This window comes from Thunnus maccoyii, chromosome 22 (genome assembly GCF_910596095.1).
Source record: "Thunnus maccoyii chromosome 22, fThuMac1.1, whole genome shotgun sequence".
Taxonomy (NCBI): domain Eukaryota; kingdom Metazoa; phylum Chordata; class Actinopteri; order Scombriformes; family Scombridae; genus Thunnus; species Thunnus maccoyii.
The window spans coordinates 17,623,927-17,691,805 of NC_056554.1; the positions used below are offsets into that span (position 1 = coordinate 17,623,927).

Consider the following 67,879-nt stretch of genomic DNA (forward strand, 5'->3'; position numbering starts at 1 on the left):
AATACATGTACATATTTGGAAATGACTGCTTCAGATCTTTGGATTATTCCTCCGGGATGAAAGCTTGGAAGCACAATCAGGATCCAACAAAGAGACACAGACAAGGACGTACTAAGGATATTGAGCAGCGCATTCCTCAGTATTGTTTTTGGGAATTATGAGGTTTTAACAACTTGAGGTGGACATTATCCTGCAAATTACACATTTAAAAGATGATTTTTTTCCCCCTTGTATCTTTAAATTTGACTTTTGTAGCAATGTGGCGATGTGGAGTAGGCTTTGAAACTGAATTTAGATCATTATATAGGGAGATTAAAAAAAAAAACCAGAATACAGAAATAATTGATTTTCAGCATTTCAAACCCGATTTTGATATTTATACAATTTTGATGCTTATACAATATTTTTTTTCTTAGGAATGGCTCAAATGACTGTATGTGTATGTAAGAGGATTTGTTTGTAGTGGTGAATACACTGAGAATTATCACTCGACTCTATAATTTCCCTCAGCTTTACAGTACATTTTAACATCTTTCAGCTCATTATGCTTTTTGGCCCTCAACTTTACTGTTTTCGTTTAGTCTTGCTGCTATAATCAATGCCATTTCCAGCAGCATCAGGCAGCTATATTCATCAAAAAAAAAAAAAAAAACTCTGATAAACTAGCAGGTGAACACAGTGGAGCATTTAGAGGCAAAAGAGTAGGTGGAGACCAAAAACAGAGCAAAAAGGAGAGTGAATATTGTATTTACATTCATCAGGTGGCCAGAAACACAACTCCAAATACATGATAGTATTGCTCTGTATCTGCTGTATGTTTACATTTGCAACTCTTTGCTAACATGTTCACCATATTAACTTGTTTCCGATGCACCCAAGCGGCCAAAAAATCAGTTAATCCAGGATTGAACAACTGTATTGATAAATTAAATGTATTTTTTGGTGGCTAATTTAAAATGTCTAAAGGTTGCTCTGGACCTGAGTGTTTCTAAAATCTTGGCTACAACCCTGGAAATAGAGAAATGAGAATATCATGAGTCTGGCTGAGCAGTAAATGAGGTGCTGAAAGTGTTTAAACTTGGAATTCATTCAATACAGCAACTGCTGGATTTGTGCTGATACATAAAATATGACGGATACTTTTCCCTGCCCTGTGGTTGATTACATGACCAGCTACCTGAACCTCCATGGCTCCCTGGGGTTCTAGTATGATTAAGCTCAAATTTCATCATTTTAATAGCACTATAGTGAATTACGCCACACAGACTGGTGGCTTATTTGATTGACACAGTGGGTGAAATTGATTATAATGGAAGTGTGGGCGGAAGCAGCATCACGCACGACAGTTCAAATGAGATATAAACCATTTTCAAAAAGCAAAACCTGCTCAGAATACAAAATTATAAGGTTGGGTGAGTACTAGGTGCCACTGTATAATTTTAACTGCTGAATTTCTGTTTGAATAAGAGCTCTGTAGTGTTACATCCTGCTCCAAATGTAGCTGTTGGCTTGTCTTTGTAGCTCAGCTGCCAATATTTTATCAGAAAACAAACAAAGCATTTCCAGATTGATTGTTCTCAGTATGTCATGTGATTCATTGTGTGTCAAACATTTTTCAGTATGTCAGTATGTGGGCTTAACTTATTCCTCTTGCTAACCTTTTTATTGGCAACGGTACAAAACAAAGTCCTCTGCTTGACTAAATGACATGTTTACATTTGAAGGTGTTTGTCTGTTTGTTCCACTGACTCGAGACATGCCAAAAATCCACACATACACACACACATATACACATCTCCAATTTTATTTTAGTGAACAAATATTTCATCAACTCTCCAACCTGCCCTGACCTCACAGGCAGAGGCATTGTTTGGTGGACTACAGGTGCTCCATCACTGTTTCCTGCTGTGTCAGAGTAATTCCTTACACAGTAGCCTTGGCCAGAGTCTGATTTAAAGTTTCAGGTTGTTTCAGGTCACATAGAGGTCAGGACACATGGAGGTAAACTCTCACATATCTTGTTAAAGTGAATTTCAGCTGCCTGGTGATGATAGGGCGGCCCTTTTTTGGCTTTGAGAGTTGTGGCTGGACCTGACTGTTGATGGAGCCGTAGATACACATGAAGATACTAAACAGGGGTGAAAAAAAACAGTCTGACTGCAACAGTGTGTTTATTCAGCTGAGAGGAACTAGCAACACATTCCCTGTATCCCATGTAAATTCAATAATTCAGGAAATATATTTACTCAAGTTCTTGAGGAGAGTTCAATCCCACCAACCATTGACGGGGGTTATGTGTCGGATTATTTATTGGCTTGGAGCATTTGTCAAGCAACCAGCGGAGACTCCAAGGAGTTAGTGTCAGCCGTAAAAGTGCAAATTGTCATTTATACACCACGTTTTTTGTACAAATTAAACAACTGAGATGTAATGTGTTAATTAGTGAACTTCAGAGGTGTTCTGGCAGGCAGATTTTGAGCCTCACTAGCAGTTTCCCCCTGAGTGATTTAACTGGCTGCTGGCTGTATTGCTTCATATTTAATGTACAGAGAGGAGAGTGGTATCAATCTCTTCATTTAACTCTTGCCAAGAAAGTGAATAAGCATATTTCCCCAAAAAGTTAAACTATTTCTTTGAGTAAAAGTCAATATTCTGATAAAGTAAAACTGTTTCAAAATGTAACATCACATATTATGATAGCATAAGGTATAAAGTTCTAAACTTGTGCACTATTTTAGAGGTTAATACTCAATGAATTGATGCACTACGGTTTTAAGCTGCTGGAGGTAGCTTCATAATTAGCATACGGATGTGTGAGTGGTATCAGTCTTCCCATCTTACTAAATATATTTCTCAAAAAGTTGGCTGATAAGGAGTATCCCTTGCCTTCTCTGGAAGTTTCAGTCTGTTTCACTTGTAACCACACCCAGCAGTGATGTCACAGTGTACTGACACACCCTGAAGTACGCTTCACATCACTGCAGCAAGGTGAGGAGTTGAAACAGCGATGGTTAGCGGAGACAGCAGTGTGAAGTTGTTCTTTAAGCAAACAGTACTGTATTTGATTTTGTCCTTTTTCTTCCAGTCTTGTCTTCCAAACTAGTTCTGATGTCACAAAAGCAATCTTGTAAGTGCACATCTTAAACTTCCCCTCATCAGCAGATTAATATGAAAACAGCCTCTAATGTCAAAATCTGCACATATACATAATTCTGCACAGTGAAGTGTAAACATCTGAAACAAAAAACATTTTTGAGTGGAGAGGTGGGCGACTTTAAGTTCATAAAAATATCTAGGAGATTCCTATACTTGGCATACTTACCTATATCCCTACTTGGCAAATAACATGTATTAACATCAAAAACCATGCTTGTTGCTGTGATTGCACCATGAGCTAGAAAAGAAGCTATTGATGAATAAATGTTTTTTTAAACTGTTGTGTTAAGAACTGTTTGCACAATTGTGTTTTTGTATTTATTTACATGGTTCTATGTTTAAAATATTTTAAAAAACTGGGGGGAAAAACCTTGATTTCTGCTCAGTGAAATGATTGGCTCTCAGTCAAAATCATCACCAAAATCAAAACTGTTGAGGATGTTGAGTCACGTCCCATCTACAACAGCAATCAAATGTTAACAGCTTATGTCGGACCTCCGGTATGGCCGCCAGAGGGTGCGTTACGTCACCTGAAATCCCATTAATCCAGCCAGGCTGCACAGCTGGTGGGTCAAGATAAGCGATGACCACACAGATATTTGTTGTTGTTGCAGCAGTTGTTGCAATTCATGTGTGTGGGAAATTCACTGTGCATTCCACGTCTGCTTTTAATGAAAGAAATACTTTAAGAAATCACTTTATCTGCAGGCAGCTGAACGAAAAGAGTTATTTTTATTCAACCACTGACCTCATTCTTTGTCCTCAAATGCATGCAAAAAGTTTGAGCATATGTGTTTTCATTCAGTGAAGGGTATTTGTACTGTACGTGTTGATTTGTAATGTATGCAAGCGACTTGTTTAGATGCATGTCAGTGTGCTCGAGCGGAACAAATACCTGGATTACCACAGCAAGACAGGAGCATGAGCTGGAGGATCTTTATGTAAGGTTGTAAATTGAGTGCAGCAGAGAGATTTTAAACCGCCAAGTATGATGCAGAAAGCACATTGAGTGAGTTTCATTCCAAAATCAGACATCCAACCACTGTAAAAACTGGATAGTTTCCCACAAAAAATAGCTTGTTGGCTAGAAAATTTGGAAAGTCGTTATTTTTTGTTGCATTTCAACAGGGACTCATTAATGTGCAGTGGGATAAAAATATCATGTAGCCACTAAAATGAATCCTTTTCTGTTTGGAGATGGAAAAAAAAATTCAAATGAGGTCACTATAATCACCTCAGATTCATTATAAATCCTTAGAGGAATATTTTTGTCATTTCCTGTCTTCCTCCATTGTAAGCTGGTTAGTGCATACAGGAAACCGTCTGGTCACCCTAAAGCAATACAAATGAGAATCACTTGGGGAAACTATGACCTGACTTACGTAATCACGGAGCTGATGAGTGATGTTCTTGTTCTCAGCAGCTCTGCTCTGGGTTTGGAATACAGTACAGTACAGTTTTAGCTGAGATTACATGTGTCTTGTTTCTTCCCCCCCCCCCCCCCCCCCCCCCGCTTCTGTGTGAAAGAGCTCATTATGTATTCCATGCGGGATTATACGAGTTCACTTCTTCATGGTTTAAATAGAAGAATATGGTATCATCCAAGCCTGGGAGGACTGGAGAGTATTTCCTTGAGATGTAACTTCTACTGCATGTGTACAAGAGAAGACACTCTAAAATGTGTTTATGCCTCATTATACAATATTAAATTATCTGAAACTTACTGTATATAAACATTGCATCACATAAATTGTTTTTTTCACACCTGTTAGTGACATTTTAGTAAGCATCTCAGACACGCAAGTAACAACTAATGCATTAATCAAGCTCAAAAATCTTTTAACTTTTGCCAAAGTGGGACGGTGAATTGGACAGCAATGTATATCCACAAACTGATTTACTGATAACAATACAGCTCATATGGTGACCACAAAGACAATAATTCATTTACTTGTTTAAACTGTAGAGATGTCTCCAGATGTATTAATCAGTCAATTTCACCCAAAAACTGATCAAAATATTAGTCCGTAACAGCACGGTTGACTATTTATTTTATATATATGAAAATAAATTGGAAAGGTGTCCCATTTTGGCCAAGATGAAGTAACACTTTGCTGAATTCACTCTATATTTCATATCTATAAATGCCTGTTTGAATCTGCAGTTTACACTGTTACTAACAACAGGCAGACGTATTCAGTCACAATACAAAAATATAAAAAAAACATAATGTATGTAAAAAGTACTCATTATGCAGAGTGGTCAATCAGTTATGCAATTATATTATTGGATCATTATTATTGATGCATTAATATGTAAATAGTGCTTAAATTGTTGTAATTGGATGAGGTGGAATTAGTTGCTTTTTTGGTCATTTAATCTTAAACACTGTATCGTATTTGATTAACTGATTATATGTTTTGTATATAAAATTTTACATTCCACCCATGACAAGTACACAAATTAAATTTTACTCTTCTGAAACTCTTCTGAAATAATAATAATCTGTTTTTTTTCAGGTGACATTAATTACATAACTATCAATGTTTTGAGAAGAAACAAGTTAACATTTTGCTATGATGGTTGTGTCTTACAGTAGTTTATTCTTGGGGACCCCGGGCGGTAGTCCATGTATGTTAAATATGTTGGTAGGATGAGAGTTAAATACTCTTTTCACTCCAGTTGTTACAGTGGGCCTATGTGTCAAAAAAATTAACTGCTTTTATACCATTGATGCTGGTATTTTATAGTCATTGTTTTCCACCTGATTCCCCACGTGCTGTATGTCTGACAGAGATTAAGCATTTTGCAGTTCCAAAACTTCGTGGCAGTGAAATGAAACTATCATTCCTTCAGGGGATAATAGGACCTGAACCCCCCCACCCCCCTCAGATGCCTTGAGGCCCTGGCTTGGACCACCAGATCTCTGCAGGATGGAAGTTTCATTGTTGGATTATGTCAGTCCAAAACGTTCTCCACCCTTTTCCTCTTCCTGACCTGCCATTTTTAGCTCCAGGTGTGTTTATGTACCTGTTGGCTCGGGCCCAGGCGGGAGTGGTGGCGCGTTCGGCTCAGTTCCACAAGCTCAACAAGGGTGGACTGTACCACTGTGAAACCTGACGGAGGGGGAGCCAGGACAACAGCACACTACTTTGTCTCGATTTTGCACCAGCATTTAGTCTGGTCCAAACCGGAGCTGTCACCTCCTAAATATAACATACGTTCTCATTCATCTTGATTAAAATGCAACGCTTTCCCGAATTCATTGTTGATTTATTGCTTGATAAGTTTCCTTTAGCTCCCCTATAAACTCCATCGCCCTGTCTTGCCTTTTGATTGACCGCTCCATTTTTTTTTTCTGTGCAGAATTTTTCCTCCTGCTGGAGTTAGGAGAAGAAAAAACAACACTGGGGAACTGTGAGGAAGAGGGCACAGCCGAAAAATAAAGGGGGTGGAGGAAAAGTGAAATAACAGAAGATTAGCGGGAAGATTGGAGGGACAGGTTGGAAAGAGAGCAAGAAGATAAGTGGAGAACAAGAGTTGCCATATATTTCTAGAAGTCCCTGCTTTTGTGTGAAGATTTTTTGTGTTCTACCTCCTGATTAAAAGGTGAGTTTATGTTGTTTTTTTTTCTAATTGCATGATTGAGCTTTGGGTTAATTTATCTTTTAAATAATGTATTAGCTGTCAGGGAGTCGCATGTGTAGATTTGTCATTGTTCATCCAACATTCATGCAACAAGGCAATAAAAAGAGAAGAAAACGTGTTTGTCTGGGAGGGGGGGAGAAAATCCAGGAATGCAAGGTGAACCCTCCTGTTTAATACTGCACAATGCAAACCGATGTCAAAGTAATCAGTGCCCTCCCGTGTTTTCCTCCTTGATTGGATCCAGAAACGCGCTGCACGGTCCGCCTATCAACAACAACAACAAAAAAACCCATCCAACTCTGCAAGCAATTAATATTTAAATATCCAACTGGAAGCACAAATAGAAAAAATACAATTTGATTTATTTTGTGCATGTGCCTGATAAGAGTGTATGTGTGTGTGTGTGTGATAGAGTGCGTGTTTATTGACGCGCACATGTGGCATCGCCAGCGGGTCTTTGTTCCTCTCCCCCCTCCTCCCTCTATAAAATCCGACCCAGGCATGACAGCTCAGTGGCATGCAGGCAGAATATAGGCCAGTATTGACGTTACCGTGTCGTATGAACTTGAAACATATATGAACCTTACCGCCTACACATGTACACACACACACACTCCTCCTCCCTCCTTGCATGTCTTTCAGCCAACAGGCGCATCATTGCTCTCCCTTTGTGGTGTTTAAAACTGTTACCCCCACAGAGCTGCTGTGGCAATTTTACGGTTAAAACTTTTTATTTTCGTGATAGAAAGGTTGTTTTTGTCTGTTTTCTATCAGGAGGGGGAGTTAGTTTGGGGTTTGGGGCTGCTCACGGGGGAGGGGGGTCCGGGAGGGTGTTGTGGCTCCTCTGCGCGCCAGAGGAGGGTATACAATGTGTGTCAATGTCAAATGGAGGTGTGTCCCTTGTGTGTGCGTTCACTGGTCCTTTGCTGGCTCGGATAAAAATGTAAAAAAAACACGCAGCAATGCCCCGCAAAAATGCGTTTCGTAAGAGTCTGCCTCATGGAATATCTTATAGCTTATATGGTGCGTTTATGTGTGTTTTGCTTCGGTGTGTCGTGCCAGACCAAGAAGATACACACACGCGCGCGCGCACACACACACACACACACACACACACACACACACACACACACACAGCTCTACAGACAGGTTTTCACTATGCTGCAAGCAAGCTCGGGCGCAGATTCTGTGAGTCATACCGCATTTGGAGACTCGCGGCCTCACCGCTCTCTGAGTGAAGTGGAGCCCCTGCTGATAACGCGCGCGCACACGCACGCGCACCAGGATTGTGCATTGAGATGTAGCTCGATCATGCACGCGCACACAGCCTCTCCACAGAGCCCGGTCAGAAATTATTGACTGTGGATATTTAGAAATGGAGCCACACACACTGAATGTATTGTTTGTTTTTCTTGGTTGGAATCGCTGGTGGGTGTGGTGTTACTGTCCATATTTTTGCACTTTGCATCAGTAGCAGTTATACCAGAATGATATAGCTAAACAGATTGACAAACTTGAATCCTGGTGATAAAGCATTGTGGCTTGTTTTGTGGTTCTAAAGGGTTAGTTCACTTAAACCTCAGTTTAGTCATGCAGATAGTTTTGGTTTTATCTGATGTGGTTTTGAGATATCTGTCTCTGAGATGTGTGCCTCCACCACCAAAACAATGGAGGAGAATGGAATTTTATCTGTGCTGCTCTAACCAATGGAAATGAATGTTTTAAAAACTCAACAGCAGCGTGCATTTCCAGAAACTGTCACGGTTACTCTAGATATCTGTAGATTATGCCCCACTGTGTGACAGTTATATCTGACACTATTTCCTCAGAGGAAGCAGACGGTATATGTAAGCTGTATTTTTTCTTGTCAGTTTCACAATGTCACTTTTCACAGCTCTGGGCACCACAAGTAAAATTCCATTCACTTCCATTGTTTTGGGTATTGAGGTAGAAATGTCAGAGACAAACCTCAACAGATAAAACCAAAACTCTCACAGATACATTTTTTATTTTTTTAAGTACAAAAATAATGTTTTTTTGTCATTTGGGAAAACTGACTTTTAAACACGTAAGTGGGACTTGACATAAAGGGAAATTCTGGTATTTTTCAACCTGGGTCTTACCCTTACCCATAACCCTTACCCCTAACCCTAACCCTAACCCATAACCCTAATAATGTGGCCACTCTAACTATTGGTCATGCTAAATTTGCACTTGCCAACTCCATTGTAGAGATTTCCGCAACACAACTCCAACAAAGCAACATTTAGAAACACCTCAATTTTCCTTTAAGGCCTTTGCTACAAAATTCTTAATCCTTTTTTTAAAAAAAAAATACTGCATGAGTGATGAGTAACCTGGTATGGTAGAAGTTAAAGGCAAGCAAAGTATGAATTCAAACCACCAGTGAAAATGGAATAATCAGTATTTAGCTCAGGCGGATTAACTCTAAGGATGGGCAGCAACAAAGTTCATTTACTCAAGTATTGTACTTTTTGAGGTATTACTTGAGTATTTCCTGCATTTTGTAAGTTTGTATTTTTACATCAGCACATTTCAGAGAAAAAATATTGTACATTTTACTCCACTAAATATATATAAAGCCTGTATTAGTTATTCTACTTCATGCAAAATGTACAATACACTCATAAAATATGAGCTAGTCTAAACTACTCAGCAGTATAAGGGATATTAAATGAGTAATTTTAACACATGTGAGTACAACTGTGAACATACAGCTCAGTTACTTAAAGTGGATATTTTGACATCATGGTTTTGCTACATTTAATCTCTACTGGTTAACGCTCAGCTACATCCCTGAAGTGGCCAAACATGTAAATCTTCACACTGCCTCCTCTGGCTGACTGTGTGTTTGCGAGCTGATTATGTTGGTGGGACGACATGTTCATCGACTTCAAAGGCTTTTTGTCCCTCTAATCTGTTCCAGCATTAAGAAATTAAAAATCATGGGGTATTTATAGAGGTCACGAGTACAAATTGTTCTGATGTGCATTTTCTATTTTAATTTGATTAGGTTACACAGATGCTGAGCTGCGGAGCTAATCTTGTGTAACATCTTGTGTCCCCAGTAAAGCCTAATATAGATGTCTTTTTTACATAAATGAAAGAATAGTAATGAGTTAAATCCTGACAACCCGCTGTTGTTTTGAAACTGTTATTCAATTAATAGGTTATGCATTGAACAAAAATGTATTTTATTTGTCATTTAGAACTAAAAATATCAAGCATTTGTTATTTTCAAGTGTGAGAATTTTATATCTGTTTTATATCCAATTCTTTTTATCAATCCTTGTGGAGTGATAGTCCAACTAAGGTATTTTGAAGACATCACCTTGGACTCTGATGGACATTTGTCTTCGTTTATTGATATTTTATGACCTAATTTATTAAATAATCAACAAATAAGTCATAGATTAATTGTAACTATTTGTTAGTTTGAGGCAAAACTAAATCCCTGCCAGTAGGAGGAGTAAGTAGGACTTGTTTTACCAATTTTTTCATCTAAAATGGCACTTTATTGCCAGATTTCTTCCTTTTGTCTTAACAATATAAGATTTTAAGGCTCAGCAGAAAATCCAAACAATTACTGGCATTACTTTTTGTACTATACATCACATTCGTGACCCCTAAAGGCATCTGTTTATCTTCTGGTTGCAGCGAGTACAGTGCTACTTTGAATGAGCTAGGCTGTTGACGTGTCACATACTGTAGCAGTGATTTGTGGAGTTTTTCTGGAGTCGTGTCATACACATCTGTCAGGGCCAAAAATACACTCTTCGTCTGGAACAGTTACCCTTTAGTCTGATGCTACATCCCCGAGTGCATGTGCTCTGGCCAGACTAATAATCCAAGGAGATCAACATGTTGACATCATTAAATTTAGGCGGATGGGAGCAGTTTGGTTCAGTCCACTGTTGAAACTTGCTGTGAGACACTTCTGAGCTCACTGACATTGAACCTTTGAGAGGAAACATCTGTAAGTGATAACGTGAGAACAAAGGTTTTGTATTTGTATTCTGCGTTTGACTTATTTTGACAAAATAAAGTTGTAGAACTGTAGAAGCAGTGGACAGTGACCATGTTCAAGGCAGCCATGTTTCATTGTCTCTGCACCACTGAATTTGTTGCTATGGTGGCTATTGACCAACCTGACCTCATTACAGACCAGTTGCACCATCATCAGACATTGCCTCTGTTCATTTAGATTGTCAGTGACAGTTTGACTTTTTGCATTCCCGGCAGAGCCAACAAAACATCTTTTGTCTATTCTTTAAAAAGAACAAAAGTGACACTCATTCTTGACTTAAAACCTTCTCGGGGCGAGCAACATTTTCATTTTCAGATTCAGATTCGCTGCCTTTCTCTGTTTTATATAATCGTAAACTGAACATCTTTGGGTTCTGGATTGTTAGTTGCAGAGAAAAACACATTTGAAGACATCACCTAGGGCTCTGAGTACTTTTTATATGGGCATTTTTCACCATTTTCCTTTCACTATTTCCACATTTCCTATTTTCCTGTTTGCTCCATTTGCCACAGTACAAATGCACTTCTACAGCTATTGGTGTGTGGAAGGAGAACTTACTCAAGCGTATTCAGACTGTCACCTTGCCTGTTGACTCTACCAATATTAACATTTACTCCCGCAGTGTTTGCTAATCCATCAGTGTTGACTGCAGGGAAAAACGATATGCTTGACCTGTTAAGAGCGGTCATGGTTGTGTAGTAATGAGGTGTTATTAAATTCATACTTTATTTCTGACCTTCAATGGTTTGGATTCACATCTGGAGACTTCATGCCAAAACTTACACCTCTTGATATAAAAGTAAAGCATATTTTTTTCTAATTATAAGTCAAAACTTCTGGTTTTGACCATAAAACACTTCATCATTAGAAAAATATGTATAATTCTTATAATTAAGTTAATTGCCTGACTTAAAATGATACTCTGGTCAGATATTCTGAATGTTTTATGAACTTCGAGTGTGTGAAAGCGAGGGTTGATAGCTGCTATGAAATAGAAGAGACAGTAAACAGCGCTGAAAGGTAGACGGATGTGTGGATATGAAGCAAACGAGGCCAGTAAACAGCTATAATTGGACACGTATTGCTTCAGAGGTGAATTCAGTTCCCAGAATATCAGAGAAGCAAATGCTGCACGGAAATAGTCTTTATCCTCATGATGAGGTGTTGACGACGTTGAAATGATCTCCTCTCTAAGTGTGCTCCAGCTGTTGGGAGTATACAGTCCTGTCAGTGTTCTCAGTGTAGCTGCGACGCCAAGCCACTGATTAAACGTTAAGTATTATTGTAGTGAGTGGACTGCATTTTGGTGATGATTGCGTTTCTGTGTTGATGGTTCAATGGAGCTCATGTTTATGCTGTCTGTGGGTGTAATTGCCTCTTCAGAGTTATAGTTTTGTTTGCTGCTTGGTTTGAAGATCGCTGTTCATTTATTGCAGAGGTTGAATTAGTTAGATGTCTGATGGCCAGTTTATTTGTTTGCCAGTGGAACAAACATGGACATAGATAATCTTGGAACAAATGAAGAGGAAAAGTACATTATTAAAGCTGCACTAATCAATATTTTTGTATTAACAGTGGATTTAAGTCTCTATATTTGATGTCAATGCCACAGAGAATTATTACCTGACTCTACAGTTCTCTTCAGCTCTACATTTTAGCTTCTTTTAGCTCATTGCTTTGGTTTTATGACTTGCAACTGCACTCTCATCCACCCTTTTTCTAGCAGCAGCAGCAGCAGCAGCAGCAGCAGCAGGCTACCTGCCCAGCATCAAACAGCAGACAGGCAAAGTTAGCATCTAACTTGTGAACATATTGGAGCATTTAGCAGCTAAAGAGCCAGATGTTCCCCTCAGGATTTGAATAGAGACAAAAACAAAGCTAAAAGGAGCGTGAATATTAGACTTTGACTGCTTTTTTTGCTGCATCCAAGTGGCCATATGATCAATAAATGGTGCTTTAAGTTTTACAGCATTAAAATGCTATTCATGGCATGTCAGGAGAAAAGGTTGTGCCTGCTACATGTACCCAAGGTCCACTTACTTTTCTGCTTTAACTGCATCTCATGGTCTCGATCAATGTTCTTTTTGGGTTTTTTTGAGCTTTCAACCACCTCTCATGGTCTTCATCAACACTTTTTCTCAAGCTTTCAATCACATCTTACAATCTGAATCAGAGTTTCTGAGTTTTTAACCATATTGCCATCAGTGGATGGAGTTTGATTGTTCAGTATTCATCTGAGCCACTTTCATCTGCTGATGAAGACCAAGAGGTGTATTGGAAAACTCTGGAAACAGCTAGTAAGTGGACTTTGAGTTAAGATTTTTTTTGGCAAACTACTATTTTTAAGGTCAAGAATGAGCTTCAACACTTAAGCTTTATTTTACAAATGTTATTATTTGCTTGTAGAAATCTGACATATGAAGTAAAACTTAAAATTAAATTACTAAATTAAACCTGCGGTGCGGAACTTTTACCTATAAATGAACATCCATTACATTCAAGCTCTTGCCAAACAAGTTCACACAATGCTGATTAAGCTTATCACCACCAGATAAATCTCTTTGTATTTCACAGTATACAGATTTTTTAATCTGGTGTTGGGTTTCCCACACTGGCTGGATGAATACATACCACACATGCTCTATTGGCAGAGCATGCATACCAGAGACTTCCTCTGGGCTAGCCAGCTAACTTCCTGTTAGCTGTCTGCTAACTTGAATGGAGATAAAATCATTTAATTGTGTGGCTCTTCTAGACTTTCCAGATGTTATCAGACTGAATGGATCAAATTCTGATAGTGAAACGAGTCAGTTTGTGGGGGTTGTGATGCTTACAACCGCAACAGTAGCAATGGAGTAGGCTACAGCAGAGCCTATGATGTAAGCATGTGTTGACAGTGTTTTTGTAATTACTTTCACTGCCAGAAGGGGGAGACAAAAATCCCGCACTCCAGTTTTAAATCTAGTAATTAAATTAGCCAGTAAAGTTTTCAGATGTAGTAGATAAAGAGACATTTTTCATAACAAATAATTAGCAAACAAAAAAATTGCTTTAAAAATCAGTATATATTGCAATCTGTCATGAAAACAGCTTATTTTGGATAAATAAAAATGTATTGTCGGGTAATATCTAACAATATTTTCCTGCCCTTTATGTGCACGCTCCAGTTGCATCCTGTATGGCCCATCTGAGTGCAGCTTCTGTAACTAACATTGCACTTCTGCTTGTTGGCAGCAAGAGAAACATTGATTCTTCTCTGTTGACAGTAGATTAAGCTCAGTGTGTTAAAACCTGGCAAACATGACATGTAAAACCTTCCGAAATGCAAAACAAACATTTGGAATTCGTGCTTACGGGCTACTAAAAACTGATTGTTTGGATGGAAACCAAGGTACACTGAGCACAGCTGAAATGTTTTTCCCACTCAGACTCAGACTCTATCTTTGGCTGTGGAAAGGTGATTTTAATCAGTTTTTCTGAACAGCGTATAAAGACTTTGAAGTAAAGTCAAGTGCAGAGGCTTTAAAATAGGACTGCTTACTGTTGTGGATTTTCGGAGCTGATGCACTGGCAGTTGTCAGTTTGAAGAAGAGAAGACCAAACCAAACTTCGTATGATGATTCTGGGAAAACTTTAATGAAGAACCTTGCAAGGGAGAGCGACTCAAGGGACACCTCCTGTTCGTACGGTGTCCCCAAACTCGTCTGACCCACACAGTCCAAAACCAGCCTTTAAGCCAATCATAGAAACTAGTTCGTCAGTTCCGAATCATAAACCTATGACCTAAATCTGTATCTTTGGTTTGTCTTGTTGCGTCTGATGATGACCTGCATTCTGGCCTTGGTTCGCCTGTGAGGCTCCTGGTTTATTAAACAACATGTGTTATCTTCTGTTTGAGAGAACAGAGGAGTACAGCTTGACATTCTGTTGTCCTGGTCAGTTATGGAATATCCATAACACTTACTACATGATACAGCACCATGGACAGCGATTGTTTTGTTTACAGCTCATTTTCTCTAGATCAGATTGATTCCTAGGAATTGTGAAATTCATTATTTTTTAAAATTAAACACACCGGGGGGTTTAAAAGCATGTCTGTGTTTAAACACTGCCTGTGTAACTGAAGATCACTTACTTTGATATGACTCCTGCTGTTGCTGGTTGACATTAGCGCACACTAGAATGGGTTTTTGTAAAATGAGCTCAGTATTTGTACTTTCTGTACAGTGAAGAAGAGCAGATTAGCTGAAAACTGAGACAGTGTAACAGCGCTCACTGCGTAGGTGTTTGAGATCAGTCTAGTCTGAATAATTTCTGACCATGTGAGTAACATTTTTGGTTGTATTTGTGTTTTTCATCAGATTTTTTACCATCAGAATCTTGGCCAAAGGTAGTGTCTAGTGAATATTAGTCTACTGTGTGTAAAAATATGGATTTTTTTTTTTATATATATACTCTGTGTAGGTGTTTGTGAGCATAACAGTTCCAGCATCTGGGTCAGTGCGTATGGATTTTATACTGTGTAGGTGTATGAGATTATAGCAGTCTTCATATGCTAGCATCTAGGCCAATGTGTGTGTGTGTGTGTGTGTGGAAGTGTGTGTGTGTGTGTTTGCGGGGGGACTGCTCAGTCTTTTGCCTGATGGCTAGAGGCCAGATACAGATAGGCCGAGCAGCACAATGCCCTGTCTGTTCCCACGAGTCCAAACAGCCCTTCACAACACCCTATTTATAGACAAATTCTCTGTCCAAACTCCATTCATATTTCTCAGGTTTGATGTGTGGAGTAAAGTGCGTAGATGCATCTCTTTTTTTTTCCAAAATGATGTACTGTGTGGTGGATAATTTATACTATGTCACTGTGCTTTTGAATGGATGCGACTTAAACGCGTCGGAATGTGCATCCAGTCTGGTGCTGTCAGCGGCGACGGTTCGTAATATACAGTGTGTGTATGTGTGGTGTGTGTGTGGTTTACCAAGTGAGGATTCCACAGCACACAGTTACATAATCAGAAATGTTTGTCAATAGATCCACAGGCAGAGGAAGAGCTGAGCGGGGCAGAAAATTAACAGCAGAAATATGTTAGCAGGGGCGCTCTGGTGGTTAAGACGCATACCACAAAATTGCAACATCCACAGTTCGATCACAGCCTGTGTTGCATGTCACACTTCTTTCTCTACCCATATTTCCTGTCTCTCTCTGCACTCTCAACTGTTGAATAAAGGCAAAATGCCAAAACATTAAGAAAACTATTTAAAACCTGTTAGCAGAGAAAACATTTGTCTTCTGCTGTTACGTTCAGTATCCATGTGCAGTGTGTTTACAGTGTATAGATTCTCTGAAATTATGTTCCACCAATCGCCTAGCAACAAGCACTGGTGCCACGTCTACTGGAGAAATCCACTGGTTCTAGGCCAGTAATGGATAGATATGTAACAACAGGGACAGCTACCTGAAACAGAGTGTGCAGGTGTAGAGTTCAGTTTAGTATTGATAATCTGGAAATCATTTTTTCTATCATCCACTGGCCACCTCACTATTTTCTGACAACTCTTAGACTAAACGATTAATCGATTAATCGAGAAAATAAGCAGCAGATTAAACAATAATGAAAATATTCATTTGTTGCAGCCCTAAACCATTTAAACTACATCTTTAAACTAAATCAAATTGAAAGCAAAACTTATGAAATTACCAAGACTCTGAATTTCTCAATGGCCTAAATTTTTAGTTTTCAAAAAATATCTGAGTTGCAGATCATTTATCTGTGAAGAGCAACAACAAAATGATAACCAATCCATCAGTGACTTGTTAATCAGTCTAAACAGATGTTCAGCCCAAAGTCCAGAAGTCCATAATCTTTAATCAATATTATTATTTATTTAGTATTTAGTATTTATTGGGACCGTGTACAGTGTTGATGTACTGTACCAGAGTTAGCTTATGCTAATTTCCATCTGCAGTCCCTTTGGCAGGTCACAATTAAAACATATAACAGAACAATAACAAACAGTACAAAGCAACAAACAAACATACAGGAAACATAATACAAAATACAAAGCTACACACAATAGCACATCGATTGGTCATATTTTAATTGACAATTAACTGAACAAACATATAAAAAGTGAGCAAGACATGTACTTAAAATACTTAACATTACATTTATCATTATTGAGATCAATGTAAAAAGTTATCATGCTATAGATCATCAGTCATATCATGCATCCTTTGTAATGTTATATTTATATGTAGAGCATTTTCCTAAAACCAAATCGCAACATAACACGACAAACTAAAGACCAACAAAAATACAAGTACATAAAAAAACTTATATGTAAAGAAAATACATCAAGGTGGACTTTAATAATACAAAAAATGGAAATACATTTAGTTAAGTAAAAGACAACTAAAGTAAAATCATGTCAAGCTCTTTTACAAAAGTATATGGTAAGAAGAGATTTCAAACAGGAAAGTGACTCAGTCGGCTTTATTTCCTGCTGAGTAACAAAAGTAATTATAGGATTTGTGAGAGTGTTTGGCCTTTTGTCTGTTTACATTTTGAAACAGCGAGCACCAGTTTCACCAGACACTGACTGCTTAAAAACTAAACAAGTAGTAGCAGATTAATGGTATTTTTTCTGTTGTCATTAATAGATATACAAAAACTAATATAGAAAGCAAAAGAAGAAAACATGAGAGAAATCATCATCTTTTCTACATCACACACAACTTCAAGAATTAACATTTTAATAACTTGAGGGTGCAGAGACATTTACCAACTTATGCTTGTAGATTTTCCAGTTTGAAAGTTCGAATAGTCGCCAGGGATTGTTTAGAGAATACAGTAATCAATGTAATTGGAGCCGGCTATAATAGCTTATAATCATTCAACCCATGTTGCTTCTTTTTTATCTGCCTTAAGCTCTGTAACAATCAGACAAGTGAGGAGGAGATATTTAGTGTCCATTTAGCCTTTGAGTCTGGACCTCCAATCTGTTATTCACTCATACATATTTAATTCATCTGGATATTCAGCCACTGATATCCTAATCCCCTCATTAGCTGAGTCCCTAACATCAAATATTTGACATCATTTAGTGAGGTTTCAGCAACAGCTACTGCAATAATGGAGTAATTGTTCTCATAATGTTTTTATGAAGCAGCGGGACTTTTTCTCCCATAGCCATCAGCTCTTATCAGTTTGATTAGAGAGACGATGTAAACAAAGGGCGTGCATTACATTTCAGCATGGACACCTGAATGGTGCGGTGACTCATTTAATGCAGTGGGACTCATAAATGGCAGATAATGCCCAGATAACAGTAATTTTTAGAATATTATAGGCCAAATGTCACGGAGAAGAAGAAGAACAAGGTAATGTGATCTTCATGATTAACCATATGAGTAGTGCCAACAATACCAGCTATTGATTAGTGTTTAAAGTCATATATCAAGCAGATGTGCCAAATTTCACTGGTTTTAGCTTTTTAAATATGAAGATTTGCTGTTTTTCCCAACCTTACACACTAAATACACATATAGTTTTGTGCGCTGTTTGTCTGGGGTTGTTTTTCATGGTTTGGGTTTTAGTTCCAGTTAAGAGAAATCTTGATGCTACATCATATGTGTTTCTAACTTTGTGGCAGCAGTTTTGGGAAAGGCCATTTCCTGTTTTGTCATAACAATGCCTCAGTGTGCAAAGTGAGGCCCATGGAGCATTGGTTTTTCCCAGTTTGGTGTGGAAAAATTGCGCAAAAGCCACAAGCCTCCTTCCTTGCACAAATGTATGTAAAAGTTTATCCGAAACTAATATGAAGCTTCAGCTGTCAAAATCAGGCAAATCAAGTTGATATCTTTCAATGTTACTGTACTTTTTAGTGCCAAATTCTCTCTGTCTGTTGCAATCCTTCCCTTACAGCTCAACAGGGAAACACTGTCAGAGTAAAGAGGGAATTTCATACTGAAAAGAAAATAAGTTTGGAAGATATCCACTTAACTTGGCCAATTCAGATTGCTGAAGCTTCATATTATCTTCACATAAATACATTTTTGCATGGAAAGAGCGCTGTGGATTTTGCCACCCATCATTTACATTGTAAGTGTTTTATGAAAGGATCTTCTAATAGTCAGTATGAACAGGAAGAATTATTACAGCAAGAAAAACCTGTTTCAGTGTTCATATGGGCACTTGACTGTTGTTTTAAGACAGACTTGTAATATTGTGAACTGATCCTTTTAATGTTCATGGTTTTGGAATGAGATGTCCAACAATCACATATAGGTGTAATATTTGTGTGTCCACATACTTTTGACCATGTAGCGTAATGTAAATGTCTTAGCTTTTGGGGATCTGGACTACTGGTTGGACAAAATAAGCTATTTGTGATGGGCAATTTTCACAATTGTTTGATATTTTATAGAATTAGATTGAATTATTAGTTTCACCTCTTCATAGAAGACAAATACGTATCCTTGAAGAAGCTGTTGAGCAAGGCACTAAACCCCAAGCTGCAATGACTAGGCAGCCTGCTGATAAGAGTTCATGTGCTGAGGAAACCTCTCTTGAGTAAATAAAGTTTTAAAAAACTACAGATAAGGTTTGCACAATGTAGCTTAATACACTCAAATATGTCTACGTCATGGTCGCTGTGTATTATCGAACCGGCGTGTCATGGGAGTTGCCGTTCTATGTTTGGCTGCAGCAGCAACCAGCGCGCCATCACTGGGACATTTATCTCTATCAGCTCTAAGCAAATGGCTCCAACATATCTATTTACCCTAGCTTGAAGGTCAATTAGTGTATGTGTGTGTGTGTACGATTGCATGGGTGTGTTTGTGATCATGTGCTCGTCTGTTCGGCCATGACCTCAATCGAAACAATCGATTCAACTGTCTGAGTCTCTCAGGTTCTTTTTTTTTTTTTTTTTTTTTTTTTAAGCGTGGCTGAATAAACGCTCACCGGTCTGACCTGAACAAAGCAAAATGAGCCACTGTCTTTTGTACATTCACATAATTAGTCAGGGTAATTAGTGCTTCACTTTGACACATTTTTACAGCTATTGAGCGAACAAACTAAAAGCCTATCTGTCGCCTACCATTAGATGTTGAGGGGTAAACGCTGCTGAAGGAGAGAGAAAACATTTATTATTGTCCAAGCCATTTGTTCTGTACATTAGACTTGTTTTTACCACTAAGTCAAGTAAGAAATAAAGTAAATTGATGAGTAAAATTACAGGAAATTACTCATTTTACGAGCTTTGATGTTTTTATGACTTTGTCTTTAAAACATCAAAACGATATTTTTTAAAAACTCCCATCACAAGTTGGGAGAGTCAAGGTGAAGTCTTCAAATTGCTTGTTTTTGTTAGACCAGTAGTCCAAAAACTCAAATATACTCAAGTTACAAGGACTAAAAGGAGAAAATTCTCAAATTTTTACATTCAAAAAGCTGGAAACTGAAAATGTCTTAATAAATGACTTAAACAATTTATAAATTATAAAAAAAAATAAATAAAAAAAAAACTGCTGGGGATTCATTTTCTGTCAATCGATTAAACGGCTAAAATAACAGTTTTCTTTCTGAGGATGCAATGGATCACCTGCTCCTCTGGCGAATAACCTCTTCCAGAGTCTCCATTTCAAGACAGACAGAGAGAGTGGATGTCTGAGTGGAGGTGAGGTCATGATAGAGGAAATAACAGCCGTGTTGAAAATGAGAAGAAGAGCAGGCTAAGCCGCTGAGTGATGGACGACAGAGGATCTGAGGAGACAAGAGGCCGAAGTGATACGCTGAGAGACAGAGAGAGAAAGCAGGCTTTACTAAGCTGCTCTTTTATTCGTGTGTATGTGTGTGTGTATCTTTTTGGAGAGCCGAGGTGATCTACGTACGCCCGTCTAACGGCGTGGGAAGCGGCACGGGAGATTTGAGGAGAAGGGGGTGGGGTGAGCAAAGGCTTGGCTCAGAGAGGAGACGAGGGGAGCTTTGGCTCCTCTCTGGGTCTCCATGGTGGCTGCTGTTTTGCACTCTTTCTCTCCAGACATTTGTCGCTCATTTTGCTCTCTCATTTTCCGCTCTCTGACTCTGTTTAGTCCAGCAGACCTAGCAACAGACCCCCACCTAAAAAAAAGAAAAACCCTGATTTTCAGACTGGCTGCAGGACTGTGGATGTGTTTAGAATAGAAGTTGTGAGCTGCAGTGTGTCTGAGAGGTTAAGTTAGTTCTGTTTCTTGTTGACATGAACCACAAACCTAATTTGCTTCCAAACACTGAAGCAAGATAATACACCTAAAATACTTCTTCCTTTTAAAGCTCGTAGTCACATACTGCAACATACTGAAGCATTTATTGACCTATTTTGCTATGCATAATATGATCTGATGATCCTTAATGGTCTCCATGTGGAAATTGGGTTAAAGCTGCCTTACAAGGAATTTTATAAGAAACTTAAGTATGAAATCTAATAACAACATGCAACAATAGAGGCAATAACAGAATATAAACAAATTGTGGGATAACTAATCATATTAACATGCAGACAAAAAGTCTAGTGCATGTAAGCAGAGTAGATTACAGTTAGTTGTACTTATTAATTACGGAAATTACTATTGTTCAGTTCAAATTTTAGACATATTTTACACTTTTTAATGTTAAAGTGCTGCTCTTCTTAACCAAAGAAGAGGAAAAAAGAACATAATTGGGATAGACAGAGCAGTGGTGTGGCTCAAGCTCTTTTTTTTTTTTTATATCACTGATTAATCTTTGTTTACCAGTCTGGCACTCCTGGATAAGGCTTTTGATTAATGAGGTTGTCGTGAGTTTTGTTTTGTTTTTCTCAAGGGACTAATGTTTGGGGGCATCATTTTCGCTTAACTCTTTCATTACGCGCACCTCGTGAAGCTTTTTCCGACTTTGCAGAAGGGCTGTACAAGTAAATTTCACTCTAGTTAACCATCTACAGCATCCAACAACTTAGCTGAATGTCTTTTCACATAAACGTAAGAAATGGGTGTCAGGAGCTTTTTTTAGTAATGGGAATTTTTGACCAAGTTGTCCCGTAAATGAAGGAGCTCTGGGAATTGAACTCAGGTACTAAATCAGGAACTTAAAATCCCAAATAGCACATTCCTGTTTTCCACAGCACCTCAAGATCCTTGCATGGCTTTGTTTGAGATGTTATTTCTGCACACAAAGAGACAGCAACACAGAGTCATTGCAGAGTTTTCCATAGTTTGCAACAAAAGTGGCTACAAATTAATGTTTTAATTAATGTGCTCTCGTCTCTGCTGTGAAAAAAAAGGAGATATACTGTAAAGACAAGTACTGGTATTGAAGGCAAAACACTAGAAACAAAATACTATAATTGTGGATTTCAGCCTGTCAAAGGACACTCTTTACAACCTCCAAATCTTATAAGGCCTGAACTCAGCTGTATTGTAGAAAGCATGCAGTGAAAAGTTGGATCTCTGCACTTTCTGCTACATCTGTTCATTTTTATGTGTATACCGTCCATATGATGCAGTACTGAATTGTAAAAAAGAAATCCAGCCCCAGTGGATAATCTGTATGTAGAGCTGCACTTCACTGTGTTTCATATGAAACTGACGTAGCGGTACCCAGGTGTGACAGCAGCAAAGTACTGCAGACTAACATGATTTGCTTCAGGATGGAGAACAGATAAGGTCCTGAGAGTGTTTATGTCCTCAACACCTGGTCCTTCTCACTGTGTGTTTGTATGTGTGTGTCTGTGTGTCCGCAGGGTGATAAATATGTGTGTCAGAGGCGAATGCATGCTTGCACATTTTGCTGTTGCCAAGTGAGAACCAGAAATCTCTAGAGACTTTGTTTTGGAATTGCAAAAACTACCCGACCCTCCCTGCTGAATTTGTTTTCCTCTTTCCTTTCTTGGTTAGACATTTCTGCATAAGAGAGCGAACATTAGACTCTGCATAAGAGAGTGAACATTAGACTTATATTCATCAGATGATCAGAGACATGACTCCAAGTGAATGCTAATATTACTCTACATCTGCTAGATGAGTAAATAGGCAACTGCCTGCCAACACCTTCACCATGGTATCTTTATAAGGTGATTATATGACAGTATGTCATGGTTGTGTTTGCAGCTTGTTGCACTGCCCCCAAGTGGCCAAAATATCAATTAATGCATGTTTGAATGTGGAAAAAAGGGTATAAAAAGTTGTTTTTGTGAACAGCTAACAATGGGGCTGGCTGGTATAATCAAATTTGTACAACTAAAGCCCTTTTTGGTCTGCTTTTAATTACAGTTTGCATGGCATCAATAATTGTGACACCAGTATACTGTATAAACATGTTATCAAGATATAATACCAATGAAAGTATATTGGGTCAAGTTTTAACCTGTGACAGTTACTGTACACAGTAGCCCACTGAGCCTCCAAACAACTGTCTTTTTAAAATGATCCCATGGGCTTTAAAGGGATTTAAAAACCATGTAGGAATGAAATATGAAGTCCTCCACCCCCTCCGTATTTCATCTCATAGGTCGTATTGCTTCTCACCACCCTCTCAAGTTGTGCCTCAACGTACCTCGACATCAACAAACGCATGTGCCCCGAATGCCACCGGTTTAACCTTTCAGCATTTCAGCCTTCAGCCTACATTCTCAATATAGGTGACCTCAATGCTCAGTGCCCTACTTTTGCATACTATTTATGTGTCTGGGTGTGTTTATCTGTGTGTCTGGGTGCGCCTATTCGTTCACGGCTGCAAATACTGGAGGCAGCAGAAAGAGAGACCAAATAAAAGACCGGAGTCTGCCAGCAGAACTGTTTGCCCTTTCCTTTTCACTTGCTGTTATGTGGAGAAAATGAAGGAAGGAGAGACAGAAAGAGGATGGGAGAAATTAGACAAAGACCCGCAGTGAGACACAAAACGAGGAGCGATGACTGGGAGAAATCGAGAGAGAGACGCGAATGAAAAGTCAGCAGCGTGACAAAAGATGGATGGAGAGAGACGGGGAGGAGTGCAGAGCTGTGAGAAAGAGATTAGAATAAAGAGGGAGAGGTCAGTTGGAGACAAAGCGAGAGGAAGTTTTCTTGTTTGACATCAGCTCTGTGAACAACAATCTAGTGGTTGATTAAAGACAAATACAGGTGCGATTTGAGGTTAAAGCCCTTTTACTTCTGGCTAAGTCGAGTATTTTCTTGTAATTTTCTAGTCTATGAAAGATGTTTTTCTTACAAGAATAAATTCTAACAAAAGGATTTTTCTGATGGCAGGAATACAAGCTTTGATATTGTATCTCCAATTATCCTGGCAAGCAAGTCTGCTGGCACAAACCACACGAATTGAAGATACTCTATCCTCTTGGCTGGGCAGTCTCTTTCTTTATAGAAATACATTGCTGTTGGCTGAGCTGTTTATAAATGTGTACTGAACTGAAATTCTGTAGGTTTGGTTGCTGTACTGACCTTGTTGGAACCCGTGCGGATGGTCAGTGTCATCTAAATGCGTCTTTTAACAAACAACAACCTCAGTCATTGCTGCAGTGCATTTGTTCAATATCTTCAGCAAGTTCTCGGCCTTGATTCTCTGCAGATTGATAACGTGTAATTTGGTACTTGGATATCAAAAGCAGTAGGGAAGGAAAATGATCAAATCTGCTGACAGAAAGAGTTTTCAGTGGCTGCAGGGTTTGGCAATATAGATACAACTTTCTATTGTGATAAAATTTCATGTTGCAAGATTGATATATTGTTGTTTTCCAGAAATCCAACTGAGAAACAGTTCATAGATAAAATCACCAGATGGCAATTATAACTTTTGGCTCATCCAGTAAATTAAACACCTTGTAAAATCAAGGTACTATCATATTGATGCAAAAATTATGTAATGTAATTCAAATATTGCCAACACCGACCACAACATCCCAATAGACAGTGGTGTTAAGCATGCTATGGATAGCAGTTTGGCATGCACAAGAAGTGCCAAATGCTTGTATGCATAGGATCTTGTATCTTGTATCACCACAATCGAGTCAAGTGTCAAGGGGTTTGCATTACAGAACGATTACAGCATCACATACAACTACGGAGAGCCTCGAGGGCAAGATGTGTCAGTCAGTCACTGCCTACACTGCTTAAAGCAAGCAAACATTGCCACACAGTACTCGAGAGAGTTTGTTTTGATCACTGGCAAGTACTCTGGTAATATATCAAAGGCAAGTCGGTGGAAGAAGGCCAGAGCTTTTGTCAGTGTTGGACTCTGAGCAAAAGGCTGTGGCTATTACCTGGAAGCAGTACACATCAGTGCAGACCCAGGACAATCTGAACTCAAAAAAAGCTCAGTAAAAAAGATTTGTTCATTCATTTTTTGCTAGCACTAAGTTTGGTAATATATTAAAGAGATAGCTTTCTTTGTATAAACAGCATAGCAAGATTTCTGTCAGATTATACATTTCTTGTGTCTCATGGTATTTATCGTCATAATTTTTAAAAACATTGTAGGAAATCCACAGCAAAAGCTTCTTTATTGTTTAATTTCCAAATGCCCCCCCCCCCCCCCCCCCAAGATTGGGAAACTCATCACTCATCATCACTTTTTTCAAGGCTGTAAGGCACAATACATAAGGACTTGATACATTTTAATGAATTATTAATAACCATCAAAAAGCCATTAGTTACAATGAATGAACCCTTTATTAAGAATTATGTTTGACTTAATGATTCTGTTGGTGTAGGCTGCAGTGCTCACACTCACTTGCAAAATTCACCTTCACCATATAATCACAACCTCACGTTCTATGTTTATCAGTATGAAAACATCTGCTTCAGTCACATCCAAGCATCATCATCCAGCCGCAGCAGCAGCAGCAGCAGCAGCAGCAGCCAATCCTTCTCTGGCTTTTCCATGAAACACCACCAGACCTGCGGGTCACAGTCTTAACGTAGCTCAAGTCAGCCTCTTGAGAGTTCAGTGTGGCTGCTGGCAGCCTGAATCCAGAGCAACTGCGCGGTGACATTGCTTTGCATCAAAGGACGAAGAGATGGAGCCAGTGTGACAGAGCAAGAGGGAGGAGGAGGAGGAGGAGGAGGAGGAGGAGGAGGAGGAGGAGGAGGAGGAGAGAAAGGGGGAGGAATGACAGGGAGGATTGACGAAAACAGGTTGTGATATGTTGGAATTAGACAGCCTGCTAACAGTGGACGGATGAAATGCCATTGCTTTGCATGTTTATGAATGTGCATAAAACAAGCTTGGATTAATTTAACTGGAACAATTATCCGACATAGCCTGATATCTGAGACATGGAATCTGTTCAGTGCAACAGATGACCTGAACAACTGTTGTCTGACAGCTGAAATGTGGAAGCAGAGTAGAGGCAAATGAGAAGCAAGGCGTGCTTTTTCATTTTATTCTCTTTTTCTCAGCTAGCAACATGTTCTCTTCCTCATTTTTTTCAGTACCCGACCCCCCGGCTTACTCTTTATGCAAATCTGTCTTTTTCTCTCTCCATCTCGCTGTTTCTCTTTCCATGGTGACAGACGGTGCCTCCTGTGCAGTTTAGCAGTTATTACACGCTCTAGAACACACTAACTCAGAGAGAGGCAAAGGCAGAGATGAAGAAAGATGGTGTTATAGCATCGGGAAACCGCGGATACGAGAGTGTGTGGAAAGAGAGCAGATTAAATATAATGTTTGAGTTACGTGAGACCCGTATCAATGCTGCTTAATGCACAATGTTGTCATGTGACTGCTGTTTCTTCCACCTTGTCTGTCTGCAGGCTTTGGTTGAAGATATTATAGCATGCTCATATCATTGACCACTCAATATTCAGTTGAGGTTGTGAATACAAAAGTAAATAAATTATTGTAAAGTGCTCCCACCATACTTTGTTAAAAGCCTGTAGATTTGATTTAACCAATGAGAGCATTACCAAATTCTACATCTTCATAAAATGCAATAATTTAAGCGGTGTGAAACATTTGTAGAAGTTTCCTTTAGCATTTTTGTGTCTTTCAGCTCATTGTTTTGGTTTTACAGCCGGCAACTTTACTGTTTTTGGTTCAGTCTCATTACTTTCATCACTCCTTTGCAGTCACGGCAGGCAGCTGTGAAAAAGCTATAAACAGACCATGCGCTATTCGACTAGAACCGATGAGAAAGACAAATGAGCAACTAGCTGGTGATCCCAGTGGGGCATTAGCCACTAAAGAGCTATATATTTCCCTAAGGAGTTGTTCATAGCAAAACTGTGCTAAAAGGAGAGTTAATACTGGACTTACATTCATCATGTGGACAGAAACATGCCTCCAAGTGAATTTTAATGCTGTTCCTTGTTGGCTGGAGGTGTGAACTGTTTGCTAGCACATTCCTCATAAGGTGATAATATATCAATGTTATATTTACAGCTTATTGGGCTACTCCCATTGGCGAACAAAATCAATTAATGCAGGTTTAAGTCATTTATTCAGCAAAAATGTCAAATATTTTCTGGTTCCAACTTTTTTAGACTAAAAAATGTATTGGTTAATTGAAAAAAAGACAAAATAATTGATAGTGAAAGTAATCGTAACTTACAGCTTTATTCTATTAGGGGTTTGTATTATGCATTGTATTATGTATTATATAATATGGACAAATAGTCTGGACATAAAGTCTGTTTTTCAGTAAACCTTTTTTTGTCTGCTTTTCTCACTTCCTGTTGCAGCAGAACCTTCCTTTCACAACATCCAAATGAAGTAATACCAGAAATGTATTAATATAGAGAAAAAAGCACATAAATTAATTTACTCCACTGTCATGTCAGGACACACCAGACCTATAAAAATAGTGGGGGGAGGAGCTGTGGCTCACCAATCTACTCTATCAATAAATAAATAATAATAATAATAAACTTTATTTATGTAGTACTTTTCTTTATAGTGTTATAAAGTGCTTTACAAAAAGGAAAAAAACAGGGAAGGGCAGTAAAATGAGAATAAAGCCAAAGGACATGAGCACAGAGAAAATAAAGACAATACTCTTTGTCCTAGTAATAAGCAGTGTTTTGTACCAATTGGAGGCAGTGGAAGGAGCCCTGGCTGATACCCAAGAAAAGATTGTTGCAATAATCAAGCCGAGAATAGATAAAAGCATGTATAACTTTTTGTAAATCAGCAACTGATTTAACCTAATTCAACCTAATTTTAGAGATTATCTTGATGACTTCACAACACTTTTGACTTGATCGTCAAAACAGAGGTTAGCATCAAATATCACCACTAGATTCCTAGCAGCCGGCTTAATATTCGACAGACCACCAAGATTAGCACCAAAAGAGCTGATGAAATTTGGGGGAATGAACAGAATGACCTCAGACTTATCATCATTAAATTTAAGAAAATTTTGGGACCTCCAAGATTTAATAAGAGGAAAGTTGTAAGATTTGCTAGGCTGCTAGGATCTGTGGGTTTTAATGGCAAATATAACTTGGTGTCGTCAGCATAAAAATGGAAAAAAACACAGTGATTCTGAATAACCTGGCTGAAAGGCGGCATGTATATAGAGAACAGAAGGGGGCCGAGAATGGAGCCTTGAGGTACACCACAACTCAACTGAGCAATTGAGGAGTAATTACCCAGAGCAACAGAAAAGGTTCTGTTGGAGAGGTATGAGCTTAATAAGCTAGGAGCCAAACCTTTAAGGCCTACCCAAGTTTCCAAGTGATGTAAGGGGATACTGATGATCAACTCTGTCAAAAGCTGCAATTAAATCTAAAAGAACTCAAATCGAACAGTCACCTCTGTCAGCAGTCAGCAGTAAGTCATTGGTAACCTTAACAGGAGCTGTCTCAGTACTATAAAGTGATCTAAAACCAGACTGGAAACAGTTAAAAACTATTATTATTCATAAAAGATATCAGTTGAGTCGAGATTACTTTCTCCAGAACCTTAGATAAAAAGACAATTTGGAGATCGGTCTGTAGTTACTTAAGGACACGTGGTCCAAATTAGGTTTCTTTAGCAGTGGGTGAACAATAGCATGCTTAAAACTGTTTGGAAAGAACCTGAAGCCAGAGAGTTGTTAAAAAATATGCATAATAATAGGGCCAACAGTGGAAAAGTACCTTCTTGAGCAGTTTAGTGGGGATGATGTCTGAGATGCAGGAGGAGGAGTTCCTATGGGAGACTGTACTCTCTAACAATGAAAATCTTAGGGGTCGAAACTGGTAAAAAGAGGCAGAATTAAGATGGAAAATAGAAAGAATGCAAGGGTCAGGTTGGATTTGGGATACTGATACTCTCCACCTTATTAACAAAATGAGCAAGAAATTTTTCAGACAGCTCTGTGAGGTACAGAAAAGGAAGTAGAGGGACCACCAATAACTGAAGCAATTACCCTAAAGAGAACTTTAGGATTGTGGTTATTTATGGATGTTAATTCAGAGAAATAGACCGATTTTGCATCCTTAACTGCTTTCTGATGAAATAACATTTGGTTTTTAAGGGTGTTACATGCTATTTTGGACTTGTTTATCTTCCATTGTTGTTTTATAAGGGCTTGAGTATGATCGTTCAGCTAGGGGAGGTTATTTGATTTTTGTTTCCTAATTTTAAACAGTGCAATTTGGTTGTAGATGGATAGGCACTGATTGTTAAATGAATTTAACAGAGCATCTGGATTGAGAAGAAATATAGTGGAATTAAAAGAGGATGAATTAAAAGCATCACACAATTTAGCTGCAGAACCAGCGTTGAGAGTGCAAGAATGTGTTGTAATGTGGAGACAAGGAATAGAAAGCTGTAGTGGAACAGCTTTATAGTCAGTTACCAGAATATCAACCAAATTAAGACATTCGAGAGAGAAACCAGGTGAGAGTGCCAAGTCTAAAATGTGACCTTAGAATGTGTGGCCCCTTTAACAAATTGAATGAGGTTAAATATTTTATCAACACTTGGCAAACTGGATAAAACCTCAGGAGCTTTGTCAGCAGTGTGACGGACAGTGGAGCAAGGAAAATAGCACATTCACCCTGACATTTTTGATTATGGAGTCACCTAAGATTAAGGTTGTGGGCTGACTGGGGGATTGGGAGGACTCTGGAGCCCCATTAGGCCTTCTGGAGTGCCAGGTGAGGTTGCAGTAGTGAGGGGGAGCTTGATTAACTGTCATCCAGAGTGGTCAGGTTTAAGGCTACATGTCAACAAGCAGCTCCCTGGGCCTGAGGCCCATTGAGCAAGAGTCATTGAGCAAGATACTGAAGTTTTTCTAGCTCTAGATGTGATATTGTGCTCCTAAACTTGACTACCAGCATTTGGTGTCAAGATGGGCAGTCAAAACACATTGTTAGGTGACAGCGTACTGTAAATATGCTGTTTATTTGTGAGCAGTTACAGTATATTCACATACATTACAGAAAGAAATATTAGAATGATGGGATAAATGACTTAGAAACCAGATCAAAAGTAATCACAAACTGTGGAGATGATCTTTCAGAGTTACTTTAGGCTTGTGTGGTGTTTTCTGGTGTTAAATATTTCAAAGCATTTTCATTGGTTAGCAATGAATTTCATGCTCAATATCTCCAAACTTTACTCCACCGAGATAATCCCAAATTTGCAAAATCTTAATCTATCTTTTGTTTTTGTAACTCAACTGCACTACGAATCCTGTTTAAATATTTGTGACATTACAAAAGCTTTTTCCACTGAGAAAATGTCAGCCACTTGAATACAGATTGATTTCATTTTATTCACATTTGACCCACAAACTCTCTATTTCTCCCGTCATTCATTTCAGTCACCAAGGATTTAGTAAACCCAAGTGAAGAGTAAATACATGACTGTGTGTGTGTGTGCGCATGTGTGAGTAGGCAGTGCAAGTGTATTTGCATTGGTGCATGTGTGAATGTGTTAGATGTTAAGGGGCATATTAACTGCAGTGGAGTCACCAAAGTCCACGGCAAAGCCACAGTGCAGAAACAGGCTTGATAAGGCTGCTAGAGGGGACAGTGAGGAAGAGGCAACAATCAGGCTCAAAAGTTTTTGTATTTGTTTCATTTTTATTGCCATTTGTAGGCGGGATTTTCAGTATTACTGTTGCTTTGTAAAAGATTCTGAAGCATTTCAGAGATTTCGTTGATTAAATGATTATGAAACAAGGATTCGACTGACAAATTCGCCTTGATTAATCATAAAAGTCAAGCAAAAATGCCAAACATTGCCTGGTGTCAGCTTTTTCAAATGTGAGAATTTGCTGCCTTTATCTCTTTCAGGGTTTTGGATTGTTCGTTGGCATTTTCCTCTATTTTCTGACATTTTATAAATAAATAACAATAATTCAGTCAATGTCAGTACATTTATGTTTAAGTTTTAATCATTTTGGCTCAGCTCATGTGATTCTCTGGAAGAAAACTGAGCAAGACATCGCAACATCGACTCTCAATGAGCTCACGAATCCCCAAGCAGAGCCTGAGATACACAACATTCGATGAACATGAGTATTACAAGTATTTGCATTCAACTGAATACTAACAGGGTGAAACTAGTGAGGTGGAGGGAGGTAAATTTTTGAAAGTAGTCTGCTCAGCATTGCTTCATGAAGGCAGAATGATCATCATATATTTATATGGATCATCTAGTGTCAGAGAAAGGATGACTGGCCGTTATATGAAGCATGTAAGTATAAGACAACTTCATGCCTGTCTGAACCATTCAACAGATTAACTGATTATAAAAATAATAGTTGCAGCTAAAATGGATTTGGAGGAATTTGGTGGACAGATATCTGTTGGCCCAAAGAGCAGTTGATTAAATTTTGGCTGTAATCTCGCTGTAGGATTTCTGCCATTAGATGATTAACTTTTTTTGTTTTTAGCCACAACTACTCACTCAGAATTGTTACACACCAGCTCTGTGTTGAAGTCCATCATCCAGGATCAGCAGCATGGCATTCAGGTGTTATTTTTTTCTGAAAGAGATAAAAAAAATAGATGATGGAGATAAATGAGGGAAAGCTACACTGGAACATACAATATGTGCAAGACTAATAAAGAGATGTGTGTAGGGGGAGGGCAGCAGAGAGATGGATGGAATGAATATAGTGTGTGTGTGTGTGTGTGTGTGTATGTGTCGGTGGGGGTTGCTTTGGTGACTAATCATTTCCGTTTGAGACCCAGAGAGACACAGGCCCCCTGGGGCAGCAGTCCATTTTCTGATGAGTGCACACATGCACGTTGACACACAGAAACAGACACACGCACACACACACACACCACATCGCCTTGTTCCCCCTGTGATGTAATGCCTGATACAGTCATTGGTTTATGAGAGCATGAACTGTGCACACACACACACACACACACACACACAACAAGTGATGTCAAAAGATCCCATATTTCAGGTTGAAATGTGGGAATAACACTGTCAGGTGGACACAATAACATATGTGCTTGATATTCTCTTTCAGCCTTAAGAAAACCAAAAAGTAAAAATATTGCTGTATGGCAACTGTGATTCTCAGTGGCGTTTAATAGCTGAGCACATCAGGGGGGTTGTACAATAAGCAGGCAAGAAATACATGATATAATTACAAAGAAATTATACAAAGGTAAATGCAAGTTTTACAAAACAGGGCAAAAGGACAATGAAAAGTAGCAGCAGGCAGCCTGAAAAACAGTAGGATAGAGAATAAATGAGATTAATAACAATGCAAAACTGATGTTTCTGTATGTAGATGTGCATTTGTCCAGAGATTTGTTGCTGAAACCTGTTGCAAACCACAATTCTACATTGACTTGTGGGTGGATTTGGAGGGAAAAAAATCTAAAGCTCTTTTCAAATACAGCATCAACAGGCTCAATAATGGATTCTCCAACTCATTCATAGTCTGTCCTGTGTACCTCATGCTGGCATTAAGGATAATTGTATCCTCCAGCTTCCATTGGTTTGCTGTTTTAATTCAAGTCGAGTTGTAATTTAAAAATCAAATCATCACAATATAATGAGTAAATAAAGCTTCTCCAAACTGTAGCAAATGGCTTGAGTGTTTTATTTGAGCGTTTTGAATACCTCATGAGGGAAATACCACAGTATGTCTTATCTTCAGATCAGATCTGACAGTGACTCCATATTAGCATGCAATCGATTTATCATTTTGAGACATTTTTTAAGAAAAAATGACAATCTCTGCTTGTTCCAGCTCCGTAAATGTGAATATTTTCTGGTGTCTTTATTCTTCTGCAATAGTAAACTGAAGGTCTTCAGGTTGTGGACTGTTGGTCAGGACAAAGTAAGGCATTTGAGGATGGATCTTGTGCTTTTGGAAACAGTGGTTGATGCTTTTCAACATTTTCTGACTATTTTATAGACCAAACAACTAATCCATTAATCTAGAAAATAATGAACAGATTAATCAATAATGAAAATAATTGTTAGTTGCTTAAACGACACAACTACTTAAACTTAACAATGATTTTTTCTATCTTACATTTTCTACTTGGACTAAATTTCCATCCATTTATTTGTGACATTTGTCACATCCTGAATGGACTTCTGGTTGGTTTTTGGACTCTTTTTGTTTTTGTTCTTTTGAATTCTTTGGTTGTTATTATCTATCAGATGCCCTCAGACTTTTTCTGTTTTGTGTTGAACTTTGAGGGACTTTCTGGCATTTGGGTTGCCTTTATTGGTCGGACTGTGCTTATTGTGTTTTTGGTTTTTTGATTTCCCTGTGTTTTCTCCTCCTGTGTTCATGTGCTCCTCCTCTCGCCTGCCCTGCGTTACCCTCTTTAGCCCCGCCCTGCTCTGTGTCTTCCCCACACCTGCCCTGTATCAGTCTCGTCAGCCCTGCCCTGCTCCCTGTGTTTCCCTTAGCCAATCACTCCTAGCCTGCTCTTGTGCCTAGTCACCTGTTCCTTGTCTGACTGCTCTAGTTCCTGTTTTATTTTGAAATGTTTTCTCCTTGTGTTTTGTTATCTTTACTTAATTTACCTGTGTTTTCCTGCCTTTATTTATTGCCTCATGTGTTTCACCTGTGTCTTGTTTCACTCACCTGTGTTTAGTTCGTAATCAGACCCTGTGTATTTATTGTCCAGTTTTCAGTTCAGGCTTTGTTGAGTTGTCTGTGTTTGTTCTGTGTTTCTACTCAGTGTCTCCAGTGACTTTTGGTATTGTTTCATTAAAAATTCTGCATTGTATCCAGCCTGCCTGCCATCTCTTGCTTTTGGGTCCACCTGCTCCGCTCACCCATGTGAAAAAATGTCTGTCTGACTTCAAATACTGACCTGCAGGGTACACACAAATAAATAATAAAGTAATCTACAGGATATTTTGGAACAGGGGTGGAGGAGCTTTTTAACATGTAAAGCAGTAGCGTAGGCAGGAATCACAGTGTGGTTGGGCACAGAGAAAATCAGGTGGGCCCGTCCCAGACTAATCACACTTAAAAGGTTCTGAAACACACACTGTATGTTAACCAAAAGAGGCCATTACAACTATACTTGCCTGAATGCACAGCCACCAAGACGAACATTAACAGCATCGCATAGCCTGGCATGATGGCCACATATTCACATACACACAGCTGACATACGCAACAGTGCAGCATATGGATAGAGATACACCAGTGCCAACATGCTCATAACGCTAAAAATGACACCTTAACATAGCCTGACACGGCGGCTACATACCATAAACCACAAATATGCAACACGCACACACACACACACACAGATGGCAGATGTAACAACATCAGCATAAAATCCAATTGTACACCCAACAAAAACTATAAAAAATGAATGATAATATTGAAATAGGCTACAACAGTCTGAAGTTGTAAATTAGCTTACTTTTGAAGATTACAGCAGGAGACGACAGGGCTTGGTGTTGAACACTGAAATTATTTCATTGTTAACGATTCAGTCAGTTCTCTTTCAAAGGAGAGCAGGGACAAAGAGTTCAGTCTGTATGTCATCATTGATGCCCTGATGCAAGTTTTTATCTGACTGACAGTTGAATAGAGTCTTTCAACAGTACAGCTTGTCGCTGCTGAATTAGCAGCCACATACGTGTCGTTACTATTTGGCACTTGTTGAGGAGAAACTGGCGCAAGAGGAGGTGTCTGGGTCGAGAATGAATTCTCTTCCTCCTGCTCCTCACGACATCTTTTTGAGACAAACTTAGGGAAACTGCCTTGTTTCACCATGTTTTATTATCTTAATCTACATTAAAAGCAGCTAGCTAGCGGACAGAAGGCTTCTGTTCCTCTGTGCAATGCGCGGCGTGGGCTGTACACTGAGTGAAGGAGGAGGGGCTGCTCGCAATCTGGCATCTGCGAAATGCACTGCCACCCAAAAATTCTGACCTATCAACATCATCATATGGTAAACAAGAAACAAGAATTGTTTTACTTTTATTGGTCACATTGTCACATTTGAAACAGTACTGCTATTCACTGGATGATCCAGCAAAAAAGGAAGCCGGAAGCCTTCTGATTGGGCCCACTCACGGCTATGTGCCAGATGTAAAGACTGGCATATTTTCACTGGAAACTAGTTTGAAGGTTAAAGGTTTGAATTCTCAGACCTGTGGAGAAATCAATATGGGAAAGCGATAATTAACTCACCTGTCCCTCTCTGAACTACCACCTTTGTGATGTTTTTTTTTTTAAACTCCCAGCTGCTCTGTCGCATTCATAATAACACACACTGTGGTTGTATGATGTTGCTTTTATCTGAGGAAGGTTAGCCGAGCATGCTGCTCATTTTCAGAAGCCTTCACCCCTGCAAACTGCCTAGTACAAAGTCTATTGTGTGATGGACTTTTTTCCTATCACCTCATTCTTATTGGGTACTTGTTTGTCACAGACCCCTCAGGTGGTTGTCATTTGTCACAGTCTTCATCTTGTCATGTCTCCATCTGTGTCTCAAATTTTTTTAGCCACTTTCATCTTTCTTCATAGTTTATCATCACACCTGTCTTTTTTCTTCTCTGACGCACTAGTGTTATATTTCTGTTCATTATTTACATTAATTTGAGTACAAACATACAGAAATACTTTCTTTTGAAGCTCTTCCTTTCTCCATCCCATAATCCTTTCCTGCTCATCTCTCCTGGCGCTAATAACTAATTAACTTTCAGAAGGTCCCACAGCCCAAACAAAGTCCCAGAGGAAAACTGCTTCACACAGTATTTAATCACTTGGTGTGTGTGTGTGTGTGTGTGTATTCAGCACATCTATGCCCACATTGCAGTGTCAAGTGTTTGTCTGAAGATGACAGTAAAACTAAGATGTATTCATTGTTATAATAGAGAGATCAGAACAAACTGAAGAAGCTACAACAGGCAACTGATTTTCATACTTGGGTCTCTTTTACCTGCACAGGACGTGAAACCATGACAACGGAAATGCAGGAGATCGCCATCACAGAGGACAAGCCTTTACTCACGGGTCAGGCTGATTCCACCAAGGTCAGAGAAGATAAAACACACACACACAAATATGCACACACATGTATCTAAGCATGGAGAAAAATACATGAGCACACAAGTACATTAAATGTATGGTTGTCAGTGTATTGCACTTGATCTGAAATCTGAAAGAGTGTATGGGTATGTGTGTGTATGTGTGTGTGTGTGTGTATGTGTCCCTAGAGACAGGAAAACAAGTGTTGGGTTGCTTGTGTGTGTATGTGAGACAGTTGTAGAGAGAGTGAGTGTATTAGCGTTTGTGTTCTTGCTGTGCATATGCCCATGAATGTATGTGTGTGTGCTTTTGAGTCTGAGCAAAGCCTACATGTGACAACATGTGTTTCAAGCGCATGTGTGCACAACTGTGTGTGTGTGTTTGTTCACAGCTGCAGCGCTGGCTGAGATCTGCCAGGGTTGACGTCAAAGCTCTGAGGCAGCTCATCTGCTTTGCTGAGCTGATGTTGCAGTGCTGCAGAGCAGTTTGTTGCTCACTGCTGACACCCGGTGGCATAAGAGGAAACTACAGCACTAAAACAAAAACAACACAGTTACAGTTTTACATAGAAGTACAAGGTTTTTATGTATTTAATTGACATCTAGAAGTGGACAGGTACAGGTGTAGTGAAAATCTTTCATATTTGAAGCTGGACCATTTTTAAACTTAATGTTATGGTTTTCAAAAGGTTTCCTGAAAAGTCCCAAAAGTCCAACAATTGTTCTGTACAGATTAAACAAATAAGATTGAACACTGGGTTAATTAGTGAGTTTTAGAAGTCCTGATATGCGTATTTCTGAACTTCAGACAGAACCATGCTGGCTGCTTCCCCCTGCTTCCGGTCTTTGTGCTAAGCTACGCTAATCACCTCCTGGTTCTAGCTCCATTTAAGCTACAAACATTAGAGTGGTATCGATCGACTCATCTAACTCTGCAAGAATGCAAATAAGTGTATTTCTCAAAAAGTTGGAACTATTCTTTTGACTGTAACACAGCTTTAAAGATCAAGAAAATACATTTAAGATATTTTTTTATATTACAATAACTAAATTCCACATGATATTTATAATAACTGCACTGCCTAAATGTGAAAATGATGCAGTAACTGAAGAATATAAAACAACTAGAACAGAACTAGAGATTTGGTGTGTGGCCAAACTTAATGTTAATGAGCCATGAAAATCACCAAAATTTGGTGTTCTGAGGTTTTGAGAAACACCACATTGAGAAATGCTGATTACAACGTGATCCACAGTGAATGGTGATTCTGAGTGGTTAATAATGAAAATTTGGCAGTTTCAGGTTATATGCAAACCTCCATCGTTCACTGCACCCTCCTGCATACATTTACATGCATTTAACATCTGTCCTGCACCACTGAACACATGCTCAACTCAACAATTGGATTTTAATATGATTTCTCTGGACTGAAGAAATGACCTTCATAATCAAGCCATGGCTGTCTCTTCAACCACAAAGCCTCCAAGACTCCATTTTCTCCTCGGTGGCAACTCATTTATTAGAGGGGTAAATGGATCCAAGGTTGCAAATGAACAACCCCATTAAAACCACGGAAGACTTCCTCCATATGATCCCCAACATCCCATCAGCACCTGGTCCTCTACAGAGGCTCCCAGCTGCTTTATCAGGAGTTTAATACCACCTATCCTGCCTGTGTGGGTGTTCATTAGGAAGCAAGGCCAACTTAACAGAAAGGGCTATGAAAGAAAAAAACCTGGGAATTTTCTCTCATATATGCCTTTTAATTTCATTTACCCACTCTAAAAAAAAGAAAAGAAGGAAAAGTCAATTTTATGTTCACCTTTCATGTCAGATTCTTTGAGAACATTTGACAAAATGACACAAAATGGCCCAAATCACACAATTAAGACATTTTATGAAAATGATTAGGTCTATGATAATTTATAAAGCCCTGTACACCTTTACATCTGTATTTTTCATGGATATAGATGTGATTTGGTGTTTTTAGAAATGAATATATTCTCTAAAACCATGTGCACCCACAATCCGAACCAAGACTAAGAGTGATATCTCGACTCTTATTCATTTGTTCTAATAAGACTTTTTCTCTCATTTCTCATAGGATGCTGAACTGGCAGCCAGGATACTCCTGGACCAAGGACAGGTAAGACTATTCAGATGGATGTTCAATTTCTTTTGAGAAGAAGAAGCTCTGATTCTTATCCAAGCCTTTCTATCTTCAAATGTCTTAAATCTACTATATACTGTACACACTACGTATTATGACTAGATGGTATATCTTAAACTATATCTTTTTGTATATTTTACATTTTGGACAGAAACATTCATGGTTTGTAATTTTCTTATGATGAGAATTTAAAAGTTATACACATATCTGGGCTAGAAAATTTGGTAATTGGTATTTTATAAGTCCTTTAATTTTATAACAAATTTTTTGATGAAATTTGCAGGTATTTAACGGTGAATTTCCAGGACATTTTACAGGAAAGGTAGTGCAATTTGGTAGAAATTATAAAACGGAAAAAGAGTTGTTGCACACTCATTATATTTGGGTTCCTAGTTATTCATTTGCAATCATTCTTGATAAATGACACCCTTAACAATCCATTAACTGACAGAAAATACTTTGTTACCAAATTACATAACCCTTTCAAAGAAATGTCCTAAGAATGAAACAGTTACACAGCAGCCACTTTTAGGAAATACATATGAAACTACAACTTAACCAACTTAACTTTCCTCCCCATTTTTCTCATAAATTGTACCACATTTCACCACCTTTTCTGTAAATTGTCTGAAAATGAATTGTTAAATACCTGCAAATTACCTCAGGAAATTAGTATAAAATTAAGGGACCTTTAATATAAAGTATTACCCGAAAGTTTTTATTGAGTGTAGTTACCAACAGTTAAGGAGAAGTGCAAAAAATACATATATGCATGTTATTTCAACAGAGTCATGGGTAAGGTTAAATATTGTAGCAGTGAATTCAGCAATATTTTAGTGTTTGGAACATGCTGATCATATAAATGGAGAGTGGAGTGCACTATGCTGCAGGAGAGGTAGTAATTTTATTTTACTTTATTTTTTCAATGTGAAAATAGGTAAATGCTTGAATCCATTGTAACCATTGTGAATTCATGTTGACCTCAGCCTCTGTTCTCTGTCAAGGAGCAAACTACAAACTGTTATAGATGCCTTTCAAGCTTTTAGGGTGTGAGCACTTATCAAAAGATAGATTCACTTTAACATTAGTGCATTTCTATCTTGAAGGCCCTGGTATGAAACCACAAAAGTTGTGTTTGAAAGTGTTAATGGTATTGACATTAATTGAAAAGGGATTAGAATTTAAAAAAAACACAAATCTGCAGGAAAGACGGCACCCCTGCATATGTTTCACTTGATACAGGCACAAAGATTTAACAACATTCATCCCAAAATGTAAATATCAGGCTCAAAAGTTGTTGGATAAAGTATTTCTGTTGCCCTCTCCAGGAGCAGAGTATTGAGACCCCTCATGGCGTTCTGCATGTGACCCTCCACGGCACACGAACCACCCGCAGGCCTGCTATCCTCACCTTCCACGATGTGGGTCTGGACAGTGAGTAGCTCTCTCTCAGCCTTGTCACACAATCTTCAACTTGTTCAATGACTTCTGCTCACTTTCCACGTTCTCTTGTCTCTTTGGCAGGTAAGAGCTGCTTCTCCACTTTGTTTAAGTTTGAGGAGATGCAGGAGATTGTCAAGAATTTCACCTTGATTCATGTTGATGCTCCTGGGCAGGAGGAGGGTGCTGCTGCCTACCCCACAGGGTACGACATTCACTGTATATGTGTGTGTTAGCATGCTCATATCCCCCTATCATCCTGCAATAACCTTTCTTCTTTTTAAATAAACTTCTCAGAAATGGAAACAATCTTCTGTACTAGGCTTAAACCTAATCTCTGCCAAAAATACTTAACATTTCCATCTCTCACATCTCCCGCCTCTCTAATACACTCTTGTCAGAGGTTTTAAGAAAATCCTGCTTTTTCTTTTTACTCTGCGCCTCTTATTTCTTCACCCTGCACATCTCCATCACTTCTCTTCCTTGCGTGATTATTTTAGTGACTCAGGAGGATTTTGTTGCATGTCACAGCATCATGACTGTGACCCTTATCGCCTGATGGTGATTCTGGAAATTGAAGCTTATTCTCTCTTTGATCTCATTTGAAATCCTTGTGGGTAAAAATGTCAGCCACTGTATGTGCTTAAGATGGATAATCAGCAAAACATTATTATCATGTATCATGAGATTTTTCCAATCATTACAAGTAGTTTGGTGAGATCTTAGGGTCAGAAAACATAGGGTACCCAAGAGAAAATCTTGTGGCAGTCAATTGGATGTTAATATGCATGTCTGTTTTTTCATATTACAATAGTTCATTAGATTAAGATCATTTGTGTTTCCTGTCGTAGTTACCAGTATCCCTCCATGGACACCATCGCAGAGATGATCCCTGCCGTCCTGCAGTTTTTCAAGTGAGTTAACCACATTTGGATGTAAATGCAAGCAGAATTTCATTTGCCACATGCACACAGAAAGTCATTAAATCTCTGTACATATGCAAGAATGTCTTATCTTGTTGTTTCCTAAGTCATATTGCATACAAATGTAGAGTAACATCAGTTATACCACTTGCTAAATTGACTCAGAATTTATTTATTTATATAAAGTAAGATCATATTTTCTTCACTGAACCAAAATTACAGCTCAGTTTCTTATTGTTTGGATTGATTCAATAAGATACTTCCATGCTGCCAGTCAGGAAACATTCTAGTAAAAAATGAACAGAACTTTGGCCATCAAATATAAAGGTCTGAGGTCCACTGAGGTCGAACTCAGCCACTGAGATTTCTACTTCAAAGAAATGCTTGTACAACTAAAACTACATTTTCCTTAATATAAGTGTTAAGTGTTATTTTGAGTGTATGTTTGTGCATGTATCTTTATACTCTATGTGTGATATTAACATAGAGATTTTCTCTGGCAGCTTCCGTACTGTGATCGGAGTGGGTGTGGGAGCAGGCGCGTACATCCTCTCCAAGTTCACAGTGAGTGTCTTCTTTTTTGGGGTAGCATCATGACAGTAGTTGTCAATACTACGTATAGTTGTGTTTATCAAACAGACATGAAACATAGCCATGTATACCCATACTTGTGACATTTTAGGGGCATTAAATAATCCATGACCTTAATCAACATCTCTAGTGGTCCACAAAAGGCCCCTCCTCCCCTTTCCTGTCCCCTTGAGTGACAGTGGCCCATAATTGACATAAACAATCATATATCATATAATATTGCTAATGAGAACAGCGCATCATGTAGTGAAGACAAAGCAAAATCCTATGATAATAATACTGCTCTAATAATTTAATTTAACTGATCAGTTAAAAATGCAAGTATGTTGGGAGCACTTACTGCTTATTTAAGTGTTATGTGCTTCATTTACAAAAAAAAAATTTTCTATTAGATTTTATTCATCTACATATGTCTGTTTTTTAAATAACCTGTGTAGGAATGTATGCACTCAAATAGCTTTATGATTTTATGGGGGAATTATGAGTTATTATTGTGCACAACTCCGACATGACATTATTTGTCCAGCGACATAACTTATAACTTATATTAGAGTAGGTATAATAATAGGGAAATAGTCCTTCTTGTTGGCCACACAAGAGGTCAATTAGAATTATGATTGTTATCAATCTTGAATTATGATTTTGTCTTTTAAGGTTAAGTGACTGAGATCCAAGCACAAGAAAACACCAACAAGTTCACTTTAATTACATACACATTTATTACTAATACTACACCTACAAGTGCTAAACAGTACAACGTTTTACAAACGAGACACAAGAGGGAAAGGGAAACTGGTACACAAGGCTATGGCTAGTAAATAATTCAAGTGCATGATGCAGAGTTATCTGTTGGGTAGTTGGTATGAGAGACCTGATAAACAGATGACATGACTGAGAAGCAGTGAGTCAAATCAATGGTACAGCAGCTTAGTTTGCCAGTTGAGGTTACAAATTATGAAAGCACCAGGGTTTAAGCAAGTTGATGAAGGTGTTGTATGAATACTTGCTTGCCTGGGGTGGTTTCTTGTGGAGAATGGAGTCCGATGTGCTGGGGTAAGAAGCTGGAGTCTGGATCTTGTAATGATGAGTGAGTTGGCTGGTCCGGAGTTGAAAAGTTCCCATTGGAAGAGAGTTCCTGGTTCATGCTCTCCTTGGCTTGATCGATGGCCAGTCCCAAGGGTTACAGAGATCTGGCGGAGCAGAGTCAGGCCCCTCCTGTCCACAGACAGGCAGGTTCAACTCCTGAATATGGTTACTCCATTAACCAAAGTATTTACAATTTAGCAACTGCATGATTCTTAATTTTGCATTTTTGATAGTAGCTTTAGCATTCTGAAAGTGAATGATGATGGAACTAAGTTAGTGGTACGTTTCTTGGCTTAAAGGCAGTGGAATAAAAGTCTAACCAAAGTACATAACAACACATATTGTGTACACACACATAGGAACATACCATGTTAATTGTACTTGGAAGAAATCTAAAACTACATTTGTAAGTCCATGGGTTTTACAGTCCTCTGTTCTCCTTGATCTCACTGTGAACGGCAGGGGTCCTATTTGCAGGGGTTCTGTATGCAGGAGGTTGTTTAGATGGTCTGTCAGTGACAACTTTGGGACTCTCACTTATATATTATTGGCCAGCATTCCTGGGGGGTTGAAGAAAGAGCTGGTCTGTTGTTTGAGGCTTGTGCTGTCTGCCTTCAAAACATGCAGAGACTTTACCCTGCACCTGTAATTTCTCTTCTCATCTCATTATCTGTTGCTTTCTTTCCCTCTTCAGCTTGCAAACCCAGATTCGGTGGAGGGTCTGGTTCTGGTCAACATCGACACTAACGCCCGAGGATGGATAGACTGGGCCGCTCAGAAGGTAATGACCTTCTCTTTCTCTTACAACACATCAGGACTGCATTGTCTCATACACAGAAATGTGGTATTTTAATCTGGTTAGTGCTAATGATAGTTCTCCATCAAGTAAATTTTGTATGTGGATATGAAATTACGTGACTGGTGTCACAGATTAGTATCGATTGTGTCATTGTTTATCTTATTTAACTTATTAAATGATGAACAATCCTATTGATTTCTCTCTCTCTCTCTCTCTCTCTCTCTCTCTCTCTCTCTCTCTCTCTCTCTCTCTCTAGCTCAGCTCAGTGACATCCTCCCTCACAGAGCAGATCCTATGCCATCTTTTCAGTCAGGTACAAGAACAATTTGTCAATAAAGTGTACAAAATGTGATAAATAATTGCAACACAAAATGTCTTATGTTAGTTGCAACACATTTATTCTTAGTCACTTATTTTGCAAATTTTTGTAAGTTTTGGGTTGTAGTTTGTTTTTTTTTTTAAAAAAAAGGCTGTGTTTATGTGTTTCTCTATTATCTTGTAGGATGAGCTGTCATCAAACACAGATCTAGTGCAGTCTCACAGAGAGCGCATCTCCAAAGCTTCTAATCTGGTCAACATAGAGCTCCTCTGGAAGACTTACAACAGGTTAATACACACACACACACACACATTTATGTGCACACACTCTTACATTAATACAAATATGCACCAGATTAAACCAACATGATCTCCTTTTTTCCCTCCAGTCGCAGAGACTTGAACATCGACCGCAACAGCACCTTCAAGTAATACCCTCTTAATTTTAATCCTCACTCATAAAATTATGTTATCGTCTATTTTTTAAATTATTATCTTACATAAACCTCTCATCTCTACTCTCTCCACTTCCTCAGATGTCCAGTAATGTTGGTGGTGGGTGATCAAGCTCCATACGAGGATGCTGCCGTAAGTTTGACAAAGTTTTGACACATCTGAGTGTAACAAAGTATCTTGTGTCATATTGTTTTGGCAGAGGTTTATTGTTTTTCCCTCTGTGACCACCAGGTGGAGTGCAACAGCAAACTGGACCCGACAACAACCTCATTCTTAAAAGTAACCCTCTTTTCTTTCTGTTTATAGTCAGTGTAGTGTGTTTCTTTTTTTCATTCTTGGTTCTTTCAATTGATTTCGATTTGCTCACTTCTTCTGTCCCTCCTCCCCAGATGGCCGATGCCGGTGGTCTCCCCCAGCTGACTCAGGTACCCGATAGCCTCTTTCTGCTACACAAAACACTGAGCTTAAAGCTGCAACAAGCTAGATTGTTACATTTAAATATACCTGGTTAATCAACCATAATAAGGTGCGGCTGCACCAACACACCACCCTCACTTACTCGCTTCCTTTGCTGACAGTAACACAGGCAATTTTCCTCATGCACATGAATTGACACATTAAAGCATAAAGTGTTATTTACAGTGCTCCGTTCCCTCCAAAAAACACAAAAAAGAAAATAAACCATTCTGAAACAGTAAATGCTAGGTTGGATCATGATGGAGGCGGTTAGGGTTAGGTTAGGTCTTACAAGAGTTTTGCAAATCATCCCTCTGGCTGATCCAATCAAGCACCAACCATCTGAAATGATGTAGCATGATATTCTGGGTGTTGAAGTTCTCAAAATTAAAACAATTACTTTTGGGGACGACATGGGGTCACCAAAAATCCACCATTACCTAGTTCAGGTAACAACAAATCATAGTCTGACGGAATCTGTAACACTATGTAATTTCTTTGTATTTGCAGCCTGCCAAACTGACTGAGGCTTTCAAGTATTTTATCCAGGGCATGGGCTACAGTAAGTTCACTTCACTGAATAATAGCAATAATTCCCATGGTGCACCTTTAGGATTGTTCATCTTTTGTTAATCATGTACAGTATTCTTGTCCTTTGTGTGCAGCATTACTCAAAACATGCATTTTATGGGTCACAAACCTTAAAGGATAAGACATTCTATACATTTCTCCTTGTCAACAAATCCCACAAAAACACCCAAACCAACAAATTGATCCATCTAACAGTTTTGAATAGCTTATTCTTCTGTGCCAAAGACCTCCACTGCCCAAAGTCTATTAAAAACAGGTCAACGAGCCACACACTGCTGTGACTTATTTTTTAAAGGTTTACATCTTGAGTAGTAATCAATAGGCTTGGAGCTGAGTGCCACAGACAAGGAAGGGAAGTCTGAAAGTACTGAGAAATGGATTTTTACTGTAGTTTTGATCTTTTCATGGGATTTGTGGACAATATGGAATAACGCCAGCCTTATCCTTTAAATGCTGCATACTGTTTCCATCGCTTTCTAATGTGTGAATCTTATCTTTCCTTCCATTTCTTTCTATCTTTCTCTCCACAGTGGCTTCGTCTTGCATGACCCGCCTGTCCCGTTCCCGCACCACCTCTCTCTCCTCCTCTTACTCCATGGATGGGTCGCGCTCTCGCTCCCGCACCCTGTCCCAGGGCTCGCAGGGCGGCCAGATGCCGCCCAGCCCTTCCCAAACTATGGAAGTGTCTTGCTGAAGAAAAAGAGAGAGAGAGAAAGGGAGTGAGCGAGAGTGAGAAAGAGAAGAGGGCAAAGGCAAAGGGAAGGGATGAAGCATGACAATAACACAGGAACAAGACGAATGGGTTACTTATTTGTCACTAAACAACTCCCATCATTCCCCACAAGAACAGAATAGAAATAGAGACAGATGAAAAGAGGGAGGCAGGGAGAAAATAAAGGCCTATCTCTCATATTTTGCACCACATCTAAGTCCAAATCATCTCCTCACATCCCCCTTCTATCTGGACATTAAGTGACTATGGCTGTTAAAGCAAATGAAGGAAGCATAAGCTTTAGAGGGCAAGAAGAGATTAATAAAAAGAGGGGGGGAGGTGGGGAAAGAATGGCAACTGATCCTCTCTCTCTTTCCCTCTATTGGAGCGTCTGTCAGCCAATAGAGCCCTTTAATTTAGATAAGGGGTGTGGTCTATAGAGACTGCACACCTTACGATAACCAATAGTAATAATTCTGAAAACGGTATTGTTGTTGATGCTGATGACTATGTTGTTGACAATTGATGATGATGATGATGATGATGATGATGATAATAATGTAATAGAAAACAGTAACACTTTTCTCTTTATTACACAATGAGTTTAAAACATAGATAAAAAAAAACATACTATAGCAGAGATACTTATAACAATGTGTGTCTACTACTTTTTAAGCTAGTTTTTAGTGTTATTTTTATTTCTTTTAATCAATTTTATTTTCATATTTGTAACCTGCCTCAGCAAGGGGCTGAAGCTACTGATTGGTTGATTGTCACATGGTAAAATCCAATGAGAGCCATTATAGTGACTACTTCCTCCTTGATGTTGCCAGGTTGTTTATGTCTTCCATTTGCCCCGTCTCTAAGTGACTGTTTTGTTTTCCCATTTGATTTGAGGAGTTGGGCAGGAAGGTTTTTTTGTTGTTGTTGTTGTTGTTTTTCTTTTTCTGGACTGTTTGGAAGTTGCATGCCTGGTATCAGCCCATGTGAATATTGACTGGACAATATTTTTCTTTTATATTCTACTAATGAGTTGTGTGGATTAAGGTGTGTGTGCGTTTGTGTATGTGTTCAGTTTTGTTTGCTTGGAGTGTTAAGCGTACGTGACTTTGGCAGGTAAGCATAGTTGAGACTGAGGGTGTTTGCGCCCTTTAGCAAGCTAGCACCCTATAGATAACACTAGTCGCACACTAAATAGTGCTTCCAATATTGCTGGCAGTTTCACACTGCGTGTCCCAGTATCCACACTTTTGTACTACTCACCAGGGGCGTTGCATCACCAAGTAGCATGCTAGTATGGATATTGCATTTCAGTGTTAGGCGTGGCCAAAAGGGATCACTGTGTTTATCATCTGGGTTGTAATCTCTAAGCCTTGCCTGTGCATGGATACCTCCTAACAAACCCAGCAAGCATACTTGAGTTTATGTGCGATGTGAGGTAAAGTGCTCCTCTCCAGCAACAAGGCTTTATACAAGCAAAGGGGTCAAGAGAACTGTGTATGCATGTGATTGTTGCAGTGTGGGTGTGTGTGTGTGTGTGTGTGTGTGTGTGTGTGTGTGTGTGTGTGTGTGTGTGTGTGTGTGTGTGTGTGTGTGTGTGTGTCCAAGGAAGTAAATGTGAGGTTTATGGAAGCATTTATATTCTGTAAGCACAATTAACGCAGCAAAGACCGGGAAAGGCCAGGGTCCTTTTAGAAAAGTTTAGTCATCAGTTTTGAGACCAACAAAACCCCCTGTGACTTATCAATGACAATGAACCAGCCCTTTCACTGCCTCCACACTCAGAGAAAAAAAGGTTCTCAAGTCATAGGAAGCAAAAGATTTAACCTTTTTTTGTTCTGAGGGTGAAAAACTAGCCAATATCTGCACCTTGAACCAATTGATATTGGAATTCCAGCCAACAAGCATTTTTACTGCCAAAACTACAATAAAAGCCCCAAAATACAAGGGGTATTTTTTGTCACAATTCCGCCATCAGAAATGGTGTGAGCTAAATCTGCTCCATTTGAATACTTAATAACAACAGCAAGTCAACACAAAGCTTACCACTGCCCTATTATATGCAGCCATTGAACTGACAGCACATTTAAATGACCTGTTTATGGACCCCAGTCCGATATCCTTGGAGTGCATGTGCATTTTTAAACGTGTTGATGCAGCGTTGCATCATTTTTTTTTTCTTTAATAAGCAGTATCATTTTTTCTCAGTCAGTTGGAAGTTGCCTGTTTCTTTCTAGTCCTCCTTTCCCAAACCTGTTTGATAAAGTAAAGATGGAACGAAGATATTGATGACAGTAACAGGAAAGTCAGTGGAAGGCCTTAGGCTTGAGGTTTGAAAAGACTGGTACTTAAGAGACGATGACGGTGGTAATAATGACAGTGATCTGTTTTAAGTCACTTCCCCTGGCCCATTACATAGTGCAATGCACAACCAGCCATTGAAGCATTGATTGTTGCATTGATGCAACAAATGCAAATCCTGATGTTTAGATGCTTTGTGCTATGAGGCATAACTGAATAATGTGACGTTAAACTGGGATGCCACCATATTTTAGGCACTGTGTCACTGTCCTGAGGGCTGAAGTGTAGAATGTAAATGTTTGGCTCCTCCCAGACTGAAATTAAAACTCAAACTATCAGACATGGGAACCTTTACCAAATTAGGGGTAAAGTCTGGAGCCTGGAAAAAAATAATTGCCAAATAAGGAAAAGGAGCGGTACTTCTTTGTGAAGAGTTGAGCAGGGCAGTGCGATTGTAAATGCTTGTCCAATGCTTTTGTCTTTTGTTTGTCTCTTAATTTTTACTTTGATCATATTTTCTTTCCCCTCTCTGTTTTGGAATTTTATTTTATTTTTTTGTTTTAACTATGTGAAGTGTTAGTTTACCGTCCCGATGTGCTCACAAGTTAGTTAATCGTGTGATAGTTCATGTATAACTTTTTTAGCATTAGTGCTGATAAGGGAGAATAATATAATTAACAATAAAAAAAGATTAAAGGTAAAGAAAATACAATCAAATTTACTTGTGTGGCTAATTTCTCTGTGTAACACAATGAACATCCTAAAAGAAGCAAACTTAAATATTAATAAAAGCTTAAGAAGAACATCTTGTCTACTGTCTTGCATTTTCCAGAGGGGCTGATGTGAAAAGAAAATTGCAGACTATCTTGATGCTTTTGTATGTTTTGTATATTTTGTCTTTGCATTATTTGTTTTGATATGCTCAATTTGTGGCTAATAAATGCATCCACATGCCCACACAGTATAAAAAAGGAATGTCACAGAAGAACCTTGTCAATTAGGGGGGATCAATAGAACTTTTCTGTACTGATCATAGACTGCTGCAATATAGCCTCTGGAAAATAGTGGCATCACTGAGCGCATTATGCACTACCTTGAATGTTACATGAATTGTTTTTACTCACTAAATGAAAAGCACCTGTGCTCCACATTGCACACTGTAAGGACAGATTTCTTGAAACAGGTGGGTTCACTTAGGTGAAGATAAGCAGAACAGGACCTTTACAGTACCAGCTTGTACTTTCCCATGGCTACAGTACGACAGTTGAACTAATTCCAACAACCAAAGAAAATGAAAAAAGGCTACATACAATTACTAATCCACACAGTTTGATTTTGGCTTAACTCCTTATACAAATGTATCAATCTTTTAACTGAAAAAAAACATATCTCCCTGTGGCCCATAACAGGCTGTAGCATCCTCAAGTTAAGCCTGCACTCACAAAGTTTGATCAAATGAGTTCAATGCAAATACAGCCTTCCACCAGACCTTAACCAGAGTTTTAAGACTTTTCTTCAAGTCCAACTGAAGTTAAATTGCCTTATTTGTTTACTATAGCAAATCAAATCTTGCATAAAGCAATGATGTGGCATTCTTTCATAGGCAGAGCAAACGGTCACATAGAACCTGATAGCATCCTGCTACACAACCCACATTACCTTTCCTGCTAAAGTCCCCTTCTTATCTAACTTTCAAACATGAAAACACATCTTGTTCTACACCTTAACTTTCTGAACGAGCCACCAAACAGACATTCACTGTGAAAAAAAGGGCATGGCTAATGTCAGTTAGTAGGCTAGTTAGCTAAGCTAGCTGCTCAGCTGCAGCACATTAAACAGACATTACTGAAAATGTCACTTTGGACCTATTAGGTGCTGCTTGTGTAGTCATTGCCCTTTAAAATACCTGTTAGTGACACACTGTCTGTCCATGACTTGTAGCTATAGCAGTTTGATTATTTTGTCTCTGTTCTGTACAGTGTAATACCAGTAACCTGCCAATGAATGTCAATCAAACCTCCTACACACACCCCCAGCCGGCGAGACAAAAAAAGACTTCCTGATCGTTCCCAAAGACCTCTTTTTCTTCATTCTAATAATAATCCAAATAATACTATTAACACTACATTTAAAAACATGTTGACATCATTTTTGACTGCAAAGAGGGCTGACTAAATATGATTTCAGTTGCACTTTAAAGTTTTTGGTTAACTTTGACCAAATCCTGTAACTCTTTACCCATTTACTAGTGCCCTTATATTTACCTAAACCAGATAGCCATAACTTTATTTGCCTGAAATAAGTATTGTGACAAATACTGCATTCCAATATCTAAGCATTATAATACTGTGCTAAACAAATTTATGTGACCAGCCTACAACTCAGATCTCCAATGCAGGCCAATGCCAGTATCATATTATACCACACAATGGCGTGTGGAAGGGAAGTGAGTAGATTCTATCCCTGCCCTGTCTGCTGTTGTTTCCCTGAACACTTCCCCATCAATTAAATCTGCTTCAGTTCTATAGAGTAAGGACTACATATATGTCATTACCTCTCAAAGACTGTGTAAAATTCTTAATTTACTGGTAATGAGATTTGATGTTCCTTGGAATTTGATGATTATTATCATACATGTAATAATATATTGTAGTAATATGTGTTTAAAGTAAATGAACAATAGCATCAGGTCACTCTGGGATGATAATGACTTCTTATGTTTATTTAACAGAATCAACTTCATCATTTTATATGTTTCCAAAAGATATACACTTTCATAGACTAAAAACAAAATCACTTTTTCATCTTATTATTTAAATAATAAACATTTCACAGCGTCTTACTGTAGAAATATGCTCCAAACAGCAACATTTAAAACACAATATTGGTGTACTATCAGTATCACATTTCATCAAATTTAGCATTCTTGTTTGAAAAAATAAAAATATAGGATAAAGTGCATTGAGCTTGCAAAGATGAAAACCAGTCATTACCAAAATTTGGCAAAAAAAACACAACCAAACAAACAAAAAAAAAAACAATCAATCAAAAAACCTTCAAGAGCATATAAGTTTACAAAACAATTACAAAATGAAAACATTAACTCAAGAATATAAGACTGGTAGTTAAAAAATTGTATAAGATAGACTTATTTGGTTAGCATCCATTCATTAAAATTGACAATAATTAAAAAACAAACATTATATGTAGTGTAACAATGGACAATGAGCCCGTACTGATTAATATAATATGAAAATGCATCAACAACTGAAACATTTCACTTTTGACTTTAATGTTTTTCAGCTAGGATCAAATGTATTTTCAATAGTGTAAATGAGGTATTTCCTGAAAACCTGCAAAACCAAAAAGATCAACTTAAAATACCACAGCCCTCAACTTGGGTCAAGGCTGGTTTTCTTAGTCCCTGAAAGTTTGTGACATACATGTTTCAACACAACAGCAACATTTGTTTCACTTTACTTACTGTTTAACTGCATAACACTGCAGATTGTTGCTAGAGTGCATGCCCTAAATCGTTTGGATGACATTTCATTAAATACTGAACACAACATTCATAATTTAATGAAATCTTACTATTCTTACTATTCTTGCTATTTAAATATCCTTGAGAAAAAGCTGCGTATAGAGAAGGATGTGTCCAAGGTGTAGATGTGAGTCAGCCCCAGAGATTCAAGACGCTGAAGTTCAATGGGAGTATCAAAGGAGGGATGACTGATGAGCTGGTAGATTTTCAGAGGGTCTCCTGAGCGGATTAGAGTCCGTGATTGGATTATTAGCACTGCCAAGGGCAAAGACTGAGTGGGTGGAATCAGGGACATGGTTACTTTCTTGCTCACCTTTAGATCCCAACCGGTGTCTCTGGTCCTCTCCAGCTTCTTAATGGCCTCATTTATGTTCCCCTTGAAAAACTCCAGGACTTTGTATCTGACCGTGATGTGACTGTCAAATCTGGTAGTTGAATCACTGTGGGAGTTTTTGATTTGCTGTGTGGAGTATGTATGAGTGACTTCAGTTTGTTTACAGAAGAACTCAACAGACTTCAGCGCATTTTGCAAATCTTCCAGAGCTTGATTGATGCAGTTGCAATCCTGACGCCTGTCTTGCAGGGCTAAAGATGCAAAGGCCCGGTTGTAATATGCAATTGCTGCCCAGCAGTGGTCCTCCTGTATGGCTTTAGTGTACATCTTGATACTCTCTGCAAGATGTCCCTTTTCACGCAGTTCATTGCCAAAGGCAGTGTAGTGGTGCAGGTTTGATGAGGGTGATTCTCTCTGTTTCAGTTTTTGCGTGGCAGTGTTCAGATCTATGTGTAGTTTTCTGTTTAACTCCATGATAGAGTGTTTGTCATCAAAGTTAGTGAGTAGCCACACACCCCAGAATTCATTCAGTGCAGTCAAATCTGAATCTGCTGGTTTGTTGTTACTGCGTTTGTACAGATCATCTCTTATGTTCAGATACTGACTGAAGAGCTCTTCCTTCTTCTTTATGTTTGGGATGTCACACCCCGAAAAGCTAGCTAGTCTTTCAGCCGCATTGTCATCTCTGGCCTTTTTAGCTATAGTCATTTGTGAATCAGAGGTTTTAGTCAAAATGTGTAACAATGTCAAAGCTAAAGATTTAGATTCTTCATGTCGGTGGCTGTTTTGAAACAACCGAAACTGGATCACAAAAAGATCTTGATAAATTGGCGTGACATCAGGCATGTTCTCCAATGAAAAAAGAACTTTGCCTGCTAGAGCCTGCAGTTGGAGTGGTTCTGACAGATGGCTGGAGCAGACAATGAGCTGAGCAGACCCAGGAGATCCTTGTCTGGCAGTGCGGCCAAATGCCTGTGCCTCAACACGAGCATTCTCAGGCAGGAAGGTCTGCAAAACGAACAAACCTCCAGCTGTCTTTACGTCATCAGAAACCTGAAGGTCTGTTCCGCGACCTGCAAGGTTTGTTGCTACGATGACATCTCCAGCCTGAAGCTCCTTAAAGATTTCGGAATTGTTCATGTTGCTGCTTATGTAAAGCATCCTCTTTTTAACCTGATCTCCCAAAGCACGGTGGAGAGCCTCTGCACGGTTGATGGTCTCACAGATAACCAACACAGCTCTTCCAGCCCTATAGCAAGGGGGCTTGATTTCTGCAGCAACAACATTGCATATTTTCTTAATCCAGTCTTTCTCATCATCTATAATTACTCCTTCAACCTCAAACAACTTCCTGCGTTTGAATAAAGGTATCTGACAGGTCTTGATACCACTGTAGATTTTCTGCAAAGTCTCAGTTTCTGCTTGTTGGCCAAGAGTCCCAGACATTCCGTAGATCTGATCTCCATACTTTAGAAACAAACTGACACTGGACATATAGTTTGTGATAGCTGTCATGTCACTCAGTTTGAACTTATGTTTCATTTCAAGGAACTGTTGTAGTCCATCTGACAATGTCATAAAGTTTTCAACAACACCTGTGGAGCTGTAGTCCACAGGTACTATTCCATGTTTCTCAATGATATATTCATGGCCCATTGTCATTGTTTGTGCCTTGAATGCATTTTCAATCCAAACCTTTAGTTTGGAATTAATTAGATCTGAGAGGAAGCCAGGAACACAGCAGGTATTTTTATCTTTGCTGAGTTCACATGGTGTAAAATGTAGAGCACATTTTATTTCTGCTTCTACAGCCCTCAGCATACTCTCTTTATCAGGATACATGTACTGACAGAATCCTCCATTGATTAAAAGCAATGGCACTCTTTGATCTGTGTCTAGTTGTGGTGTTTTGTTCAGTTCCTTTATTGCCCCTTCATTGTTTATGCAGTGCAGAGCAAAACAGCAAGATGGGAATTTCCTCTCCACTGTCTTAAAGAACTCTGCCAACTGGTTTGCAGCAATATTTGCAGTTTTTTCAGTTAAAAGGTTTGGGTTCTTTCTTAGGTCCTGGACTGACCCTTTTGCCAGTATTCCTGTGTCCTCAGCCATTTGTAGGATGGTGAACTCATCCGTATCTTTGCCCATATTTATGTTTTCAAGCACAACTTGATGGAAAGGGTATTTTCGCCCCACAGTTATCCATGTGCCAATCTTACTGAACTGATTAGCAGTGTCCCATATTAATGCCAAGAGTGGATTGAGGTGTTGCAAAGCAGGCATATCGCTACTTATGTAAACCACATGAAGACCCTTATCCAGCATCAAGGAATCCACTTCATCCACAATTGCACATTCAAATGTTCTTTTCCCAAATATATCCATTCTTTCAAAGCGCTGGCCTAGCCAGTCTCCAGCAAACTTTTCAGCAGTACCATAAACAACCTGACACTCATAGCACTTTTTTAAATTTTCGGATTGTTTGTTGGTGTTGCAGCTAACACTGATTTTCAAAGCTTCATAAAACTTTAACCAATCATTCAAATCTCGCTCTGCAAGAACTGATGAGCTGGTCATGATATCTACTTTTTGTCCTCTCATAGCTCGAAAAGCTGCAAACATTGCCACAATGCATGACTTCCCCTCTCCAGTGCCAACCTGAATTAACCACCCTGTTTTGGAAAGAGCCATAAGACACCAGCTCACCATCTGTGTCAAACGTGGTTTGATCGTAACTGTTTTCTCCACTGCCTGACAGAGCGTCAGCAAGTCCTTTTTCAAACCACTCTGCTGTGATCTGCTGTGTGAAGTAAGATCTTTATCAACTGATGATACAATGTCTCTCACATCATCTAAAAGTTTCTCATCTATTTGGTTTAACTTTTGTTGGCGGATTTCCTCAAGAATTTCATCCAGTTGCTTCTCTGTGTCTTTGGCTAAATATTTTTGAAGGTTATCATCTGTTAGAGTCTTGTCTCGGACCAGCTCGATAACTGTCTTTCCTAATTGACATTTCCAACTGGGAGTAATATAGTTAATCTCTATACAGTGCAACATTGTCATTATCCATGAGTGGACATGTGATCTGTCATTTGTTGTTGTTGACTCAAATCGCTTAAGAAGAGCATCGAACAAGTCTGCAACATCTGTTGGGCTCCATTTGATATTTGTAACCAGTCCTTGCAGCTTGTTGAGGAGAAGTACTCCATTATTGTTGGAGATCAACAAACTGGGAGCAATGAGTAAAGTTCTGAATCTGTTAACCAATTCTTTGTGTCTGGAATCCGTATCAGATGCATCCATTATGTGGAAATTTCTGGTCAAAACAGTAATGGAAAAAAATAAAGACTCTTATATAGATAAATCATTTCTATAGCTGCAATTCAGTAATATTGTGATTACAATGTTTTTATTCTCTACATTTCACAGCATTGTCACTCAAACAATCAAATATTCATAAATATGCATCATAACACAAGTATTATAACTATTCATGGCATTTTGTACCTTAAAAGTTTTTGTTATTAATTCATTCAATGTATTGTGGTGATAGCCTCATACTCACCTCTTAAAAAGATGAAAAAGTTCAGAAGTGATGTGTGTCTTCAGGACACATGAGATGATCTGTGGCAGCAGCAGCACTGAAATTCTATATTTAAATTCCTTTGTTTTGTTTCTTTTTCGCCGAACTTGCCAAGGCACCGCCCCAAGGGAATTTCCTGCTACCCTTTCGATTTTGTTTTGAATTTATTATAAACAAACTCACTTACTGTACGTGCAGATAATGTCAAATATAAAATCAAATAAAAATCAAATATTAAGCTCAAGAGCAGGTCCACTGCAATTGTTCCCCCCAAAAAACAACATTTCTTCTTCAATTCCCTGACTCAGGTTAACCAATTTTTACATAGCAGTTTATTACTGGCCTTAATGTAAAACACTGTATATTAGGAGTATCAATCCTAAGGTGTGACAAAGCCAAAGTAAATTATTCATCTAAAGTATCATTTTGTATTTATCTGTAACAGCAATACTTAGCTTTTCACAATAACCAGTGGAATGTATGCAATTTGGTGTTATTAACTTAAAATCACATGCTTAAATTTACTAAATTTAAGATTAACCAGTGGAATGTATGCAATTTGGTGTTATTAACTTAAAATCACATGCTTAAATTTACTAAATTTAAGATTAATCTTCAAAAGAAATGTTAATATATGATGGACACACAGATACATATATTCAAAAGGAGATGCATAACTATAATGAACTATAGAAACAGAATTATGTTTATGTTCTTAAACCACTTAGTTCAAAATGATAAGAAAGATGGAAGAACACGTTTTGTCTGCAGAAGCATTTTGCTCTTGCATTCTCCAAAGCAACAAACTATTAGTTAAGTATATAATAACATTTAGTGATAGATAATCAGACTTAAAGGCATAATATTAAACCATAGCAACCTATCTATAAGAGTTTTCTGGGCCTGCCTGAAACCTCCCTGTTCAACCACCCTGTACTTATTTCTCTTTGCCTTTGTAGGGTGAAACTGACGCATGTGACAGGCTGTGTGGCAAAAGTCATGCCATTTCTTGCTAAAGAATTCCCCATAAACAGTTTACTTTCACTCTCTTGAAAATCACATGACTTCTTGGTAGCGCAGGTGTCAGGTGTGCTCTGATGGTTATCTGTGCAGCCTTAAATATAGTTGTTACATGCCCCTCTCTCTCTCTCTCTCTCTCTCTCTCTCTCTCTCTCTCTCTCTCTCTGTCTGTCTCTCTCTCTCAGGTGCTCCTCATTGGATGATTAGTGATTGGCCCTGCCCTATATTTAAGAGAGGCTGGAGGCTTTGTTTTCCTTTTGAGGATGGAAGCCTGTCAGACCAGTTTTCGCAGTTTTTGTTTGTTAGTTTAGTTTGTGCACGGTTCTTGACAGTGTAGGGAGGGAAGCTCTGGGTCCAATGGCACATTGTGTGGTTGGTCCAGACTTACCACATCTTTTTGTTTTGTTTGGCCAGGCCTCCAGACTCTCATAGTTTTGCTTAATTCATGGCTAACTTTTTTTTCAAATAAAAATATTCTCCTTTACGACTAACCCTTGGGTATGGCGTCCTCTTTATATGTTACAGGTCACACAGTTGTGCCAAATATTTCCTTTGTTGTGGTTGTTACAACGGTATTCATATGAACTGTTGTGGAATTATGTGCAAGCATGTTATGACAACAGATCAGCATTTGATATTTACATAAAATAAATGATTTAAAGATTGGTCGCACTTTGTTTTACACAAGCTGCAGCATACAGTAGTTTGACACACACATAACAAACATTCCTCTGTATTATTTAAATTTAAGGGGTTTGCTTTATTCCTGTAGAATTAAAATTGATAAAATATTATGTATGAAATTATTTGAACATTCTACGAGGTTAAAATGCTTTTAGTTAAATGCCTATTGTGTTTATGCAAGTTTGCAAGGTTTACAGTATCATTATATGGCAGTATCATTATACTGTACTTCACATATGGCAACTCTGAGAATTCAGAATATATTTTATTGAGTTTGAGTCTTTGATTATATTGGTGAAAACAGTTTCGATGATGTACCGTAACCAGTAAGCTGCCCAACCATTGTCTTAACTGTAATTTCTGCCATCTGTTGGACAAATAATGTTAGGCTACAACATTTTCTATATACTAAAGTCAGTGTCATCCAGTTAGCCAAAAATATTTGGCTAACTGGATAGTTTGCATGGCATTCTTATTTGCTGTATAAGAAAAAGTATACCACAGAACTTTTGAGTCACTGTCCTCTAATGAATGATTGTCTTGCCTCGCTTGTAAGTCATATTAGATAAAAGTGACAAAATGTACTGTACATTCACATTCCCACACAGTATTTATATAAATAAGGGACTCACACAAAAACTTGTCAAGTAGGGGTAACAAAAGCCATGTTTGTACTGATCATAACTATATGGCACTGAGCAAAGTGCTGCTTAGCAGCGCACCCCAGCAGGAGAACAAGTAAGAAATTAAGTGCCATCTTGGATTTTGGGTTTGTTGCATTCATTTACTAAATGGAAAGCACCATGCTCCATCGAAGTAAAATGACTTTTAACTGCTGAAAAGTTTGTATCAGGAGCTGTTGGTGCATTTTGTGAAACAGGGTGGGTTCACTTGCCAAGCAGGACAGGACTTTGATAGGGTTAGCTTGTTGTACAGGCTACAGCACAGCACAAACTGGCCTAATATATTTTTTTCATGACTTCAACACTTATAATAATAATACCAACGACAAAAACCAACTGTCAAAAACTTTAGTTTAAAAACTTTTGCCCCTACTGTGTTAGGTTTTTGTTTAACATTGACTAAACGACCCAACTCTTTATCCAACTTTTTGTAAGAAGTTGTTTATATATTCTGTATTTGTTAAATACATCTTACAAAAATGTATGATACTTTGCTAAACACATGACTGTATCAAGTCTACAAAGTGTCACTGCAGTCAAATGCAGGCAAACTTCACTACTATATTATACCACACAGTGGCAGTAATGAAGTGATTATATTTAGTTCTTGTTCAGCTGTTATGCTAGATTGTCTATATACTGTTGTGTTCCTGTGAGCATTTCCTCCATCAGTTAAAACTGCTTGATGTGAAGATGCAGCCACATCAAGTGGTGTTAATACATCTGAGATACAGTGGTCAAGTCATGAGAGAGTTGTTTCTTGCAATTTGAGGATTTCATGATTCATAGTATAGTAACATTTTTTTAAAAAGACAATAATAGGTAACTCTACTGTGATAACTTTATTTTTATTGTCCAGGTTCAACATGTGTTATAAATGTGATAAAATATATGTGATTTTATAGTTCTCAAAAAAAAAGAAAAGTACAAGCCCTCACTGAACAAACACCTTTAGACATTATTTTCATGTGTATTCTCCAAACTGCAACATATAAAACACATTAGTGTAGTATCAGTATCACATTACTTTATCATTGTCATTTGAAAAGATAAAATATCTAAATAAAACAGTCAATAAAACAAATCATAACCAAAATATGACAACAAACTTTGATATGCTGCAGAAAACCTTTAAAATTGCATAACATATACGTTGTGTTGTGAAAATGTAAAAACTACAAAATACAATTAATAAAAAGCATATGCTGTAACAATGAACCCGCACTGAATAATGTTATATCAAAATGCATTAACAACTGAAACTTTTTCTTGTGCAGGCTTTAGTGTTATTGGGGGTTTTTTTTCCATTTAGGATCACATGGTTTCAAAACTGGCAGTGATGAAACAACTTAAAAGCCTAAAAGATGAACTTAAAAACCCACATCCATCAAACTGAAACAAGTACTTTTTTCTTGGTTCCTTAAGGTTTGTGGCTTACAAGATTTCCTTACAGCACTATAAGACTTTTCTGTTTCACTTGCCTTATAACTTCATATGCTGCGGATTGTTATGCAAGTGCTGAAGACCTGCCATCTAATCAAAAGCTCGACTTATGGTCCTATGTATCTTTGAGAAAAAGCCACCCAGAGAGAACAGTGTGTCTAAGGTATAAACATGAGTCAGCCCCAGAGATTCAAGACACTTAAGTTCATTTAGTATATCAAAGGAGGGCTGACTGATGAGCTGGAGCACCTTTAGAGGGTCTCTGTTACGGATCAGTGTCACTGATTCAGTCAAAGGGACTGCCAGTGGGAGGAAATGCACTAGTAGAACCAGGAAGTAGACTAGACTCTCCTCCACTTTTACATTCCCACCTAAGTCCCTGGCCCTGTCGACCTTCTTTATGGCCTCATTATATGCAACATATAAAACACATTAGTGTAGTATCAGTATCACATTACTTTATCATTGTCATTTGAAAAGATAAAATAAAACATCTAAATAAAACAGTCAATAAAACAAATCATAACCAAAATATGACAACAAACTTTGATATGCTGCAGAAAACCTTTAAAATTGCGTAACATATACGTTGTGTTGTGAAAATGTAAAAAGTATAACTACAAAATACAATTAATAAAAAGCATATGCTGTAACAATGAACCCGCACTGAATAATGTTATATCAAAATGCATTAACAACTGAAACTTTTTCTTGTGCAGGCTCTAGAGTTGTTTTTTTTTTTTCATTTAGGATCACATGGTTTCCTCAAAACTTGCAGTGATGAAACAACTTAAAAGCCTAAAAGATGAACTTAAAAACCCACGTCCATCAAACTGAAACAAGTACTTTTTTCTTAGTTCCTTAAGGTTTGTGGCTTACAAGATTTCCTTACAGCACTATAAGACTTTTCTGTTTCACTTGCCTTATAACTTCATATGCTGCGGATTGTTATGCAAGTGCTGAAGACCTGCCATCTAATCAAAAGCTCGACTTATGGTCCTATGTATCTTTGAGAAAAAGCCACCCAGAGAGAACAGTGTGTCTAAGGTATAAACATGAGTCAGCCCCAGAGATTCAAGACACTTAAGTTCATTTAGTATATCAAAGGAGGGCTGACTGATGAGCTGGAGCACCTTTAGAGGGTCTTTGTTACGGATCAGTGTCACTGATTCAGTTGAAGGGACTGCCAGTGGGAGGAAATGCACTAGTGGAACCAGGAAGTAGACTAGACTCTCCTCCACTTTTACATTCCCACCTAAGTCCCTGGCCCTGTCGACCTTCTTAATGGCCTCATTAATGTTTCCCTTGAAAAAGAGCAGCACTTTGTATCTGGCTATGATATGTTTGTCAAATCTGGTAATTGAATCATTGTGGGTGTCCGTGATTTGTTGCGTGGAGTATCTATAAGCAACCTCAGTTTGTTCACAGTAGAGCTCAACAGACTTCAGTGCATTTTGCAAATCTTCCAGAGCTTGATCAATGCAGTTTCGATCCTGATACCTGTCTTGCAGGGCTAAAGATGCAAAAGCCCGGTTGTAATATGCAATTGCTGCCCAACAGTGGTCCTCCTGTATGGCTTTAGTGTACATCTTGATGCTCTCTGCAAGCTGTCCCTTTTCACGCAGTTTATTGCCAAAGGCAGTGTAGTGGTGCAGGTTTGATGAGGGTGATTCTCTCTGTTTCAGTTTTTCCAAGGCACTGTTCAGGTCTACATCCAGTCTGCTTTTTAAGTCCATGATAGAGTCGTTCACGTTGATGTTCGTGAGTAGCCACATACCCCAGAATTCATTTAGTGCTGACAAATCTGACTCTGCTGGTTTGTTTTTACTGCTTTTGTACAAACCATCAAGTGTGTCCAGATACTGACTGAAGAGCTCTTCCTTCTTCTTTATCTTTGGGATGTCACACTCCAAATAGCTAGCTAGTCCTTTAGCCACTAAGTCATCTCTGACCTTTTTAGCTATCTTTATTCCCGAATTGGAGTTTTCAGTTAAGATATGTGATAGTGTCAAACACATATCTTTAGATTCTTCATCTTTGTGGCCTTTCTGATACAACCTAAATTGCATTGCAAAAAGATTTTGATGAAGTGGTGTGACACTTGTCATATTTTTCAATAAAGATAGGAGCTCACTTGTCAAAGCCAGCAGTTGGAGTGGTCCTGACAGATGGCTGGAACAGACAATGAGCTGCGCAGACCCAGGAGATCCTTGTCTAGCAGTACGGCCAAATGCCTGCGCCTCCACACGAGCATTCTTGGGCAGGAAGGTCTGCACAACAAACAAACCTCCGGCTTTCTTTACGTCATCAGAAACCCGAAGGTCTGTTCCACGACCTGCAAGGTTTGTTGCTATAATGACCTCTCCCGCTTTAAGCTCCTTGTTAAAGATTGCAGTATTGTCTATGTTGTTGTTTATGTAAAGCTTTTTGTCTGGGACTTCATCTTTTAGAGCATCGTCAAGAATCTTTGCTCGATTGATGGTCTCACAGATGATCAACACAGCTCTTTTGTCATCATCCAGAGTACCTTTGATTTGTGCAGTGACAACATCGCAGATTTTCTTAATCCATTCCCTTTCATCATTTACGATCACTCCTTCAACCTCAAACAGCTTCCTGCGTTTGAATGAAGGTATCTGACAGGTATTGATACCTTCATAAATTTTCTGCAATGTCTCCGTCTCTGCTTGTTGGCCAAGAGTCCCAGAGATTCCATAGATTTGATCTCCATACTTCTGAAGCAAACCCACATTGGACATATAGTTTGTGATAGCCGTCATGTCGCTCAGCTTGGACTCATGTTTCATTTCAAGAAACTGCTGGAGTCCATCTGTCCATTTCATGTAGTTTTCAACAACACCTGTGCAGCTGTAGTCCACGGGCACTACTCCATGTTTCTCAATGATATATTCATGGCCCATTGTCATGGTTTGTGCATGGAATGCATTTTCAATCCAAACCTTTAGTTTAGATTTGACCAGATCTGAGAGAAAGCCTGGGATGTAGCAGCTACTTTTATCATGGCTCAGTTCACATGGTGTAAAATGTAGAGTACGTTTTATTTCTGCTTCTGCTGCTCTCAGCACACTGTCTTGGTCAGAATACATGTACTGACAAAAGCCTCCGTTGATTAAAAGCAGTGACACTCTTTGTATTTCAGCCGTTTCTTTTTGTGGTCTTTTGTTCAGTTCCTCTATTTCCCCATGCTCATTTATGCAGTGCAGCGCAAACTTGCAAGATGGTAATACCCTCTCTACTTTCTCAAAGAACCCTGCCAACTGGTTTGCAGTAACACTTGCAGTTACTGGAATGTAAAGGCTGAGGTTCTTTCTAAGGTCCTCCACTGAACCTTTTGCAAATATACCTGTGTCCTCAGCTATTTGAAGGATGGCAAACTCATCAACATCTTTGACCAGGGTAAAGTTTTCAAGCACAACTTGAAGGAAAGGGTATTTTCGCCCCACAGTTGTCCCTGTGCCAATCTTACTGTACTGATTGACAGTGGCCCATATGAATGCCAAGAGTGGATTGAGATGTTGCAGAGCAGGCATATCACTACTTATATAAACCACATGAAGACCCTTATCCAGCATCAAGGAATCCACTTCATCCACAATTGCACACTGGAATTTCCTTTGCCCAAATATGTCCATCCTATGAAAATGGTGCCGAAGCCAGTCTCCAGCAAACTGTTCCGCAGTACCATAAACAACCTGACACTCATAGCACTCTTTCAAGTCTGTGACTTGTTTGTTGGTGTTGCAGCTGACCTTGATTTCCAAAATGTTGTAAAATTCTTTCCATTCTTCCGAATCTCGCTCTGCAAGAACTGATGAGCTGGTCACGATGTCTACTTCTTCTTTTCTCAGAGCTCGAAAAGCTGCAAACATTGCCACAATGCATGACTTCCCCTCTCCAGTGCCAACCTGAATTAACCACCCTGTTTTGGAAAGAGCCATAAGACACAAGCTCACCATCTGTGTCAAACGTGGTCTGATTTTAGCAGTTTTCTCCACTGCCTGACAGAGCGTCAGCAAGTCCTTTTTCAAACCACTCTGCTGTGATCCATTGTTGTGTGAAGTGAGATCTTTATCAACTGATGATACAATGTCTCTCACATCATCTAAAAGTTTCTCATCAATTTGGTTTAACTTTTGTTGGCGGATTTCCTCAAGAATTTCATCCAGTTGCTTCTCTGTGTCACTGGCTAAATTTTCTTTTAGGTCATCATCTGCTAGACTCTTGTCACGGATCAGCTCAATAACCGTCTTTTCTAAGCAATATTTCCAACTGGGAGTAATATAATTAATCTCTATACATTGCAACATTTTCATCATCCATGTGTGGAGATGTGATCTGTCATTTGTTGTTGTTGACTCAAATCGCTTAAGAAGAGCATCAAACAAGTCAGCAACATCTGTTGGGCTCCATTTGATATTTGTAACCAGTCCTTGCAGCTTGTTGAGGAGAAGTACTTCATTATTGTTGGGAGTCAACAAACTGGGAGCAATGAGTAAAGTCGTGAATCTGTTAACCAATTCTTTGACTCTGGAATCAGTGTCAGTTTCATCCATTATGTAGAAATGTCTGGTCAAAACAGAAATAAAAAAAAATAAAAAATCTTATATAGATACATCATTTCTATAGCTGCAATACAGTAATATTGTGATTACAATGTGTCTTTTATTCTCTACACTGCACATTATTTCTACTCCAACAATCAAATATTCATAAATATGCATCAGAACACAAATATTATAACTATTCATGGCATTTTGTAGCTTAAAAGTTTTTGTCATTAATTCATTTAATTATTGTGATGGTAGCTTCATACTCACCTCTTGTGAATATGAAAAAGTTCAGATGTGATGTGCGTCTTCAGGACACATGAGAGGATCTGTCACAGCTGCAGTTTTGGATTCTTTCTTTTAACTCTTTTGTTTTTGTTTCTTTTTCGCCAACCTTGCCAAGGCACCACCCTGAGGGAATTTCCTGCCACCCTTTTCGATTTTGTGTTCAGTTTATTGTAAACAAAGTTACTTACTGTACGTGCAGATGAAATCAAATATAGAATAAAATAACATTATATTAAACTCAAGAGCAAATCCACAGCAACTACTACATGTATGAAACTTACACATGTGACAGGCTGTTTGGCCAAAGTCATGCCATTTCTCGCTAAAGAATTCCCCATACACGTTTTGCTTTCACTCTCTGAAATCATGATGAAAATCAAATGACTTCCTGGTAGCGCAGGTATCAAGGTGTGCTCTGATGGTTATCTGTGAAGCCTAAAATATGGTTGTTACGCGCTCCCCTCCCTCCTTGTGTTTTTCTCCCTCTTCCTCCCTCTCTCTCTCTCTCTCTCTCATTCATATGAACTGTTGTGGCATTATGTGCTGGTATTTTATGACAACATATCAGCATACATTTAGTATTTACATAAAATAAATGTTTCAAATGATTTAAAAATGGGTCATGCTTTGCTTTATACAAGCTACAACATACAGTAGTTTGACACACAGATTGCTCAAACATTGCTCTGTATTTTTTAAATCTAAGGGGATGCTTTATTCCTGTAGAACTAAAATTGATAAAGTAAGTAACAATAATAAAAGTAACACAAGTAACAATCATCAAACAAGTCAGCAGCATCTTTTTGGCTCCACTTGACGTTTGTAACCAGTCCTTGCAGCTTGTTGAGAAGAACAGTAGTTAACACACTGTCATGGATGGGTAAAGTTTTGAGTCTGCTTAACAATTCTTGGCCTCTGGGAATTGTGTCAGAAACAAATAAGGATTGTGTTTTTGTTTTTTTCTAAAATGATACATTATATGTACATAGTTGTTAAATAACTGCAGTTCAATAATACAGTTATATGGAGTGGCTACGTATCACTATAATAAAGGGGTGGTTTCCCCAAATTACAAAAAACAAAAGTACAAAGAAAAAAAGAAACATATATTCTTACTTACATTTAGTGGTATTTTGCCACTAAAAATAGTTTTGTTCACACATAAATCTGAATTGTATATTACAGTAAATACCTGTTATGTTACAAGGATTGATTAGAACGTAATCAATTTATAAAAAAGCATTCTGATGAACTTTAGTAGTCTTTAGTAATCTGAAAAACAAGTACAACTGAGGCTTTTGTTGAATATATCTAAAAAGGCGCTTTTATGTAACACAGTTTGTAACATGATGACCACAAATAAACTTTTTTTTAACCACAGTTGTGAATGGTTTAGCTAGAGAAGTGAACAACTGAACAATTGCTGCTTTAATCTTGAGCATTATATTGTCATCTGCTGCATTGGTCTGTTCAGTAACTAAGAATAATATACTGTCTTTAAGAGCAAAAGATAATGTTTTATTGCTTAAAAAGAAAAAGAAAATATCTTCTCTTTCATTTCTCTAGCGAAACCTTTGTGTTCCTGATGAGATCTGTGCTTTGTACAGATAAAAGTTCAGCACACCCAGTGACCTTTTTAAGATCTGGCTTCTAATCAGATTTTACTCAATGATCCCTCCAGTTATGATTCACTGAGGGTTAAAGCAGAGTACAGTATGTGAGGGAGGCAACTGATGCACATGACAGCCTTAAATAGAGAGTGTCATGTGAAAGGTTGTTTGGCAAAAGTCACACCAGACATATTTGGCGGTTTGTGCCATCAGAAAGAATTCCCCGTACATTTTTTATGGTTCCAACATGGTTTCTCTTTCACTCTCTTGACATCCAAGTAATGTGAATATGAGTGAAAGAAAAACCATTGGTAGCACAGGTATCAAAGTGTGCTCAAGGGATGGTGACCTGTCTTAAATTGGTATTCCAGTGAGGAAATCCAGTACTATGTGAAAAAATGTTGTAATCACATATTTGATATTTATACATAAGGGATTTTAAATGAATTTTGGTCAAGCCTTGTTGTTACACAGACTACAGCATAGTTTGTGTCACCATTCGGTTCAAAATTCCTTTGTATGATTTTAATTAAAGATGTTTACGTCATTCCGTTAGTATGTTAGTAGTACATTAATAAGTGTATAAATTCTTTGAACTGCACATTTTTTACAGAATAGCAATACATTTGTAAACATAACAGTGGAAAAATTGAATACTGCACTGTGTTATAATGATTGATGACTGTCTTTAACGGGGCATATGCTTTACTGTACCATTATACTTCACACATGCCAAAGCAACTGGAAATAACTTAAATAATTCAGAATTATTTAAGAAAACCCCATCTCTCCTGAGGAACATTGAGTGATATGATAAAGATAAAAACTCTAGAACAGCTACTTTATGGACCTTGTGCTGATGTTGTTTTTCAGCTGTTTCCAGTGTCAAGAATGAACTTTCAATTTCAACTGCAACACATACCCTGTGAAAGACACCAATATTTACAGTGTTTAAAGAACTTCTGCCATCTGTTGGGAAGATTATGTTACAACACTGTCTATATACTACAGGCAACAACTGTGAAAAACACAGTTTGCCTGTTACAGCTCCTCACTGAAGTAAATATTATGCTTAACAATTTTATTTATTATATTTAGTGTGGCTAGTTTGGGCTAACCATAACCTTTCATTTCTCAGCAAACAATCATCAGTTAAATTTCTTTTGAAAAATATCAATGTCTCTCACAGCTGCTGTTCATCTACAGTTGACATGAGTATGTGTTATGCTTACAGTATGATTATTCATTCAGTACTCAACATTTGCCTAAAACCTTACAACTTACATCACTGCTGTTTTTCAAAATGCCCACACCCTCCAGCCCCTTCTATGGTGATTTTAGAATCAAATCTTTCTTACTTTCCATACTTTAAATAAACAACTTATCTTCTTAAGTTTTGTTTGCATTGCTGGACTGTAGCAATCATAATTTTATTATAACAGCTTAAAGCAAGAGACCGCAAGAAAATCTTAAAATGCCCTTACATTTTTGATTTTTCAGGAGACAAAAATGAGTGCAAATTAATGTAATGTAAAATAAAGGCTCAGATGATTAATCAGGATAAAAAAAATGTTATTGTTGAGGGAGAAATTTCTACGCCTGCACGTCTGAAGACTGAAAAAAATCAACGCACTAGATAACTGTTTTTTCCCTGCAACGTGAGCCAGGTGATAATATATGAATCTAAGATGATTACTTTCAGTAAAGGCCTATTAAGAAAATATAATTCTAGACAAAGAGAAAACCTTTGCCTTATTAGATGTATAAGAAAGGTTTCTGTTAAATAGAGACATAATTTTCTGAAAATTTAGTTTGTTTGTTTGTTTGTTTGTTTTTTAAGATATTATAGTTTGTTCTGCAACTGATGTAATACTCCAGTACTGATAATCGTTAAGGAATAACATGTTGATCTAACTTGGGCCTTAAGTGTAATACTTTATTATTTTAGAAAGAAGGGGGTTGTCAGTAATAAAACCACCATGCAAAGTTTCCTCATTCTGTC

General features: G+C 38.3%; 1 protein-coding gene and 1 long non-coding RNA gene across 3 annotated transcripts; one reads left to right on the forward strand and one right to left on the reverse strand.

Moving 5' to 3' along the window:
- The first annotated feature begins 6,428 nt into the window (after nucleotides 1-6,428).
- Nucleotides 6,429-48,926, forward strand: ndrg2 (NDRG family member 2). Of its 2 annotated transcripts, none has more exons than XM_042401149.1 (16): nucleotides 6,429-6,765; nucleotides 36,200-36,285; nucleotides 38,385-38,426; nucleotides 39,779-39,884; nucleotides 39,975-40,095; nucleotides 40,742-40,804; nucleotides 41,317-41,377; nucleotides 43,185-43,271; nucleotides 43,546-43,602; nucleotides 43,792-43,895; nucleotides 43,997-44,035; nucleotides 44,144-44,195; nucleotides 44,295-44,342; nucleotides 44,453-44,488; nucleotides 45,030-45,081; nucleotides 45,641-48,926. In XM_042401149.1, exons 2-16 carry the CDS (start codon nucleotides 36,211-36,213, stop codon nucleotides 45,802-45,804), a joined length of 1,107 nt encoding a protein of 368 aa, XP_042257083.1. In that variant the 5' UTR covers nucleotides 6,429-6,765; nucleotides 36,200-36,210; the 3' UTR covers nucleotides 45,805-48,926. The 2 variants fall into 2 exon arrangements, with proteins under 2 accessions (XP_042257083.1, XP_042257084.1); XM_042401150.1 differs by lacking the exon at nucleotides 6,429-6,765 and adding an exon at nucleotides 12,083-12,123.
- Nucleotides 25,555-35,070, reverse strand: LOC121889298. The gene is made up of 3 exons (XR_006093493.1): nucleotides 34,665-35,070; nucleotides 31,708-31,786; nucleotides 25,555-25,860 (listed from the first exon to the last, which is right to left on the reverse strand). It is a non-coding gene; the product is annotated as an uncharacterized LOC121889298 (long non-coding RNA).
- Nucleotides 48,927-67,879: the final 18,953 nt, after the last annotated feature.

Excerpts from the sequence above, each read along its gene's own strand:
- ndrg2 (XM_042401149.1), top strand. The coding sequence starts at position 36,211 with ATGACAACGGAAATGCAGGAGATCGCCATCACAGAGGACAAGCCTTTA. Across the intron at positions 36,286-38,384 it reads GTCAGGCTGATTCCACCAAG|GATGCTGAACTGGCAGCCAG; the intron begins GTCAGAGAAGAT and ends CATTTCTCATAG. Across the intron at positions 39,885-39,974 it reads CCACGATGTGGGTCTGGACA|GTAAGAGCTGCTTCTCCACT; the intron begins GTGAGTAGCTCT and ends TCTCTTTGGCAG.